This window comes from Garra rufa, chromosome 20 (assembly GCF_049309525.1).
Source record: "Garra rufa chromosome 20, GarRuf1.0, whole genome shotgun sequence".
Lineage (NCBI taxonomy): Eukaryota > Metazoa > Chordata > Actinopteri > Cypriniformes > Cyprinidae > Garra > Garra rufa.
The window spans coordinates 31416084-31488172 of NC_133380.1; the positions used below are offsets into that span (position 1 = coordinate 31416084).

The 72089-nt window shown below is 37.7% G+C and overlaps 3 protein-coding genes and 1 non-coding gene across 4 annotated transcripts in view; all 4 read left to right on the top strand.

The window, feature by feature from the left end:
• The window catches only part of LOC141294103 (uncharacterized), a 20468-nt gene extending 16396 nt beyond the window's left edge, over nt 1–4072 (top strand). The window contains exons 4-6 of the mRNA XM_073826186.1: nt 193–354; nt 458–541; nt 3362–4072. Coding sequence (XP_073682287.1) covers nt 193–354; nt 458–541; nt 3362–3760 — 645 coding nt within the window. The 3' untranslated portion in view covers nt 3761–4072. The remainder of the gene's footprint in view (nt 1–192; nt 355–457; nt 542–3361) is intronic.
• A 6545-nt stretch (nt 4073–10617) lies between these two features.
• avil (advillin) lies at nt 10618–26800 on the top strand. The gene is made up of 19 exons (XM_073825796.1): nt 10618–10677; nt 11873–11947; nt 14860–15056; nt 15338–15446; nt 15688–15798; nt 15887–16092; nt 16239–16317; nt 16646–16744; nt 17327–17480; nt 17735–17835; nt 18024–18161; nt 19166–19324; nt 20048–20227; nt 20381–20529; nt 21628–21772; nt 21976–22164; nt 22295–22363; nt 22455–22562; nt 26460–26800. Exons 1-19 carry the CDS (start codon nt 10618–10620, stop codon nt 26571–26573), a joined length of 2442 nt encoding a protein of 813 aa, XP_073681897.1. The 3' UTR covers nt 26574–26800.
• Nucleotides 26801–34572: 7772 nt separating this feature from the next.
• tegt (testis enhanced gene transcript (BAX inhibitor 1)) lies at nt 34573–50819 on the top strand. Its single transcript, XM_073825752.1, has 10 exons — nt 34573–34703; nt 38770–38858; nt 39056–39164; nt 42874–42991; nt 43088–43136; nt 47342–47439; nt 47543–47622; nt 47693–47793; nt 49939–50014; nt 50123–50819. Exons 1-10 carry the CDS (start codon nt 34701–34703, stop codon nt 50144–50146), a joined length of 747 nt encoding a protein of 248 aa, XP_073681853.1. The 5' UTR covers nt 34573–34700; the 3' UTR covers nt 50147–50819.
• Nucleotides 50820–58367: 7548 nt separating this feature from the next.
• Nucleotides 58368–58440, top strand: trnap-agg (transfer RNA proline (anticodon AGG)). Its single transcript has one exon. It is a non-coding gene; the product is annotated as a tRNA-Pro (tRNA).
• Nucleotides 58441–72089: the final 13649 nt, after the last annotated feature.

A 72089-nucleotide genomic window follows, 5' to 3' on the forward strand; every position in this document is an offset into this window, starting at 1 on the left:
CTTCAGACAGATGACATACACACTGGCCAAAGAGTACCTCCCACAAATATCTCAAGCAAAAGAAGAATGAATCAAGAAAATACAGCCAGTGTCTCTGAAGACACAAACACCACCACACTCTGCATAATAAGTTATGATTGAGAGGTATTTTTTTCTATACTTTAAAATCTCTGTTTTTCTTCCCCTGTGCAGATGGATCTAAAAGGAAACTATGACGACTGTTTACAAGAGGTTCGAACCCTTGAGCTCCAGCAGGAAGCTCTTCTGTTCCAGGTGGACTGTCTTCAGGATGCCCTCGAGAGCACGGAGGAGATTCTCGCTGAAACCCAGAGAGAGAATCATACTGTCACCATGGTAGTGTGAAATGTGTAGTAAATGCATATTCATTTTATGGATTTTACATCTGTTGGAATACAGTTCTTTGTTTCTGTTTGACTCACTGTCATTTTGACTGCAGGAACTGGAGCGAGAAAGAGAGATGAGGAGGAAGTTGGAGGGCATGGTTGCCTCATTAAAGCAGGAGGTGGAGAGGTTAAAGGAGGTGAGGAAAGACTAAGCTTACATAATCACATTTAGAAATGAACAGAAACTGCAGCGTAAAGCCAAAGTCGAGACAGGCTTGCAGTTTCTCTGTGCTTACGTAACCGTATTTGGAGAACACAGAGTGTGTTTACTTCCTTGCTGTTTAGTTTATTTTTATCATTTATCATAAGAGCATGTTAAAAATGTGCCTGGAAATTTTCTGGTGTATACTGTGTGTAGGATTTGAGCTTCAGGAGGATGTGTTTTTACTAGAGGTCAACCGATATTGGATTTTACTCATACCGATAGCTAGGTTAAACTGGCCGATTAATCGACCAATAGTTTTTAAAATGGATACTGAATGGAAAATAAATAGTGCTCTACTATTTAAATAAAAAGTAGCCTACTGAACCATATTTTGTAAATAAATAAAAAAATTATATTAATTATATATTATACTTTTTTAAAAAGAAATTAACACATGCTAACAAGGAACAATGCTTTTATCAATCTTAATGTTACAAATGGACTCATATTGTAAAGTGTTACCATTACATCAACAGTCAAGCTAAAGATGGCCATCTTTAAATGTTTACACAAAGGCCACAGTATTGAAATGACATACATATGGATATTGTGTACTTTCAAAATTTAACTGTTTCTTTTCTAGAACACTTGTGATTATCTAATCAAAATATGTTAGTCACACACCGGGTAACTCACAGCTATCTGGTATCACACACACCAGACGCGTCACATTCAATTCAAGCGGCGGTCTACAAGAGTTTATTTGATCACCAAATGGGCAAAAGTATACTGCTGTCCTTTCTCCATTAAGGCAGCATTTAGTCAACAAATAATCACTTAGTAATGATATAAAACATGCACTCTAGTATACTGTGTACACTCCGTTTCAGTGTTGATGTTTTAAATCTCCACAGTGTGCCCTGTGCAGCACGCAGTGTCACATGTCTGAACAAACTGCAAATGCTGTCAGTGATTTCTGTCACTAGAGGCCGCTCTTGTGCTGTATAACAAAGACTGTAGGGACTTTGCTGTATAATAATGACCTTTTCAGCTGCTCTAGCAATGGACCCAACCCGGGAAAACCATCGGCATGGATACTTGCCGATAACTGATAGTTCCGCCAATTGACTATCTTTGCCGATTAATCTGCAAAACCAATACATCGGTCGAACTCTAGTTTTTACAAGTGCTCAGTTTCAAGTAAGAGATAAAGAACACAATTTAAATCTCAACTTGGGTGATCAATGTGGTTATGGTCTTGTATCAACCTAAAAGGTTTGTTTGTTTCCAAATAAACAAATAAATGAACATGAGATATAGATTTTAGTTGAAATTAATCTATTATGTACGACAAATTATGTGTGATATCATTGACATGAAACTAGCACAGCTTTGTAGCAAATCACTCTTAAAATAATTTAGTGTATTAATACACGGATATTTGACAGTAGATTACTGTTCCAATCAGGGACTCTTTTACTGGTGATGTTGAGAAATGACTCTAGGTGGCGATGTGGTACCCTACAGCGCTTATTAGTTAACAAGTGAAGTTAAAGAGAACCCTGTGGATTTAAAACGTGTATGGCTTAATATAACTCAAACTCAAATGATGTCTCCACATCTTTTTATATATATTTTGGACTATGGGGACGCCATTATTTTGATTACGTAGAACGCTTGTACTCTGTGAGCTACTGGCACATCTTATTGCAACACGACTCGGAATACACAACTTGAAAAATAAAATACAGATACGATGCCATATTGTGCAGCTTTTGGTTGTAGTTTTCAGTCAAAGGGCAACAAGAAAAGTGGTATAAGTCTTTACTGTTTTCCAAGTGATAAGAAGAGGAGAAAATAATGGGAAGATGCCTGCGGATGAATAAAACTTCCTAAAGACCAGTGTCTGTGTTCTCTCCACTTAAGTCCTGTTGCCTTTGAGGCTTTTAGTAGAGCTCAGCTACTGAAAGAGCTTACAAACATGTCGACGCTTGTCATGACGCCACACACACACTGAAGGAGTTTCTTAGCACGGATTTTGCTCGATATCCAGATGCATTTAGACTCTTTGTGGAGAAAATCGATAGTATTTGGTTTAATTGGTATTTGGCTTATATCCATCGCCACCTGTAAGTTCTTTCAGTAGCTGTGGTAATCATACCTCTATTTTATTTTCCAAGTTGTGTATTCCGAGTTGTGTTGCGGTAAAAATGCGTAGCTCAGTGCCAGTAGCTGACAGACTGTAACCGTTCTACGTAATTAAAAGAACGCTGCCCCCCCATAGTCCAAAATAAGAGGATTTTTTTAAATAACATAAATCTTTCATGGGTTTTCACTATATATTTTAGTAAAAGACATCATTTATGTTATATTAAGGTATACAAGTCTTATCCAGGCTTTCCTTTAAGGGAGTGAACACCTACTGTATCTCTGGTCTTAACCATAGTGTTTTTGTAGAATTCCACACATAAACAGTATGGCTGTCAAAATGGATAAAAAACTAAATTTGAATTTCTTATTTAAATAATAATATTCTAATTATATTCAAATCGGAAAAACATACTGTATTGTCTCCTATGCTCACAAAAGGGCGCCTTGAGCAAATATAAACCAAATAAATCACTACACTTTAATTGAAAGCAATGATGTGACATGACTTTTGTAATTCTGATTTTAAATTGACAGCCCTAATAAGAGACTGTTCTGAATCCTGTGAAGCTAGCATACAAATGGCATGTTTGACAAATCACTATTGGTTTATAGAGATCAAGATTATGTTTCAGAATTTCAGTGTATTTTTTCTCCTCTGCAGGAAAAGAACAGTGAGCAGCTTCAGTCACATCACACAGGGCCCGTCTGGCTCCAGGGCGCTCCCGAGGGAACCTCAGTGGACCGAGATGAAAGGCCGCTCGCAGACCGTGAAGGCACTTCAGTGGATCCGAACGCAAGCCCATTATTAAAACTGAAGAAAGTGGCCGACCACACATTAAGTCAGTCAGTGTTTCTCAGTCAGAAGCTTGAAGCTCAGGGTGGAGATGATAATGATGAAAGCAGCGGCTATGAAGATGCTCCGTCCGAGTTCTCGCCCAGTCCTTCCACTCCTGACATGCAGCTGGACAGTGATCTGCTGGAAAATGAAGCAGACGAAGAAGGTGACGGGACGAATGAGGATGGAATGCCTAAAAATTCAGATTCATGTGCTCTCTCTTAAATCATTCATAAAGTGCTGCGAAACCTAGATTTAATCATTCGTCTGCTAGAAGTATGACACTTTATCCGTTACCGTCACTCAAACAGCCTTTGCACAAGCTAAGAACTTTAAAATGAAGACTACTTTGTTTTATAGTTATCAGTTAACAAAATTATGTAGGAAAAGAAGGAATAATCTGCACTTTGTTTCTGCTGGCAAATTTAATGTAGTTTTTTATATAGCTATTTTTATGTTGGACTTTGTTACATTCCTGTTCACCTTGCTATTAAACATGAGCTGTCCAGCAATTCAAAGACACAAGGTAATACTTTTTATATTTGTATTTTGGCCATATTGATAAAAATGAAATTAAATTTTTGATATTGTATCAATCAAGGTACAACAATCACTTTAAGGATAAAATACAATGGAGACGTTATTCGAAAGCTTGTAGATGTTACATTTCCAAACATTCCTTTTGCAAATCTTGTAATAATCCAATGGAATTTTTATATGAACAAGGAATCTTAAAACAGACTGTCTAAAATGGCTACCTTAAAACTGTGTGCATGTGCACCTAGGAAAAAGCTGTTTAAAGCAAACCGTGGTTACAACACATACTCTATTTTTACTTGATTTAATGCAACTGTATGTAGTTTTGTGTAGTTTTACGACTTTTGTGGCCTCTAAGTAAGTGGCATTTGCTGTCCTAAATATACAACTGTTGTTATCATAGAATTTGTTGCTGCCGTAAAGCAGTAATTTTCACGGTTGTGGCTAGAAGGGATACACCTTCAGCCAGAAGTGACACAAAATCTCGGGAATAATATAACAATTAATTAAATTTGCTACCTATCACAATCTGTTGTATTAACTTCTACACCTACCCCAACCCTAAAACTACCCCTTACAATAATGGACAAACAGTAATTTTTGTTGTTCAGCGTGACAAAAATGTTGCAATATTGTGACCCCAGATAGCACACATATGTCTGCAAGATGTCTGTTAAAAATTTCTTGATCTGGAAAGCATCTGCTGTGTACAAACGTCTGGCAGACGTCTGTAAGATGTCAGTTTTACATACATTCTAAACCATAAACATCTTAAAGGCATCTAATAGACGTCTATTTGACATCTGATAGCAAATGTCCAAGAGACGTATTGCAGATGAGCAAACTACGTCTTGCAGATGTAAATGCAGACGTCAAATAGACGTCTAAGAGATAACCTCAGTGGACCGAGATGAAAGGCCGCTCGCAGACCGTGAAGGCACTTCAGTGGATCCGAACGCAAGCCCATTATTAAAACTGAAGAAAGTGGCCGACCACACATTAAGTCAGTCAGTGTTTCTCAGTCAGAAGCTTGAAGCTCAGGGTGGAGATGATAATGATGAAAGCAGCGGCTATGAAGATGCTCCGTCCGAGTTCTCGCCCAGTCCTTCCACTCCTGACATGCAGCTGGACAGTGATCTGCTGGAAAATGAAGCAGACGAAGAAGGTGACGGGACGAATGAGGATGGAATGCCTAAAAATTCAGATTCATGTGCTCTCTCTTAAATCATTCATAAAGTGCTGCGAAACCTAGATTTAATCATTCGTCTGCTAGAAGTATGACACTTTATCCGTTACCGTCACTCAAACAGCCTTTGCACAAGCTAAGAACTTTAAAATGAAGACTACTTTGTTTTATAGTTATCAGTTAACAAAATTATGTAGGAAAAGAAGGAATAATCTGCACTTTGTTTCTGCTGGCAAATTTAATGTAGTTTTTTATATAGCTATTTTTATGTTGGACTTTGTTACATTCCTGTTCACCTTGCTATTAAACATGAGCTGTCCAGCAATTCAAAGACACAAGGTAATACTTTTTATATTTGTATTTTGGCCATATTGATAAAAATGAAATTAAATTTTTGATATTGTATCAATCAAGGTACAACAATCACTTTAAGGATAAAATACAATGGAGACGTTATTCGAAAGCTTGTAGATGTTACATTTCCAAACATTCCTTTTGCAAATCTTGTAATAATCCAATGGAATTTTTATATGAACAAGGAATCTTAAAACAGACTGTCTAAAATGGCTACCTTAAAACTGTGTGCATGTGCACCTAGGAAAAAGCTGTTTAAAGCAAACCGTGGTTACAACACATACTCTATTTTTACTTGATTTAATGCAACTGTATGTAGTTTTGTGTAGTTTTACGACTTTTGTGGCCTCTAAGTAAGTGGCATTTGCTGTCCTAAATATACAACTGTTGTTATCATAGAATTTGTTGCTGCCGTAAAGCAGTAATTTTCACGGTTGTGGCTAGAAGGGATACACCTTCAGCCAGAAGTGACACAAAATCTCGGGAATAATATAACAATTAATTAAATTTGCTACCTATCACAATCTGTTGTATTAACTTCTACACCTACCCCAACCCTAAAACTACCCCTTACAATAATGGACAAACAGTAATTTTTGTTGTTCAGCGTGACAAAAATGTTGCAATATTGTGACCCCAGATAGCACACATATGTCTGCAAGATGTCTGTTAAAAATTTCTTGATCTGGAAAGCATCTGCTGTGTACAAACGTCTGGCAGACGTCTGTAAGATGTCAGTTTTACATACATTCTAAACCATAAACATCTTAAAGGCATCTAATAGACGTCTATTTGACATCTGATAGCAAATGTCCAAGAGACGTATTGCAGATGAGCAAACTACGTCTTGCAGATGTAAATGCAGACGTCAAATAGACGTCTAAGAGATGTACGTGTGCTATCAGGGATGTCAGTTTTACATTCTAAACTACAAACATCTTAAAGACATCTAATAGGCGTCTATTTGACATCTTATAGGAGACGTCCTATAGAACTATTGAAGATGAGCAAACACTCTTGCAGACGTCAAATAGACGTCAACTAGACGTCCCCGAGATGTACATGTGCTATCAGGGACGCATATTTAAAATTATGATTTTGCTTACAGTTTCATACACGCTCAGCAAACTTACACACTGCCAAAACAGATGTCTGTGAAAGAAATAAAAGCCATTTGCCTTTTCAGAAACAAATGTACCAACAAAATGATTTGAAACTGATATTTCAAATGGTTTGTGTGGGTCTATTCCCAGATAACACACGTACGTCTGCAAGATGTCTGTTAAAGATCTCTTGATCTGGAAAGTATCTGCTGTGTACAAAAGTCTGGCAGGCATCTGTAAGATGTCAGTTAACATACATTCTAATTCATAAACATCTTAAAGACATCTAAAAGACGTCTATTTGACATATGATAGGAAACATCCAATAGACATACTGCAGATGAGCAAACTATGCCTTGCAGGTGTCTTGCAGATGTAAATGCAGACGTCAAATAGACACCTCCAAGATGTACGTGTGTTATCAGGGTTGGTTATAGGACTCTTGTTCATATAAAACACAAAAAAACAAACAATTTAGTACTTTACAGAATTATTATGTATAAGAAAGGGATGTTTTAGTTTAAGGCTTTTTTATTACATTTAATAATGGCTATGCTTTAGATTATTAATTTTGCAAAAGTGGTGATTGATTAATCACATCAAAGCTTTTATGAGACAAAACTCTAAACCTCTTTATACAGCATTTTTAAGAAATATAACAATGATTAGTTGTGCTGATAAGATCACAATGATAAATCATAAAGCGTCCTTATTTTTTAGGTGGCTGAATTTTATTAGTATTTTTTTCCCCCTACAAGATGTTGTTTCTCAGGGAATTTCTAATACCTACTGATTCTAATAATATAATTATCGCTGAAGCAATGTTTCTGACTTATACACAATTAAACACAAGATGTCTTTACTACTAAACTAAATTGTTTTTTATTTGAACTTATTAGATTAGGAAATGTGTACGATTGGAATCCTAGAGCTGGTAAAAGACGATAGTGGGGTTCATTTAGAAAAAAGAAAGAAACTGATTTGTGAAATGGGCCCCATATTTATTTATAGTTTTTTTTTAATTAAATATCTCTCAAAATGGATGTTTTAAATGTTTCCAATGGTAACACCTGTGTGTTCAACTGAATAGTTCAGAAGCTTAATGGCAGCATATCATACCAGAGGCTATTCTAAAAATAATCATTAACATATCACTCTGGTGGACTAGGATGTACTTTTCTTATTATGCTTTTAATCTAAAATGTATAAAGCATTGCATCAAAACAAACTTCACATTATCATGTCATAGTACAATCAGTAAAATATTGTATTGCTTGCTATTTCAAATATGAAGCTGATATCACTCTGTGTACTCTTTTAATCTCAGGCCTGTTCATAAGCAATGTGTACAATAAAGCAGCAGGTTGTGTAAATGTTTAGGGTTATTGTGCATGTTCAACATTCTGCCAAGTTCAGTGTGCTGCATGTGGCAAGTTAAAGCTCAGCACCAAAACGCTCATTGCACCTTCTGCTACACAGACCCTATATTTCTTCTGGCCCAGGTGTACACTCTTAAAAAATAAAGGTGCTTTAAAAGATTCTTCACAGCAATGCCATAGAAGAACCATTTTTGGTTCAACAAAGAACCATTCAGTCAAAGGTTCTTTAAAGAACCATCTCTTTCTTGCCTTTATATAATCTGAAGAATCTTCTTTTGCCACAAAGAACCTTTTGCGAAACGATATTAAAGATTCTTTAAGGAACCATTTAGACATCTATCGCATCAAACACTATTAAAAATAAAGGTGCTTCACGATGCCATAGAAGAATGGTTCCATAAAGAACCTTTAACATCTAAAGAAACTTTCTGTTTCACAAAAGGTTCTTTGTGCGAAAGAAGGTTCTTCAGATTATAAAAAGGTAAGAAAGAATCTTTGACCGAATGGTTCTTTGTGGAACCAATACTGGTTCTTCTATGGCATTGCTTGAAGAACCCTTCAAAGCACCTTAATTTTTAAGAGTGTAGTTTAGAGATTTTTACTTAGCTATAGTATCTTTTTTTATTCTCATCTTGTCATTCCAACATTGCAACCAATGTTTAGATTCAGTTCTCACTCTTATTTTTTCTTAAGTTTTACTTGCTTTATTTGCCTAAATTAACCTTATTAATCTCAGAAATGATACTCAGCATGATCTGATTGGCTCTTTGATGTAATTAGCATCCAATGAGCTGCATGCTTCCTCTGGCTCCATCATTTAAATAGTCTTGCCTTGTGTTTGCTGTAAGCTGGTCTGACTGCAGTCTAGATGTTGGTCTGCTATACGGTAAAAGGCTATTGCTGTTATTATTTTCCTCATTTGTAAAAACTTGACAAGATGGCGGCTTTAATTTATTGCATAAGCAGGGATGGGCAGTTGAAGCCTGCAAAGCTTTGAGGCTTTATGCTGGGATGTGCCGGCTGATGATTTGAATCTTTGATACATTGCCAGTTGACGCTATTTTGTGGTGGACATTAAAATGAGTGACCACAGGAGCACTGGCAGAACAGTGCATCACCTCATTGAAACAAATGTGTGTCTAAATGTATCATTTTGGTCCTCTATTCATGTTTGCTTTTTGTGCAAAATAAAATATTTTGAATGTTTCAAACTGTTATCAGTGATTCGAAGCAAGAGTTTACCCAAACATGCAAATTTCTTGAAAGATGGAGATGAGTTTGTTTCTTCATTAGATTCGTAGAAATGTAGCATTCCATTACTTGCTCATCAATGGATCTTCTGTAGTGAATGGGTGCCGTCAGAATGAGAGTCCAAACAGCTGATAAAAACATTATAATAATCCATCCATCAATAACATCTTGTGAATCTGAAAGCTGTGTTTTTCAGAAACAAATACATCATTAAGAGATTCTTAACTAAAATACAAGTCCATAATCCATAATAACGCTTTATCCAGTAAAAATGTCCTATTGTATTCTCACATCAAAATCCACCCACATATTTGTTTAGAACTGTTTTGGCTTTTAAACAGTGCTTAATATGAGCATATTTCTTTCCTGATTTAGACCACTTTTTCAGTGAAGAAAACAACACAAATACATTGTTTTGGTAATATACAGTCTTTCATTTGTGTCACATAGTCAAGAAAATGTTCAAAGAGAGATGCTTTTGTGTTGCAAAGTTTAGCACATTGAATAAAGCAATGCCTCCACATATTTTACCATGTAACTACTTTTATGCAAATACCATCATGGTATTAAAACCTCACAGGATTTCATTGACAAGTTATTTCAGCAGTGCTAGAGCAAGAACTTGTCCTAAGAACTTGTCCACCAAAGCCATTTTGTAATAATCTGACTTAAGACAGGAAAAGTACCAAAAGAGTGATTAATTCTATGAAGTTGTATTGATTTGAGGTAGTGCTGGCTCTAAACACATCAGATGGACCTGCGACGTGACTGCTTATGATCGCTTTTCTTGTCTTTTGAATATCAGTCATTGTTTACTTTACTCATTTGCCTTGTCTGTGTTAAAGTCTTATCCTGATTGGTTGTTGAGCTCAGCATCGAGTGACAGCAGGCAAATGCAACCAAATGAAGTATTTGTAAAATCGGCGCAGAAGACCTGGACAAAAAAGGGCATATTTTGCTCTTTGCCTTGCTAACATCAGAGAAAATCCTGTACTTGTTCACCTGTCTCTGACTGGATTTACACACCAGCCTTTATCCATCTGAGGAGAATCATCTCTAAAGCTCTTTAAAATAACTGGTTGGACTTCAAGGTAATGTCTTGTTTCAATTAAAGCTGCTTTAACAGTACCTTTTATTAAAACTACTTAACAATAAAAAGTAAGTTTATAGAATACTGGCAAGAATGGAACATGTGATGATGCAGAATTAAAGTTAATAACCCAGTGTACTAATTTTTCTGTTGGTTTTTAGTCTGGTGCGCACGGCTGAATCATGCAAAACACATTCAGAGCCATCACACACTCCCCAGGGATACTTATTTGGAGAATCGAGGTAGGGTTTGATTCTAATAGCAATAGCTGGTGAAAGAAGTAGTTGATGGTGGAACCAAATGATAAAATCTGTTGAAGAAACATATGATTGATTTTGCTTACTACAAAACATGAAATGCAAGAAGTGCATGTTTGAAGAGCTAAAGAGCTGCTGTTCCATTTTACCTTTGTTCACAGATCAAAGGAACAGGAACAACTATTGATCTAATTCAGGGGTGTTCAAACTTGGTCTTGAATGGCCACTGCCCTGAGTTTAGCTTTACTCAACACACCTGCCTAGAAGGTTCTAGTATGCCTAGTAAGACAATGATTAGCTGGTTAAGGTGTGTTTAATTAGGGTTGGAGCTGAACTGTACAGGCCACTGGCCCTCCAGAAGCATTCTAAGTATTTTAGACATTTTTACATTATATTTGATATACAATAATATAAGCCAGCTATTGCATTAACAACTGGATATACAGTATGCAAAACATGCAAATGTTAGTGTGCAGATGTTTAAAAATTACAATGACCCTTTTGTTTTACTTTTTGCTTGATTTTAAGATTGGCTTGATATTTTAATTATGCTTTTATAATGTAATTAGGGTTGTCAATCAAAAAAAGTGAGAAATTGTAATTAATAACATAAAAAAATAGCAAAATTACATACTTTGTCACCTTAGAATTATAAGGTTCTATCTGCATTCTGAGCACTTTCGAGATATTGAGCTTCAAAGTTTTTGCATTCCATACACTTCTGTAGAAAGAACCATTTTTGTTTTCTAAAAAAAGGCCCCAAATGTACAGTACATAGCTTACAAAAGCAATATCAAAAAATGTAGTCATAAATTGTCACAGAATGAGAATATGTGAATAACTTAATTTTGACAAAAATGTCAGGTAGAACCTTATAATTCTAAGGTGATGACTTGTGTCCAAGATATCACGTTAATTTATAATAAAATTAAATAACAGACCTAGATATGAAATGTGACAGCAATGTGACAGCAATGTGTCAGCGATGGACCTGCCTCACGCTCCATCACTTGTGTTTGCATGACTTGGACTGGAGTGACACATTCGATGACATAATCAAAGAAGACTATATTTATATATATTTTATACTATATTTCTGAGAATAAATATATATCAAATATATATTATCAAAAGATAATTTTTTTCTCTCTTTCTTTCTTTTTTTTTTTTTTTTTTCCAGAAAATGGACCTGGTTTTGGTCCCGGAAAAACTTCATGGACAGTTTTATGAAAGTGACTGCTATTTATTGCTCTCAGTAAGTGAATAGAATCTTTCTGAAACCTCAAATTGTGTTGTGAAAACATTCAATGAATAAAACCAAATTACATGTTGTTACTGTCAGTGATCTGTCACATCTGTTGAGTTTATTCTTAGTTTGGTGACAGATTTCTGACACTGGCATATCGTCTTGTCTTTGTGCATGTGGGATTTTGAGTGTCATGTCATATGTGTGGAGCATGGTGTTTAGATTCCAACACTCATGTCTAGTTTAGGCTGGCCACACACCAGAAGATTTTAAGGCCAATTATATGCCCAATTTGCATCCCCGAATGATCTGTGTGCCCATTTTGAGGCTTGTCACAAAAAAAAAATTCTATTGTGTGATGGTGCATTCCTGAACTCAAATTGTGAATATCAAACTCTTGATCAGGTTGCCTCTGACATGATACCCGTGATAGTCAATAAAAGCGAGCAAGCGCCACCTACTGAATATTACATGCTTCAATAGCTGAAACCAGGCAAAACCTCAAAAATGGCATGCAAGCAGAGTACTGGGAAAAAACATGACCCATATTCTTTTTTATACTTTGATTTTCACTGTGAAACAGAACAAACGCCAGGAGAGCCAGCAGTTGATTGTGCCCCATGTGTTTTTCTTCTCTAGTCATGTTTAATCTTGTGAGTCTTTGTGAGATCACGTGTCACTGTGAAATTGTTCCTACAATCAACAAGTGTGTGGTCTCGCAGTCTGGACGAATAATTGGCTAAAAATCATTTGAAACTGTCTTCATATCCATGGTCTCCAATGATATTAAAATCAGTTAGGATTTGAAAATTGTCTAGTTTGTGGCCAGCCAGTTTCAGTTCAGAAACTGAGGGTTCAGACTCATTTGTTGTGAGCGCATAGGTTGAGTGTTCATTCTTTTACTGTGTTCTTTAAGCATTCTTGTCTTGTTGTGTTTAATAAAACACACAGGGCTTTTCATTGGCTGCATCATTTCATTCTTATGCATTAGGTTTTGTGTGAATGCATGGCTTTTGCTGTGTTTGTTTCTATGTGTCATGTGTCCTGCTATCTACTGTCTTAACTATCAACCTTCTTCAGTTTTCTTGTTTCTGTTTATTGGTTCATTTACCCCAACTGCTTTCCCTCATTACCCTCCTAATATCATTCCTTATTTAATCTCCCTGTGTTCTCTGTCCTGTGCCAGTTCTTTTCAGACTATTCCCTGTTAGGTGTTGCTGTGTATTGTCCTGTGTTGTGTGAGCTCCAGTTCTGTCACTGCGTGCTTGGACTAGGTCAACTCAAGTCACCTTTATTTACATAGTGCTTTTACCAATACAGGTTGTGTCAAAGCAGCTTTACAGTATTAAAATAAAATAAAAAAAGTGTGTTACTAATGCAAAATGACAATAGTAAATGCTCAATTTTCTGTTTAAGTCAGTTTATCATTGATTCAGTGATGCCATCACTTTAGTACAAATAGTATCTGTGCAATCAAGTCGACGATATTGCTGGAAATTAAGTTTCCCCAGCTAAGCAAGCCAGTGGTGACAATGGCAAGGAACCAAAATCCATAGGTGACAGAATTGGAGAAAACTTGGAAGAAACCAGGCTCAGTTCTCCTCTGGCTCAGGCTGCAGTAAAATCAGATTGTGCAGAGGACTCATCTGGTTCCCATGTGCTGATGGCTATGTAGGTGATGAGGTCTTCGCTGGGGATCTGTCTCTGGGGCTCAATCTAGTTGACATGGTCTCCACTGACATTCAGGGCTGTAGAGGTCATCTCTAGGTGCTGATCCACAATCTGGACTGGATACAGACTAAAACTCGGTGACTGCAGTGACCATCTGATCTGGATATAGACTGGATCTGGGTTCCGGTTGACCTAATTAATGCAGCCTACCAATCCTTTAATGGATCTGAGTAATAGAAATGTGTTAGTGTGTTATGTGTAAGCCAGGTTAAAGAGCTAGGTCATTAATCTAGATTTAAACTGACTTAAACTAAATCCTGAACAATGTTAGATAGATTGTTCCAGAGTTTGGGCACCAAATAGGATCTCCCGCCCACTGTTGATGTTTTGATGTTTTCCCTCCTTGGGGTACTTGGTGCTGCCTTTTGTTTCTGTATCTTCACCCTTCACCCTGACCTGACATCGACCCTCCGATTGTCAGATAATGGAGTGTTAAAGCTGACTCCTTGTTCTCTGTCGAGGAGAGTCTACTGTGAAGGTTCTGATGGCAGCTGAGGGACTCAACATCAACATCACTGTGCATAAGGATCACTCATGAGGAAGGCGACCTCTCTCTTATGGCATTGACTTTCTGTGTGTCTGGGCCACACACACCTCTGTTGTTTGCAAAACCTGCATAGGTCCAAATGATACAAATTTTGCTTTGGGTCCAAACAGGCTGGCCTACATTGGGCCATCATGGGATTAATGTGGTCAGTCCACTAGTGTGGCCTGCTCACAGAGAGCCTGCGGTGAGCCCAAAACTGTGGGCCTCGCCTGGGCAAGCCCGCATAGGGCCTATTTAGGTTTGGGGTGGGCTGGCCCTAGCCCACTGTGCCCACAAAAAGCTAGCAGGAGCCCCGCAAGGACATGTTTGCAGGGTCTGTTTTTTTTTTTTTGCACTCTCTCTGCTCTCCTTCGTTACCTTCCTAATTTCCTACCCTGTGTTCTATGTTTTGTGCCAGTTGGTTGTGGATGTTCCTATGTTAGGTGTTGCCATGTCCTGTCTTGCCATACCTTGCTGTGCTGTGTGAGCTCCAGTCCTGTCTTTTGTGTTATTTTTGAACTCTAATAAAAAGTCCATTGTTCTCACCTCATCCCTTCAGGCTAACATGGCAGTTTCCTGTTAAACAAATATTGGATGTCATATAATCAATTAAAATCAGTTGCATCCTCAAGTTTTGCATCCTTTTTCCATCCTCTATATGCAGACACGCAAAGGTGGCAAATCTGCATACTATGACATTCATTACTGGATAGGTTCCATGTCTACACTGGATGAACAAGGAGCTGCTGCTGTCTATGCCATCCAGCTGGATGAGTTCCTGGGCTCTGCACCTATTCAGTATAGAGAGGTGCAGCACCATGAGTCCAGCATCTTCTGTGGATATTTCAAACAGGGCATAATGTAAGTATTTGAAAAGTGCAGTCCACATCTCACCAGGCTTTTGGTCATATACGGTTGTTTCTTTGGTTATTTTTAAAGTATTGCTTTTTTTCAACAAAAATGATCAGCTCTAATTAGCAAAATAGTTAATAAAAATAAATAAAACAAAAGGTGTGCAAGCTAGACAGCTACTGTCTAAAATAGCAAAACAACAAACACTACGCTCATCATAACCATAAATCATAATGGGTTGACTTGACAAAATAAGAAAGCAACAAATTTATGTTTTTATATGTCCTTAGTTATAAATCAGGAGGGGTGTCAACAGGAATGAACCATGTGGAGACAAACACTTATAACATTCAAAGACTGCTGCATGTAAAAGGAAAAAGGAAAGTGACTGGCACAGAGGTGAGCCAACTGTTTGTCTTAAAAGGACAGTTCACCAAAAACTGAAAATCTGTCATTTACTCATGTAGTTCCAAACCTGTGAAACTTTTATTATTCTTTGGAAAAAAAAAAAAAAAAAAAAAAAAAAAAAAAACATGATGTGTCAGTTAAAATATTAAAATTGTGGATCTCCATCAGGTTGAAATTATTGAGGCTATAATTCTCAAGCTATAAATGATTAAAAACACCGGCTAATTTGCAGGTGGAAATGAGCTGGAACAGCTTTGACACTGGGAGTGTCTTTCTTTTGGATCTTGGCAAGACCATTATCCAGTGGAATGGCCCTGAAAGCAACAAACAAGAACGTCTGAAGGTTGGCTATAAAATGAACTATATGAGCAATCTTAAAGTTTTGAGTTCTTTTAAATCCTAACATCATGCTGTTCATTGTTGACTGTAAGGGCATGATGCTGGCCAAAGACATCAGGGATCGTGAAAGAGGGGGTCGGGCCGAAATTGGGGTGATTGAAGGGGATGCAGAGGCAAAGTCCCCTTTGGTAATGGATGTGATGGTGAGCATTTTGGGTGAACGGCCCTCTAAGCTGCCTAGTGGGACGCCTGATGAAATTACTGACCGAGAGCAAATGCAAAAGCTCACCCTCTATCAGTAAGTGCTATCAGCTCTGTGTCTTACATGTTAGCTGTTTGTATTATCTAAAATGTCATTTGATTGATAAATCAGCTCACCTAATGTTCACCTAGTTAGAATGTCTACCAGTCCAAACATAATCTAACAAACCTTGAACTTTGCAGTGTGTCAGACACTAATGGAACTATGAACATCACAGAGATTGGAACCAGTCCACTAACACAGGACATGCTGAATCACGATGTAAGTACACAAACTATTGCAGCTGTAGTGGTAAATTGTGTAAAATGCATAGTTAATCTCTTCTTACATTGTTTACTCTCATTAGATCAAAATATAAAATATAATCTGACCAAGTATTTATTTAACAAAAATAAAAAAGGAATGCACTAATTTGCAACATTTCTGACCATGATTGCTACATTTGCAGCATGGTTTAATATAATTTATGATGTGTATATAAATATACTACAAATAAATTATTCAAAATATAGTAGTATTTCAGTTAATGAAAAAAAAAATCAGTAGTATTTTAAGCATCCTTCACATTCATTCATTCATTTATTTCAAGGACTGCTACATTTTGGACCAGGGGGGAATGTCAATATTTGTGTGGAAGGGAAAGACAGCCAACAAAGCAGAGAGACAAGCAGCAATGACCAGGGCTCTGGTGAGTTCCTGTTTTATCATTTCCATTTCTCGCGTAACAGCTTCTACTGGAGGAGAGTGATTTCCCTTTATTTCTATCACATATACCTTAATATTGACAGTTTAAACAACCTTACAGGGATTAAACCAACAAACTTGATCTTTACCCACTAATGGTGTTTGTAAGGAACAAATCAAGACTTTTTAAACCATTGCTACGGCTAAAATATGATAATCCATAATCGTTCCATAATAGCGCTCCCACCAGTGGAAAGGTCATTGGGTCCGAATCAGGAGAGAAGCATTATTTACAAGTTGAAACAGTCCAAAACAGTTCTACACAAATATGTGGGTGGATTTTGAATAACTTTTTTACTAGAGGAAGTGTTATTATGGAATATGGTTTTGGATTTTAGCTGGAGGCATCGGTTTTGAAGTTGAAAACGTCTTAATGATGGATTTGTTTCTTACAAACACACAGCTTCTGGCTTCCCAATCCACAAATTATGTGGATTATTGTGATGTCTTCATTACCTATCATCATGATAAGACTTAGATTAAGGTCTGATTTACTTACAAATGACTAATGAGATTAATTCTACAGGAGTTCATTAAACTGAAGGGTTACCCACTCACTACTAAAGTGGAGGCTATCAGTGATGGAGGGGAATCAGCTCTCTTTAAACAACTGTTCACGAACTGGACTGTCAAAGAGCAGACAGCAGGTCTAGGCCGGACACACACTGTAGGGAGAGTTGGTATGTGTTGTCTGACTGTCTGTTTAGCAGACATCATGTGTATACTTGCACATTTACTTTGAGACATATGCCGTTATTTTGCCGTTTTTTTTTTTTAGTAAAGTGTGAGATGTCAAATTGTTATATTTGGAGACTAATGTGAGGCATGTCTTTGATTAAATTGAATTGTGATGCTGATTTTAGATGGCTGTAATTATGAGCCAAATAAGCATGATGCTGGTCCATAAACTTTGCTCTGTCCTTTCATTATTTAGCTGATGTCACTCAAGAGAAATTTGATGCCACTAGGATGCATGTGATGCCTGATATTGCTGCACAGGAGCGCTTGGTGGATGATGGCAGTGGACAAAAGCAGGTAAGGAGGAGATGAGTTATTAAAGAGAACCTGAAGAAATAACACTATAGGTGGAGATGTGAGAAACAGCAAATAGAAGGATTACACATATCTATGAATCAGAACATAATACAGACATAGAGATAATTGCCAGAAAATGTAAAATAGTAAAAGAATCATTCGATGTCTAAAGACCTGTCTGTCCGCAGGTGTGGCGCATAGAGAATTTGGAAATGGTCGAGGTGGATCCTGAAATGCATGGGTTCTTCTATGGAGGCGATTGCTATCTAATTCTGTACAGCTATGATGTTAATGGCAGGAAAAGCTACATTCTCTACTTGTGGAAGGTGAAGTGATATATTTCCTTTGTATAAGAGATGCAGAGATTTATCTTAATGACAATACTGATTGTTAATCATTTTAACCCCAAAATAGGTTCATGAAAGAATGTAACGTCACATCCTATAATGTTAACACAATTTCATTTTAAACCCGGATAACAGAAATAGTACAAAACATTTGCAATAATGATTTTGAACCACAAACTTATATCTGGTAACAAAATTAGCTTTTAGTGCTTCATGACCATTTAAACAAACATCTACACTCTTAAAAATAAAGGTGCTTTAAAAGGTTCTTCACAGCGATGCCATAGAAGAACCATTCAGTCAAGGTTCTTGAAAGAACCATCTGATTCTTACCTTTTTATAATCTAAAGAACCTTCTTTCTTCACAAAGAACCTTTGTGAAACAGAAAGGTTCTTCAGATGTTAAAAGTTCTTTATGGAACCATTTAGACAAAAAAAGGTTCTTCTATGGCATTGTGAAGCACCTGTATTTTTATGAATGTACAGAGTATTTTTACTTTTGCCAGAAGATTATAGAGCATTTGTAATTTCCTTACTTATTACAGTAAAAGTGTTTTTTTTTTAATTGTTTTAACACATGTACTGTTGAATTTGTCTATACAGTACTGATCTTAGTAAGCTTTAATACTTGATATACACTCTTAAAAATAAAGGTGCTTTAAAATGTTCTTCACAGCGATGCCATAGAAGAACTATTTTTGGTTCCACAAAGAACCATTCAGTCAAAGGTTCTTTCAAGAACCTTCTCTTTCTTACCTTTTTATAATCTGAAGAACCTTCTTTGTGAAACAGAATAACCATTTGTGAAAGGTTCTTCAGATGTTTAAGGATCTTTATGGAACAATTTAGACAAAAAACATTTTTCTATGGCATCATGAAGAACCTTTATTTTTAAGAGTGTGGCTGATCTTCTCAGTGAAGGGGAGCTTTGAATGACATGTTGCATGTAATAATGAAAGCAATGATATCTGTTTTGCTAAAAGGGACGTCATGCATCTCAGGATGAAGTGACTGCCTGTGCGTATCAGGCTGTGACTCTGGACCAGCAGTATGGAGGTCAGCCTGTTCAAGTGATAGTCACCATGGGAAAGGAACCACGGCACTTCATGGCCATCTTCAAGGGCAAAATGGTTATCTTCGAGGTAGCACATTACTTGCTTTAACTAGAGATTTGTAAAAGACATTAGGATAGTCATAATTCAATCATTAATTGGGCTAAATGGTAGATGGCAGAAGGTACAACTACTACCTTTTTCCTTTCAGTTTTCACTGCACACTAAACACACTAAAATCTCACAAATCTGTAAATCAATCAATTATACAAACAATCAAACATTGCTCTTTAAAACCAGCAATAATAGTAATAAAAATAGTAATAAAATAAAGGTAACACTTTAGTTTAGGGACCAATTCTCACTATTAACTAGCATGCATATTACCAGCATACTGGATGTACTTATAAAGGAAAAATTTATGCTTTATTCAGCATAACCATATTGTATATTCTTTAGTCCACCACATACCTAAACCTAACAACTACCTTTCTAACTATTAATAACCAGCAAATTAAGAGTTTATTGAGGTAAAAGTCATATTTAATAGTAATAACCAAAATAAATAAAAAGTCATAATCACAAAATTATGAAAATGTTTGCATTCACAATGTAGCCTAATAAGTCTACATTTCTTTTAACGCAACAACCTCAACTATTTATCATTAAGATCAAAACATTTTTTCACCTCATACAATAACCTATTACTTTATGTGAAAAACTTTGAAAATATGACGAATGTGCATAATTTCCAGCTATGTTAAATTTCTGTTGTTTTCTTAATACTTAAATGTTAATTTGTTTTAATTCTAGGGAGGGACGTCCAGAAAAAGCGCCGTGGAGCCAGAGCCGCCTGTTCGCCTGTTTCAGATCTGTGGCTCTCACCCAACCAATTCAAAAGCAATAGAGGTGCCAGCATTGGTGGCCTCTCTCAACTCCAATGATGTCTTCCTCTTGAAAAGCCAGAATGGAATCTACCTGTGGTATGGCAAAGTACGCAGTCTTTCTATTATCATGACACTGATGGTATTTTATTGGAAAAAATACTCAGCAGTTGTCAAGTTCATCACTACTCTCCACATAATGGACATTATTGGGAAGGTGTCCTAAGCTTTATCTATACACTCACTCTACTTATCCTCTCAGGGGTCCAGCGGTGATGAACGGGCCATGGCAAAAGAAGTAGCTTCCTTCATTGGTCGGGGCTCACCAGAGGAGATTATGGCTGAGGGACAGGAGCCAAATGAGTTTTGGGAAATCTTAGGTGGAAAAGGACCATATGCAAATGATAGAAGGTACACCGAACAAAGAACACCTCAATTATTTATTGTAAATGATTCCAAGCAATGTAGAAAAGCTGTCACTGGACAAGTACCCTTACAAAAGGCCCTAAAATGTGCCATATAGGTAATAATATGTACATGTTATAGACTTATATGTACTTGTAAAGGGGTCATCGGATGCCCATTTTCCACAAGTTGATATGATTTATTTAGGGTCTTAATGGAAAGTCTATAAAATGCTTTGGTTAAAATTTATCAATGGTAGTGTAAAAAACACCCTTTTTACCTTGTCAAAATCAGGTCTGCAAAAATCAAGCCTTTCTGGTGGATGTTGCTTTAAATGCTAATGAGCTCTGCTTGCCCCGCCTCTCTCATCTCTCTGTGGAGTGACAAGCCTGTTTACTTTAGCCGCATTTAGCCGCTTTTAGCGACAAAGCTTGCTAACTAGCACGTTATTAGGATTCATAAAACCCTTATACTCACTTCTGCTGTACGTGAAGCTGGATCACGAATGATTCGTGCTAACATAGATGTATTTATGTACATCGGGAGGTGCATTCCCTTCACAAACAAAAGTCATCCACTGTATCTTCAGTGGCTCAGATGTCGGAAGTAAATGACGACCACTATGTTCATTATTACATCCAACAACAGAACACCTCAATCGCTTAGGAGCCATTCTTGTCTATGTCCCTGTTCCGGCATAGAAACAATGGCGATCGGACTGTTACAGCTCATTCAAGGCAGGTCTAAGGCTGTGTCAATCAGTCTATCGTGTGAGCGGTCTTTGTCGATGTGATGTCACACAGACAAGATGCTGAGAATGGCTTGATTTGAAAAAGGGAAAATTATTTTTACGGATTAAATAAAGACCACTGGGTGGATTTTTATCATTATAGGGTATTTGTGTACACACACTGCCAACACACATTTATGTTTAAACAACATGTAAAAGTGAACTTTGCATCTGATGACCACTTTTATGGGAAAAATAAGAACCCTTTAGGTTTAAATATGTTAAGGTATAGCTTTTGTAGCCTTTTTTTCTGAGAATGTGGGAAAAAAAGTTCTTTATTATTTATTGGCTGTTGATGTTATGTTTTCTTAAAGATTACAGCAGGTTACTCTAGATCATCAACCGCGTCTTTTTGAATGCTCCAATAAGACCGGCAAGTTTATTGCCACTGAGGTAACACAGTTCTCACAGGATGATCTAAGAGAGGATGACGTCATGCTTTTGGACACATGGGATCAGGTAGATAAACACAGTTTGAACTAAAAATCTGTTCCTCTATAATTAAATATAACGTTTGATGGCGAAGGGCGATGTCTCTAAAAGAGTACCACCAGTATCCCAACATCTCAATTATAACAACTGCAGCTGTCATAACAATGTAAGAGTTAACCCTAGATATCATTAGACACTAAAGTCCTAAACACAGCCTTCGGTTCTTCTAGGTGTTTCTTTGGATAGGAAATGAAGCCAATGATGTGGAGCGTAAGGAATCTGTGACAACTTGCCAGGAATACCTGCGGACTCATCCTGGATCCCGGGACCCTGACACACCTATAATAATGGTGAAGCAGGGCTTTGAGCCTCCTACCTTCACTGGGTGGTTCATGGCCTGGGACCCGACTAAATGGAGTGTAGGTTTGATTTTTATTGTATTAACATGCTGATAAAGATTTATAGGTCTACTAGTTAAGGAGTCATTCTCTGCAGGTGAACAAAACTTGTTTTGCTATAACTCACACAAGGCTTTTATCTTTGTACTAGGCTGGCAAAACCTACGAGCAGCTGAAGGAGGAGTTAGGAGAGATTACATTGCCCACTACAGTCGATTCTGTATGATTTTATGTACTCTTGTATACAACAGACATTTTAGTCAATATTTGCCTGATTTGCGTAAAAAAACTGTGTAAATTTCTCATGACAGGAATCCACTGGTGTAGAGAGTAAAACCATCTCACAATATCCACCAGAAATGCTGATTAACAAACTCACTGGAGAACTGCCTGATAATGTGGACCCCACACACAAAGAGGTGCGTAAAACTTTATTTTATTTCATATAAAGTCCTTTATTTCAGAATTTTAGTTTACATGAGCTCCAACAATCATTCAAGAAACACAAGGTGGTGCTGTTGTAAGTGGGGAAAAGGGCTGCTTTTGCTCTTAATCCTGCTGTCTTTTACAACTTGGTAGTAGGTATGCATGATGGTGAAGATAAAGGTTCAAATTGATTTAATAATATCCACAGGTACACATAAAGCAAGGCAGATAGGGTAAACATATCCACACACTGACAGTGGAAATGATGCAGACTGAAAACAAAGCCTAAACTGAGACTATGACAGTATGCCTTCTCCCAGAAAGTGTAACCTTGTGCCGACAGACAGAAGGACAAGGTTGTGGTGAAGGAATAGCGCAAACAGGCAGAGGAATGCAGGAGGAGGCTTTATAGGAGGATGGACAACCCAGAGGAGGATGACAAACAAAACCCAGGGAGATGTAGGTGAAGAAGATGACTAGGAAGGAGCCTTGAGCAGGAGAGGGCGGATGGAAGCCACAGCCAGGACTATGCTCCATGGCGGCATCACTGGAAGGAGTAGCCAAGACGTGATGAGAACACACGCCATCATGGGACAACCAGAGGCGATGATGATAGAGGTGGAGCGATGCCGAGGATCTAGGCAGCCGCAATGGTTCCACAGGCTCCTCAGGTCCAGAAGACGTAGACTCCCAGCAGGGCCGAGATGGAGCCTTACCACTGAGAGGAGGTGAAACAGAGGGACTGACGGAGAACAGAGATGACTAGACAGCACAAGTGACTGAGGGCTGAAGAGACTGAAGAAATACACAAAATCCAAACAAAAATAAAAAGTCTCTTAAGGAAGATGGAGAGGAGAGGAGACAGGAGAGGGAGGCTGGTTGGGACCAGCTAGTCAGACATGTGAATAGAATCAGATGGGCTCAGGGGAAGCAAACTCTCAACCTCCCTCCCCATGTCCAGCAAACATTCTATCTCAGTGGCAGGATGTTGGCCGGGGCTTGCATCCATACCCTCGAATTCCACGAGTACTTCCTCAACGATAGATGATAAAGATGGCATGCATGGATGGTGTCCCCCCTGGCTCGCTGTTGGCATTAGGCGTGGTTGCTTCTCCTGGAAATGGCTTTGACGTCATGGCTGAGGCGTTCTCTTTTTCTGAAGTGGGCTCAGGCTGTCGCTCCTCGCAGTGGGGTGGTGACTGGCTGGGAACTTGGTAGCAGTGGGGTTAACGTCGTCATCCGCGAGGCCGGCGGTGAAGGCTGATCCAAAAGCACTCAGCACCCACTCTACAAACAAGGCAAAGCTCCTTCAAGGAGCCTGCCCAGACAGCTGCTTTCATGTGGCAGTGTCCAATCCAGAGAGTAGAAATGTTCAAAGGGCAGTAGTCCAGGAAGGTCGTCAGATGGGCGGGATTCAGGAACTCGTGTGAGCCTTCTTCCTGCTCAAGGCACCAAAGTCTTAGGGAAATAATGTCCATAAAAGGAAGAAAAATCACAAAAGAAAACACTTACTCAAAAATAAATGCAAAACACTGCTTTGCACATTGCAATGTATTACTGAAGAAGTTGTTCTACTAATTGTTGATGTCTAAATCAAAGGGAAAAAATGTGTGGAATCTGCTTAATCATATAGAGAAGGATTCTATATGATTAAGCAGAAAGGGCAAGAAAGGGCATATATTTTGACAAACTAAAGTTAATACAGAGCGTTTAACACTGCTTAATAATGCATTATACAGATGCTAGATGAAAAGAAAATGTCAACTTTTCTGAAAACAGACAGTTCCCTGCAGAGATACATTTATATAAACTTCTTCCGCCAATTCATTATTTAGGAGTTTCTTCCAATATTTTAATTTTTGATCTGCCTGCTACAGTATTTTTTCCTCTTTATGTCTGTCTTCAGTGTTTCTGGCCTCTGTTAACGGCCTATTACAATCTAAATACAATAATAATGTAATATTTCCACACAAATTACATTTTGGAACATGAATGCATAGGGCGGTCCTTATCTTCGAGCCCTAATAGGTGGTAAATATCCGTGAGATCCCCTCCTTTGTCGCAGACTGATGACCCGACAATGGCCGCCACAATGACCGATGTCCGGATTGATGACGTAACATGAAAACCCTCTATATAGACCTTCTTGACATCTTTTAGTCAAATTACCAGCCAGGTGTGGCTCATGTTGTTAATTGACCTAAATGATCCTGCTATATTGTAAGGATTAGTGTAAACAAAACTTGTGCACATGGAAATCAGGACGTTCAGTCAGATTTTTGTTCCCTTTTTTTTTCTTGGAACATTTTCCTAGTCAGTTTGTCAGATTTGCACAAAGTCTGACATTAATTATTTTAGGACACACCTTCTTAACCAATTTAACCAGTTTATGTGCGTGTCTTGTTTGCTCTGGTTGGTTTTTGTTGTGTTATTGCTCCATCTGCGTGTTGATTGCTTAGTATCTGTGAGTTGCTAGTTGCAGTTCCTGTCTCTGTTGTCTTCTCCCATGTTTGCCAAACCTGTCATTAGTTTCTGGTCTGTCATGGAAATGCCAAGGTCATGGGCTCCATTTCTAGCAACTATATGAATTGCATAAATGTATAGCTGAGATAAAAGCATCTATGGATACAAATGTAGATGTTGCACTGTGCACAGACAAGTGAACTTAAAGGATTAGTTCACTTCCAGAACAAAAATTTACAGATAATTTACTTACCCCCTTGTCATCCAAGATGTTTATGTCTTTCTTTCTTTAGTCATAAAGAAATCATGTTTTTGAGGAAACATCTCAGGAATTTTCTCCATATAGCGGACTTCTATGGTTCCCATGAGTTTAAACTTCCAAAATACAGTTAAATGCAGCTTCAAAGGGCTCTAAACGATCCCAGCCGAGGAAACTATTGGTTATTTTCTAAAAAAAAAAAAATTACAATGAATATACTTTTTAACCTCAAACGCTGGTCTTGTCTGGCTCTGCAATGCGCATGCATTCTCTGTGCTCGCTGGTTCAATACAGTTAGGGTATGTCGAAAAACTCTTATTTTCTCCTCCAACTTCAATATCATCCAATATCGTCGCAGAAGTACCGACCCAATATTTACAAAGTGAACATACAAAGAAAGTCAAACGCTATTAAGAAAAAAGGTAAAACTGCAATGTAGGATGATTTTGGAGGAATTGGAGGAGAAAATGAGATGGGAGATTTTCGACATACCCTAACTTTTATCAACGTATGGGCATCACAGAGCTAGACAAGATGAGCATTTGTGGTTAAAAAGTGTATACATTGTACATTATTTAGAAAATAACCGATTGTTAGATAGAAAAGACCCTTCTTCAATGGCTAGGAACATTGAAACTGCATTTTGGAAGTTCAGACTCACAGGCACCATAGAAGTCCACTATATGGAGAAAATTCCTGAAATGTTTTCCTCAAAAAAGAGGACTGAAGAAAGAAAGCCATGAAAAAAATAAAAATAAAAATAAATAAATAAATAACACACTACCTGTGCATGTGCTGATGTAAGGGTGTTTTTTTATCTGTAAATGTTATACATAAATTCATAAATATCGAGTCATGTAAGTATTTCTATTTTACAAAACAGATTGTCCTAACACTAAGCAAATTGCTTGTTATACTTCATAGAGTACACATGCCTGTCAACCAAATAGAGCGCAACAGAGAAAGGGAGTTATGAGAAATTTGCCTAAAATATTTTAATACATTTGAATAAAAGTGTGGTGTTGCTTTGTTCAAAGCAATGTGTGTTGCTGCATATGGCATTTTAATTCTAATAACCTCATTCAAGTTCACAGTTCTCTGTGATTCTTCTTATATCATGTTCATACATTTACATCATACATTTTTCTGTCTTCTTTTTCTGGTGTAGAGATATCTCTCTGACCAAGATTTCCAGGCCATATTAGGAGTCTCCAGAGAAGAGTTTGACAGTTTGCCTCAATGGAAACAGAAGACTATGAAGAAGGAAAAGGGATTGTTTTGAAAGTCATATATATGTTTCGTTAGTGCTGGTAGTGGAAAGAGGGAACATAGACACATTTAGATTTCCTACTTCAATTTTAAAGAGAAATATTCGTTTAAATCTTTTGTCATAACTGATATCACTAATTGTGTTAATATGTTCCAGACACAGTAAGCATATTGTGGTTTAATTATGGGACTTACGTTGTTTTTGGTGAAAGCAAAATAAAATATGTATATTTAAAATAACTTAGTTTGAATCTTCCTAGTCCTGTTTTTCCTTCAAGTAACATTAACAGTAACATCAAGTATAAAGTGCTTTAGAATACATAATAGAGGCTAAATGTATTTCATTTTTTTCTTTTCTTTTCTCATGTATAGTTCGTTTAAATATGGTGGTTTGAGTGGCCATGAAGAATAAGCTACTTTGAGCATTGACACCCTAAACACTCACTTTTTAAGTCAATGATGTAAAAAACTGATTAAAAAAAAAAAAACAATCTGAAAGACACAGGCACATGAAACAATCCTATGGATGAGGAGTTAAAGGAGTTAGAAAACAAACTAAATTATTTCAGCATATGTGGAATCTTATTTTTGGAATTCCATAATAGGCAAACTTTCTTAGAACATGAATGTATGATAGAAATATGAGAAGCTGCCATTCCAGGAGAAATGGTCAGACTGACAATGTTACATCATTCATCATCCAACCACATTCTTTTAGATAAATGTTTTAAAATACATTTTTGAATATTAAATATACTGTATACTGAAATGCTACTTTGATGTGGGAAAAGTACCAATGAAACTGTTTAACTTTATAGATAAGTACTTACACAAAGTACAAACACCACCTATCACCTCACATAAATAAAAATTGAAACAATTGAGAGATTAAACAAGACAGACAGAGAGAGAGAGAGAAAGAGAGACTTTGACTTTTAACATCTCTTTATTTACCATAAAAGATTAATCAAGTGAATTTTTTTCTTTTTTTTTTCTTGTCTTTCTCCACCAATCCAGAAATATTGTACAAAAAGTACCTCAAAATTGGAAAAATATAAATCAATACATATCAGTAGTAATTTCAGGTAAAAAAAAAACAAAAAAACACTGAAAGTCCCATCTTAAATATCATACATAGATATCCAGATCTCCATCACCATGGACTTCACAAAGGCAGTTATTTATACACCAAATGTGTTTCAAAACCTCTATATCCATTATTTTATAAAAAGCAAATTCAATTTTTAAACGTGTTTTAATTAACCCCCAAACCAGCAATCTTGTACTTTCGTGACAGCCAAATTGCTAACTTCGCTTGACCAAAGACAAAATTTACTAAAACATGAGTCTCTTTCCTTGAACCTTTGTATTTTGGACCATAGATAAAAAACACTTTGGTGAAGACCTCTCCTAATTTCTGACAGTATTCTTCTAAAAGGCAAAAGAGTGGACTAAGTCTTTCACACTCAGAAAATAAATGAAAAACTGTTTCAGACTCTCCACCAAAAGGGCAACCCACCCCTACCTGAGGGTCAATGTGTGCTCTGTATCTGTTCGTAGCTATTATACCATGCACAATCCACCACTGTAGGTCTCCAGACATTTTCTCAATGGGGGGTTTGTACAAGGTCCTCCAGCTACCTTTCGGGGAAAAGCCTAATCCAAAAAAATCCAACCATTTGGACTCTTTTACGCTCTTCAATATATTCCGGTTGAGAGCCTTTACACACAAGGCATAAAGCTGCTTCTTTCCAACAGCACTGAAGAATCTTGACTCAGAACAAGTAAAGGACAAGATGTTGCATTCATATTCCTGCCATTCACCATTTTTTACAGAGACCTCCAGTTCCGGAAAGGGAGATATTCTCTCATCACCAGGATCAAACAAAGACATACTATAGCTCGGTGGCAGTTGTTCTTGCACTATGGTTAAAAGTCTCTGAGCAACTCGAACAGATCTTATGCCAATGTTAAAAGCCAGTGTCTCAGCTGATACCCAGCCATCCTCTGAGGCTAGGTGCCCCACTTTGGTGATTTTTTTTTTTTAAAGAAAAACATTTGTTAAAAACGGTGATGCAAAAATGTCCAACCCAAGTGCTTGGTTAAAAATTAGGGGCTCTTCCTTTAGCCACCGAAGGTTAGAGTCACGGAGGTTCCGGGATTTACTGAGAATAGTCCACGACTTCAACATTGACTTATAAAAAAGTGTCAAGCCACTCAAATTCAGTCCAATAAAAACAAATGACGATCAAAGTCCATATATCCTGCTCTTCTCAATAGGGCGCAAGCAACCCCAAACCAACTCACATCCTCTCCATACAGAAATCTTTGAGCTGTCTGGAGTCTGAAAGCCTTTATTCTTGACCCTGGCCTCCTTCTTGCTTAGGCAGGTAGAGAACTTGACTTTTCAGCCAATGTCCTGACCAAAAAAAATTAATCAGTCATTGCTGGATGTCTTTTACCAGGCCTTCTGGAGGTTCCAGTACCATCATCTTGTGCCATGAAAATGAGGTGACCAAGTTGTTGCAAACTAGAACTCCTCCCCTATATGAGAGCTGGGGCAGCAGCCAAAGCCATTTAGACAACCGAGCACACACTTTCTCATCTAGGCCCTCCCAATTTTGCTTCATATACTCCTCAGTTCCTAAAAATACTCCTAAATATTTAAAACCAGCCCTTCCCCATTTCAGCCCCTCTGGAAGTAGGGGACCATTACTGTCTTTTCCACCCCACACAGCATCACTCTTTGCCCAGTTGACTTTTGCAGAGGAGGCTTTACTGTAAGACTCTAGACTTTCTTCTGAAAGCTTAATGTCTCCTGCACCTCTGATTAAAACAGTAACATTATCTGCATAAGCAGAAAGTTTAACAAGTTTGTGGGGCATTAATGTTCCAACTTGTAAACCCTTCAGCTCACTTCTTAATTTGCATAACAGAGGTTTGATGACAATACTATAAAGTTGCCCTGAAAGAGGACAGCCCTGTCTGATACCCCTTTGAACTCTTACTGGTAAACTGAGGCCTCCGGCCATTTTGATTAAACAAGTAGCTTCTGAATAGAGCAGTCTAATTAAATAAATAAAATAGTCTCCAAACCCAAAAGCTTCAAGCGTCTCAAAAAGATAAACATGATCAACCCTGTCAAACGCCTTTTCTTGATCCAATGACAAGAATCCCACATTAACATCATTCAAAAAAAAAAAAAAAAGGTCTCTCACCAAATTCAAATTATCTGCAATGGATCTTCCCTTTATGCAATAAGACTGATCCTTATGTATAATTTGTTGCAATACATTGTTCATTCTCTTAGCTAAACATTTGGAGAGAATCTTATACTCGGAGCACAGAAGTGCTACAGGCCTCCAGTTCTTCAACAGAGTTAAGTCTCCTTTTTTTTTGGAAGCAGGGTTAGAACTGCACGTTGACAACTCTTAGGAAGTCCCTCATCCCATTCACATTAAGAGATCCTACTCTTAAGATCTCCATAAGAATGTAAAAAGAAAAGAGAAAACAGTATAGAAAGGAAAAACAGAAACAAATCATCGTGCTCACTTGGTTTTCCCTCTCGTTAGCCTTTCCTTTTGTGCCGTTTTACCTGATTGTCTAATTGCAGTGATATGCTTCTTCAAGCAAAACCGCTTTTGTTGTGAAAGTTCCTTATAGCTGCTCACTTTCCGTGCTCGCATCACAGAAGATATAAACTTATCAAGATCAGGAAAAAAGTTTTGTTCATCCACACCTGCATTACCTTTTGTTTCGTAAAGAAAGGAATTTATTTCATCAACAGAATACAAATCCTTATCATCTTCTGTCGCCTCCATAAGCTCAGACCATTGTTCATCACCTTTAAAGCTATCATTAGTTTTCTGAGAAACCGTCTCTAGATCATCAACCCAATCTTCCTCACCCCCTCTAACTGTCTCTACGTCAGATAAACACAATCCTTCAACCTCATCTCGAGTAACATCACAAACTTTAGACCCAGCTCTTCCACTATCTGAACTACAACCAGGCTGTTCATTGTTCACTGGTTTCCTAAAACCACCCTCCATATCACTAATGCCACATCCAGTATTTTCGTCACTCTCAATAGTCTTATCAATTGCACTCACCTCAATCTGTCCCGTCACCTCGGCAGTTCCATCAGCCTGCTCTGGGCCTGTTCTGTCTCTCTCCTTCACGGGATGACCAGAATTATTTATATCCAGGTGAGTAGACGGCTGGGGGTCATTTAACCCTTCTTTGTGCGGGCATGAAACACCGTTTGTGGCCTAAGTCGCCACATTCAAAACATTTGAGACTCTCTGTACTGGCATACACCATGTATGTGTGCGCTCGGGGGAAGTTAAAAACATGTAGACTATGCGTCTAAAAGACAGCACGTGTTTAAGCGCAGGGTTTTGCAACCTAACGGGATCATTTTAACGGGGCTGGCAATCTTTCCAAATCCCATTAATTGCTTGATGATAACATCATTAGAAATAAAAGGGGGGACATTAGAAATGGTCATTTTGGTAGCCGGAGCAGAGAGCGGGGTGATCGGAACAAAAGTTTCCTTCACCCATACTCCGCTCACAGTCAGCTGATTCACTAACGCTTCATTCGTCATAAATACAACAATGGCTTTGCTCATTCGCGAGGCCGACAGTATTTTCTCAAACCCGACCAGTTCTCCTAAAACCACGAGCAGCTCCTCGACTGTGACGCCAGGATCCGGCACACACCTGCACCCGTTTCGGCGCGAGAGAGCAGGTGGTGCAGCCTGCGCTGGCGCTGCTGCCATCGCGGCGTTTAATACGGGACGGCTTGCTTTTAATACGAAAACACTTTCCGTAACCGACAATTTGGCAACAATAAGGCACCTAAGAAGAGGGAAAAAGTTTGAAAAAGTAGTACAGAGACTGCGCACTCACTCGCGCTAACGCACCCCACTCCCGTGCAAACTCACTCGCGCGAGAGAGAGAGAGAGAGAGAGAGAGAGAGAGAGAGAGAGAGAGAGAGAGAGAGAGAGAGAGAGAGAGAGAGAGAGAGAGAGAGAGAGAGAGAGAGAGACAACCTTTGAAAACACAACCAATGTAACGATGTGTAACAAAAATAAAAAGGTTGCTTTTAAAATTGTATCTATAGCAGAGTACGTGGGATAACATTTTTACAGAATACACAATTATAATTGATTTTTTATTTCATGTTCTTGTATATATATTAGTGGTGGGCCGTTATTGGCGTTAACGTGCTGCGTTAACGTGAGACTCTTATCGGGCGATAAAAAAATATCGCCGTTAATCTATTCTCAAAGTTGGGTTGGGAGCTGGGTCTAAACTACGTAAGCTATGATGACTTTCACCTTGATATTTTAGCGCGGATGACGTATACCTAGTCGAATTGCACTGTAGGGGGCGAGAAAGAGTCTTCAACTTCTGTGAAATTACCACATCAAATGAGACGTGCAAAAATGGATGCAGTTATGAAGCCGCTTCAGGGCAGGTTCGTGCGTTGCTAGACCCTTTTTACCGGGGCACGTGCCCCAGTGAAAATCTGCTGTGCCCCAGTAAAATCTCAAGTTTGAGTTATAATTTACTTTGATAATCCCGAAATAAAGACATTAAACTATATGCAACAACTGAATTGACGCTTCTAAAAGCAACGCAGTTTAATCGAAGACTATGCACGCAGAAATCCATGCCCGTGCGCGTCTGTGTATTTAACGGCAACGCGCACGTCGTGCAGCCTTTTGCGCAGAAGTACTTGGTTACACAAGTTTGTATAGTTAATTATGTTGTAAATGCAATTGTCAAGAAACAGGAGATGAGCGCCTGGTCTAATGTGCCACCTGACTTGAGAAACCCGTTCTCAAATACTTACTTTTAGTCATTATTTGGGTAGCACACATATTCTGAAAATGCCTTCAGCAGAATTCAAATTAGCCATTTTAATCTAGATTAATCTAGATTAATTCCAAGATTTAATCTAGATAAATCTAGATTAAAAAAATTAATCTATGCCCACCTCTAATATATATATATATATATATATATATATATATAATATATATAATATATATATATATATATATTAGGGCCGGGACTTTAACGCGTTAATTTAGATTAATTAATTACACAAAAATAACGCGTTAATTTTTTTTAACGCATTTTAATCGCACTTAGTTTTGCACCGCGGAACGTTTCTCACTGGATGAGATTAAGCGGACCGATTATACTGGAGCACCAACTAGCGTTCAGACCAGAGCCATATAAAAAGATCTTTTTATATGGCTCTGGTTCAGACAAGCTGCGTCCGTCCTAAATAGTATTGTATGTCCCAAATCGTAGTATGTTTAAAAAAGTATTCCAAAGATTCCCGGATGGTCTACTACTTACTTAACGATCAATGCACACTCTTAACGGCTATTGCCCGCAACACACTGCGCCGTGAACGAGGATTCGATTAGAACTACAAACACGCATAAAAAGTGTTAAAAAACTACAAACATGGAGGATATGCGCGACCAACGGACAGGTAGAGAAAGGGGTTTGAGTGATAAATAATCAGTGTGTAACCTGATAAAAAATATTTTTTAAATGTTATCCGCGTTATATTCCATGTGCAGCAACATTTATAATGATAGGTTTGGTCATTAACGTTTAAATGCATAATTAAGCAAACACAAGAGCAGAGTTCTCGGCATGAAAGACTCGTTAAAGAACGTGCCTCTTGCTTCACTTAATGGCAATATTGCACTGGTCTGTTGGACTTGGTTGAACAAAAATAAACAATATTTTGTTGCTTAAGCTTATGTATTCAGTCATTATTCAATGGTATACTAAAAATCCATGTAAAAATCTTACTTCTCACTGTTCTCAGGTCAAATATTTATATGCGATTAAAATGCGATTAATTTCGATTAATTAATTACAAAGCCTCTAATTAATTAGATTAAATTTTTTAATCGAGTCCCGGCCCTAATATATATATATATATATATATATATATATATATATATATATATATATATATATATATATGACCCAGGACCATAAAACCAGTCAGGGTAAACTCTTTGAAATTGAGATTTGTATATATATTTTAAAGATGTATATAATTTAAAGGGAATGCATTATTAAAAATATCTTCTGTATAAAAAATAAAGATAAATGAATGTGTATTCTGTAAAAATGTTATCCCTTATATATTATGGAGTTGCATCTTGTTAAAATTACTGGAATTATGTTTTTAATCTCTCCCTTAAAGAAAATATTATTTAACTCAACACAATGGCCTGGTTTTACAGACAGGGCTTAGACTAAACCAGGATTAGGCCATAGTAAATTTAAGTATTTTTTAAGTAATTTAAGTAGAAAAAGAACTTTACTGATGTTCATCTTCAGACAAAACGGCATCGATATATTTTAAGAACAGTGTCTTTCAATCTTTCAGTTGAATCAGCTCAGACTTACATTTTAGCCTAGGACTAGGTTTAAACCTTGTCTGTGAAACCGAAGGAATGATGATGTTATTCTTATTTTGTTTTGACAATTACTTTTTTTGGATGATTCTTTCTTTATAATAAGGTGTTAAACCTATGTAAAAATAATAAAGTAAAACTATTTGTTATAATCGTTAATAAGCCAACATGGTCATGCTTTTAAGGAGTTTTCATTATGTTATATACTGACATTTTTCTCAACTTGTTTAACCTGTTTCAACTTTTTTTTTTAAAAAGTGATAATAATAATAATTTTAAAAAAGCAATTTAACATAATAATATGTCAAGGCAATATTAGTTCATGATATAAGCCTGAATATGAAACCAACATGAATGAATTTTTTTTTATTATAGAATATATTATAAGAATTTAGCACAAATCTTCAAAACTAAAATTACGTAAGATTTCATAGATCTCTCTGGTGTCTTCGTCCGACAGGCCGCTCACTACACAGCGTCATTGCGCTGTTGTCCAGTAGGTGGCGAAGTTGCAACAATATGATGGTTTGCCAGACATATTAGAATGAGAAAGAAGAAGATCATGTGAGTGACGCCATCGCGTTGTTTGGCAATTGCTGTACGTGTCGGAGAGGCGTTGAGTCCAAATACAGGCCTTCAGAAATACAACAGACGGAAAGAGACACACTTTCACATCTTATGGTAATAAAATCAACTTTATGTTTATAGAATGATGAGAAGTAATGTCTACGGTGAAGAGATTACGAGTAACGTTAGCCGTAACGCAATGAGCGAGAGAAGCGCGTCGTGTAAACGAATATAGCGAGACGATTAAAACACGCATCACGATCAGAGGGTTTGATAACTGAACATGATCAACTACAACTAAACTCTGGGAACTTCAGCTGTTCCTGCTGTGTCTGTATTACAGCACGCTATTTAAGTCGGTTAATCTGAAACTCGAGCTGAACCCGCTGTTCATTTACAGCACACAGACTGTGTGTTTATGTGTGTATATGTGTGTGTTTATACCGAAACACTTTTCCGTGCTTGTGGTTTATAAGTAACTAAACTGCCGAGTCCTTCAGGTTAGTGTCACGGCGGGATCTCTTTTTTTTCACCGAAAGCACCAAATATGGTGTACTTTCATTATGCCGTTACTGTCAAAGATTTGTGTAGCCGTTTACTTTCACTCTACATGAGGAAGCTCAGTGTTGATCTTTCGATGATTTCACCTCCGCAATTCATGTGTGGATGTAAATGACTTGCATGCATAGTGTCTAGTTTGCGTAGCTTTATTTGCTCAGTCCATTTCAGTGTAATGTAGATAGGTGATTTTGCAATGGCATTGGCAGATCCTGTCACTCTTGGTTAGATAAGGCCAAAAGGCAGACTGCGTGTGTACACTGGAAAACCATTTATGGTGGAATAATGATTAATGTCAAATGATTAACATTTACTAGGGAGTAGAAAGTGTCGTAGCAAGAAACGAAAAAATAATGAAATAATCTTTCCAGAACATACTTTGAACTTGCATAACCACATCATTTCCTGCAAGCCTTTCATGACAAGTAATAAATGTGACCTTTAACACAATATTTTATCAGATTTTTATTTATTTATTTTTTTTTTAATGGCTCTTAGTCTAAAAAGTCCTTGTTAGTTTTGTCATATTTAATCAGTCTTATGCTTTTCTTGGTCAAGTGTAGTTGATAAAGTCTGTGCAATTAAATTTTATCCTTGTTAAAGAAAACTAAGTATTTAGTCTACTTTTTGTCAGTTAAAACAGACATTGTAATCATATCTTATTCACGTTTACTGCAGACATTTTTAGACATATGAATATTATTAACATGTGAGCCAGTCTAGTATTGCCAAAAACAATTTGTATTTATTATTTAATTTACATATGAATCTGCATCTGAAGTTGTTTATATTTGTATCTGCACAGACTGTTTAATGCAGCTCAGAAAGTACGAATGCATTTACATTGCAATTACATGCGTAATATAACTAGTTTTATGATAAAATTTAGGTATGAAATGTTTAATATAAAAATGAAATGGGTTGCAACTGTCCTAATGAGTAAGTAATTGATTCATACATTAAACAGATTCATTCAAAACGTTAAGGGGCCTGTGAAGGGCTGCATCCGAAATCATATACTCTCTTAAGCAGGTACTTTTTGAATAAAACATTACTTTGGGACCACAAAAAGAATATGTTTAATATAGTATCGATGTGTGTACTATGAATGTACAGTTGCATCGCGTCACTGTCCATTGTATGGACCAATTCGTAGTAGATGTCACAGTTCTGTCACTTGTTAAATAAGTAAAGTCCATGGAATAAGAGAAAAAACTATTTTGTGCCTTTTGATGCCAGAATCGGAATACAAATAATTTTTATAGAATACTGTCATCAAAAACGCAATTTGAAGTAAAACACAGATTTTTAAAAGGACAGACTATGGATGAAAACTTACTCTACTTTTAAATAATATTCACAAATCCTGTTCGTAGGGTATGCATTGTATTAGCCCTACAGTTACAGCATGACATTATATTATTTTAAACCTATTACTATTAACATTTTACATAACATTTATTTATTTTATCTGGCAATTCTGACTTTTTTCTTGCAAATGCAAGTTTATATCTCCTAGTTCTGACTTTATAACTTGATTTAACTCAACAATAGCGAGTTTGTCAATTCTGAGGGGAAAAAAGAGAATGACGAGTAGGGCTGCACGATTAATCGAACGATGTTGTGAGGCGCGTTTAGTCAATGAAGCCGGTACTTTGATTAGTAGTAAATCCCCATCACGTGCGTTCAGCTGGAGCGGCAATTCAAACACCCCAGCATAAATCACTGACAAGCCACGCCAAATCGCGCTCAAAATCGAATTCGATTTTCAGCGCGATTTGGCGTGGCTTGTCAGTGATTTAAGGCTGTGTGTATTAACTGCCGCTCCAGCTGAACGCACGTGATGGGGATTTACTACTAATCAAAGTACCGGCTTCATTGACTAAACGCGCCTCACAACATCGTTCAATTAATCGTTGCAGCCCTAATGACGAGTTGTTTTTTTCTTATCAGAATTGTAAAATTTAATCTCGGAATTTTGAAATATAAACTCAAATTGACATTTTTTTATGCTTTTATTTCATGGCTCCATAGACTGATAGACGTCATTTTCTGCAATCAGATCCGCCCACAAAAAAACCTTTGTTTGCAAACACTGAATTGGTCTATACACACTTCAGAATCACTTATTTTTCTACACTTTTATGACTACTATGAATTCAGACCATAGACTGTAAAAAATATGGACGTAGTGTCCGTGACGTCATCTGTAGGATTCTGAAGAGCGATTTTGAAGCCTATAGTGGGCGGAAGTCGGCCGTCGCCATCTTGGAATCGCGTTCACCGCGCGTCACTCCCAGATAATCGAAAATGGGCAAAAAGGCGGGACGAGGGTGGAGCTGGTTGCAGAAACCACGCCCACCTAGCGCGACAGTGGTGACAGCAGCGGCAATCCCCCTGTCACTCAAGTGGCCACGCCCTTAATTATGCAGAACTTTAAGGCTTAATATAACTTAAACGAATGAGTTATAAAAAAATTCACCCCCCTCACAGTTGACATGAAGGGCAAAACTAGCTATATAGACCAAACCACTTTTTGTACCAGGCTGTAAACATACTTTTTTCAGCTGTAAAGTTGGGCATTTTAACATGGGGAATCAATGGGATTGACTCTCTTCTGCAGCCAGTCTCTAGCGGCCAGTCGATGAATTGCAGTTTAAGTCACTTCCGTGTTGGTTTCAATAAAGAGAGCGAGAGGTTGCCGCTTGATTCAGACACTTCTTTTGTCCCTTACTTTTTTTTTTTGCTTACTATTTTATAGGGAAGAATCATTCACTCAGCCGATTTGTTCAAAAACGAAACACCAATGTTTGTTGTTAGGAGATGTGCAGCTATTCTCCTGTGGCTTTGTTTGGAGCTATTGTCACTGGCAAAACGGAGCAAAAACAACCAATACTTTAAAAATGGAGTACATTCAGTACTGTAATTGTTACGGTCAGCTTTTTTTTTTTTTTTTTTTTTTCCCGTTTACTTTGATTGACCCTAAATGTTTTTTTTTTTTTTTCTTTTTTTGTTTGCACACATTTTCAACTAAAACAAAACCTTGATATAATGCAATGTTGTTGTAGAACATTGTTGTGTATAATGCCTAATCATAAGCTTGTTCAGAAATCGTGACAAAAACATGATTATTTAAAAATAAAGTATTTCTCGTTAAACATAATTTAAATAAATTAATATTTGTTTTTATGAACCCAAATATTCGAATACAATATTTTAATTGATAGTCTATAACTAAATCGCCCAAACTGAACTGTTCTTCGAGAAACGTTATAAATGGGCCTAATGATTATGAATTATTTTAATTATTGACAGTTTTGTTGTTTAGTAATTGTAAGAGAATACTTCACTCAAATATCACTCAAGCTGGTGTTTTTCTGAAACCATATGAGAGAAAAGGGAAATTAAATGGGGCCAGTTGCATTAATTTAGCCTTTATAATAAGTCTTAAAAATTAGTCTGACCAACTAGCAGTTAGAGAGATGAGAGAGATAAAAGATAATCAGTTTTATTTTTCACATTCAAATTAGACCTATGGTTTTATGTAACTGACTTAAAAAAACACTTCTAATAAGAAATTGCTTTCACTTTGGCCATTGCTTTTGTTTTCTGTCTTTCACAGGTAGTTTCCTGTGATCACTTAAGCAGCAGAAAAATGAACGTGTTTGATCGCAACATAAACTTTGATGCTCTCTTCAAGTTCTCTCAAATGTAAGTATTTTGATTACCTCAATCTCATTTATACTTGTGCAGGATTGTATAATACTCATGATGCGATTCTGATTTCATTGTATCTACATTATAAACACTAGAATTTTATAATAAGTTTTAACTTAAGAAATAATGTGTGAAAACGGTTGTAAGTGTTTTTCTGATTCATACATCTCTGTGTTTGTTTTTCTGGCCAGATCTCGCTCGACTCAGCAGCATCTGAAGAATGTCTATGCCAGTCTGGCTATGTGTATGCTGGTGGCGGCCACCGGCTCTTACATCTTCATCATCACAAGACTGTTTCAGGTAACTGTTTCCAGTCGGGCTACCAAAATGTTTCACCGGACTATTACAAAGTAGAGGGTTTCTGCGGGTCCTTAAAAACGTCTCCATTTAGTTATATCAAATTTAAGGCCATAAAAAGTTTTAAATATGTTAAATCGTATAAGAAAAGGCTTAATTATAAGTTTAAGAGGTCTTACGTTGGAGATGGAAAGAGAGAGTCGCGATATGGCTGGATTAAACTTAAAAAGGCAATGATGTCATGGAATAAATATGCATGCTGCAGGTTTCAAAGTCAAAACGCGGGACGGATGTCTTTATATGAATGTTTCTGAAGGAAACCGACTATCCTCAGAAACGTGTGTTTGGCATTTTCATTTCATGCCTGATAAAACAGCGTTTAATGCTGCTTTGTGTACAGCTGTTAATAGGGAAACCGTAATATTTCAGCACTCTTAAAGCGCCCCCTCGTGACAGAGAATGAATTAGCACATTTTCAGCTGTTTATAGTCAGATTATTGCAAATATCGACCCATGTTTTTATGCAGCAAACACATAAGAGTTGTAAATGTGAAAGAAGTTAATGTGCTTTCTAAATATCTAAACAATTAAGACAGTAGTATTTATGTTTTAAATAAATATAATAAATTATATACTTGATTAATTCCTTTTAATGATATAAAGGCTGAGATGCCATTGTATAGGATGTTTTGTTTTTGTGAAAATCTGAATTAGTCATGTCATTTTATGGCTTAATATGTTACCGTACATTGTCAAACCCACTCATACTGTTCATTTTACATGTGCAGCTCTTAAAAAGGGTCATAAATTGTCTTAAATTGATATTTAAAAATACACTATGCCGTAGATACACTGTAAATAGTGAAAAAAATAATAATTCCTTGATATTTGTTGTTATTTGTGAATTGAAAATATTTTTGATTGACATTTAGACTCCTATCTGATTTTCTCTGTTTAAAAATGGTCTTTTGTATTTGGGCTAGTTACATTTTATTATTAATTTTATAGTTTCTTTTGACTAACTTTTAGTACTTTTAGGGTGAAATGTATTTGTGAAAAACTTTCAAGTTTTAGAAACTTTTCAAGTTTTAGAATTTTAGTTTAGTATCATATTTTTTTTACAGTTATTTTTACCAGTCAATAATATGTTACCATAGACATTGCCATACTCCACTCATATAGTATTACTTTTATTTATGCAGACAAAAAGCCTTTAAATTTTATTTTTACAATACTGCAGATACTCTGTAAATTATATTAATTAAATATTTTAAATTATATAATTTGTATACTGTATATTGGCTATTTATATTAGGCAATGTTATATGCAATCCAGACATATACACATTTAAAAGCACAATAACATCTGCTTTAAAATTAAGAACTCATGTATGAGAATATGTAATTTACCACAGTGCTGGAAAATTTTGAAAATGCACATTGAAAGTGCTTGAAAAGTGCTTGAATTTTATTTTGGAAAAGGTGTAAGAACCCTGTACATATAACTGACCCTAAACCACATCCTAATCCTTATAGCAAGTACATATTATTAATTTATATTATTTACAGGGTTTCGTACGTTCATGAAAAACCTGGAAAAGTCATGGAATTTTAAAATGGCAATTTCCAGGCCTGGAAAAGTTTTGGAAAATAAAATTAACCCACAAAGTTTTGGAAAAGTCATGGAAATTTGTTTCACCATCTCTGTATATTAGAATATTGCTGATAATTTTGTTTAAATTCCAGTTAATGAGCGCACGATCGGTCACGTGATCGGTCGCGCGGGGAAACGGCGACTCGCAGTTTTAGCCAGCGTTAGTATTAACTCATGTAAACTCAAGCAATGCCAGGGAAATGCCGATTTAGGACTTTAGGCTTCGTGATGAAAAGTACAAGGAGTGGCTCGAGAAAGATCTGGACCCGGGACGTGCAAAATGTGCATTGTGTAGGAAAACGTTTGACGTTTCGAACATGGGAGAGGCAGCAGTGTCTAGCAGTGATGCGCGGGTTGATCCAAAATGAGCGGGTGCCTGCTGTCATCCGCGGTTATGAGTCATCCAAAAATATTTTTTTAATGATATTTGGGTCGCGGTCGGTCGGGTCGTTTGAAATAAAGATGCAAATTAAACCTTTGTAATTTATATAGTACTAGACAATTTTCTATGAAATACATAGACCTACACTTTATTGGCTGAATAATATTTAGCTTTTGAATGTTGAGCGTTATTAACTGTTGAATAAATGCTGACGCGGGACAAAATGCCCAATTTCCCAACATGTTGAACTGAGCAATGCCATTGTACCATTTTAATAGGCTACTTTTAAACGCATATAGCTCAGTAATGTCAGCTTTATGTATTTTCTGAGAGGGGGTGGGATGTTTGTTGAGAAAGTCGGGGGAGAGACGCACACTTCGATTAGACTGGATAAACACATGCAGCATCTTAATTGTTAATAAAATGGTATTCCTAATAAATGTCTTGAATATTTTGATTATGTCCAACGCTTCTCTTTCTTTTTGGAATTATTACACACATTTCACTATGTCTTTTCAAATGCCTAGGTCTGTTTAATTTCCTTAATTATAAAATTTCTAATACTTTTAAACGTTTATTCAAGCAATAATATATAAATTATCTCATGTATATGCTTGTTTAAAACCAGGGATTAAAAACGAATTCCGAGTAAAAACTGTATTTTTTCTTTACATTTCCAGAGAGCGAAACGAACGAAATTAAACATTACTTAATAAATTCAAGGCACTATAATGTCCTTATTCATTTGATACAACTATTATAGCTATACAATTAATATATATATAAAATAATATTATTTTGTCATATTCGTGATTCCTGAATTTATATATGAAAACTTTGTTTTGAAGTGTATTCGTTGTTTGCATAAGAAAATTCGTTAACCTAGCCCAGTTGATTTAATATTCTTGATAATTTTTAGAAGTTAAAAGTTAAGAAAAAAGGAATTAGCTTGTAGTCTATATATATTTAGGGCTTTAGGCAAATCTTTTTCTTAACTTTCATTACACTGTAGATCCAAATAAAATAATTCTTGATCATATTTAACATCGGAGAATCACTGACATAATTTAGAGTACTTCGAAAACGAAACTATTTAAATCTGTATAAAGGAAAGACAAAATAAATCACAACAAGAACAATATGTATTTTTTTTATAATCAAGAACATTTCTTTTGACAAAATTACCTAATTAATGCCGAATGATGTTTGACAGTGAACGCATCTCCACCGCATAACCGCATAATCGCTGGTGTCAGTCGCAAATATTAAGCATGCGGGTCAGGAAGCTGGTCGGGTACAATATTTTCTTTTTTTTTTTGTGGTCCGAGTTGCAGGCAGGTTAGCTGAAAATGTCGGTCGGGTTGGGGTTGTTTATACCTTGACCCGCGCATCACTGACGTGCAAGCGTTATTTAAATAAATAAATTTAAATCATATTCTACACTACAAAGCTTGTCATTTATTGTAGTAAAAATATTTTGTATTTTATATTTTCTTTTCTTCTTATTTAACATGTATACATATACATTTCATGAAACATTAAGTCATGAATATTTACTTAAAGTCATGGAATTTTACTGGTAAAAATGTGTATGAACCCTGTATTTAGTACTTAATTGTAGACCGATTCTTGTAAAGCCAATCTTTAATAATCATTATCATGATATTGTCTTTCAGGGTGGGCTGACCATGCTTGGATCACTGGCTATGATGGGTTGGCTTGCCATGACTCCTCACAGCCCTCAGACAGAAAAGAAGAGGTTGGCCATCCTCTCTGGTTTTGCTTTCTTCACAGGTAAGATGCTTTTTTTAACAGCTTAATTTTCTACATCATGTGTTGAGAACACCTACTGTTACATGTCACTGTAACATCAATCTGTGCCTTAAACAGGTCTTGGACTCGGCCCGCTCATGGACTACGTCATTAGTGTCAACCCAAGGTATTGTTTCCAGAGCAAAGGGTTTACTTTCAATTGTGCAGCCTTATTCTGAGCTGATCGGTCGGAAACCGATTTGGAGAAATGTAGCATTATTTGCTCAACAGTTGATCCTCTGCAAAGAATGTGTGCTGTTAGAATGACAGTCGAAACATCTAATAAAAGCATAACGGTAATACACACCGTTCAAACTTCAGTTGATCAGTTAGCATCTTGTGAAGCCAAAAGTTGTGTGTTTGTAAGAAAAACAAGATTTTTTTTTAAACTATAAATTATTGCTTTTGTAAAAATATGTCACTTTCTTCAATGAAGAAGTGGTCTGGTCTGAATCAGGAGAGAAATATGCACAGACCAACAGTGTTTCCCCTAGGTTTACAGCTTTGAGGGGGTGGGGGGTGCCAGTAGCCAACGGTACTTTTTTTCTGTACTTTAGTGTACTTTCTGTGTAATAACGAAAACATATATTTCAGTGAAAAAATTAAGTCCAAAACTCTAAATTTCAATATTTGGAATAATAGGGCCCTACAATCTTTATCTTTTTTTTCTTCAAAAATTGTGTTTTATTTTTTTATTTTTTTATTTTTTTTCTGATAATCAAATGAAGGCATTAAACTTTTATTTATTTGAAAATGTTACATTTTTTTTTTATTTATGGTCAAAATTAATACGTGGAGGAAAAAATTGAGTGAATATTCAGTTAAAAAAGTTAATAAATAATAATTATTTTTTCTACAATTAAGTGGTTAATCTTGTAATTTAAATTAGCCAAAAATAGGAATATATAAACACCTACATTATACTGTACAAAAATAATACTGTGATAATAATAATTTCTGTGTTGTTTTTTTAACTAAATCTGCTGTAAAGGGTGATCTGTTTAAGCCCACTGAAAAAAACTAAACATTAAAATAACACAGATTAAATAAAATAATGAATGCACGGTTATATTCCCCACTGCTGTAACTAGGGCTGGGTATCGTTCCAAAATGTTCGATACCGATACTGATACCGATACCCTGAATTCGATACCGGTTCCGAACTATACTTTTTTTGATACTTTTATTTTAAGAAATGTATTTTAACATGATTACTTTTTCAGGATGTTTGTGACACTTTCACATCAGGCTTATCTCTAAGAACAATAAACAAAGGAATAAAAGCACAAAATGAACAAAGTGTAGTTAACTGTTAACACAATATATCAGTGAATGTTTTTTTTAATAAAGTTAAAAAAGTTTTAACTCAATCAGATTTAAGTATTTGTGAGGCTCACTGCTGCTTAAAGGTTTAGTTCACCCAAAAATTTAAATTCTGTCATTAATTATCTACAAATGAAGATATTTTGGATTTAATCCAAGAGCTTTCTGATCCTCCCATAGATAAATCTTTGAATAAAGTTATTTTTGTTTACTTTGCACACAGAAGTATTCTCGCAGCTTCATATAATTATGATTGAACCACTTATATCACATTGACTTATTTTGACTATGTTTTTGGTTCCTTTCTGGGCATTGAAAATGCATATCCAGTAAATATAGGATCAGAAAGCTCTTTGATTAAATCCAAATGATCTTCATTTGTGTTCTGAAGATAAACAAAGGTCTTATGGGTTTGGAACAACATTAGGGTGAGTTATTAATGACAGAATTTTCATTTTTTGGTGAACTAACCTTTTAAGATCACCTGAAATCACTCAACAGTTCTTCTTCAGAAAAATTAGCATGTAACACCGATATTGATTCTTTATGGTCGTATTTGATTGCCGATGTTTTACAAGCAAATGGGCTGATTCTGAAAGCCTTTTTAATATATTTAGTTTACATCTTAAGCAAGGGACAAGAATGAATGATAATATGAGTACATGAACAAGATGTTTATTTTCTCTATTATAGGTACAGCCATTTAAATTAGAGGCAACCACTGCATTTAGATTAAAATCTAAATAAATGACAAAATATATTATAAATAACAAAAAATAAACGACACAGTTCTTTCTTAGTCGTGTAGACAATAAATACAGCCATAATCAAAATAGGCTACTCTTTCAAAATTCAAAGTGCAAACAGAGACCGAATCTTCAAGCATGATACAGAGCTATTAATAGACAACTACACAACTTATAGCACACACACTAATAACAGCTTCGATATTTGATGTAGCCTAATTTGCACGCATTGGGGAGTCGTTCTCTAAACGTGGGGTATTAAAATTGCTTTAAATGCGTTTGCGCGTTTTACTTTTGGTTTCGTTTCAACGATCCCGCGAAACTGAGCGTGCATTCTACAATACAAGAGATTACTTTGACAAAACCTTTTGAAAGTGGGAGGACACAAACGGGATTTTGAAAAGCGTGTCCCCAGTGAAAATTATGCCCCTGCGTGAGTGGAACTCTGCCGCTGAGTTATCGTTTGATGTGAATGTATGTCGCGTTGTACCTATACTGAGACAATATTGAGACTGAGGCGCCAGAATTGTATCCAACAGAATGTGTCAGGTGTTTTCTCATATTTGACGTGTTGCCAGTCTTGGACGCGATAACCTTTTTACAAATATTGCATCGCACACTGTTGCCGTCAATACTGGCATAATGTAGCAATACTTTTGATCGCTTAAACATCGTTTGCGTTAAATTTATGCTATGCTTTAAAGTATAGTGTACATTACAGCCTCACATTTGACAAGCTCTGGGCGAGTGGGCGTAACCGCCGTAAACTATTGATTTTCAAGGCAGCCTCGCCGCAGCTAATCACCAGCATTTGATCCGGGCACGTTAAAGATACTGCACGTTTTCTAGCTCACTGACGTTGACAAGATTATATCCTTGGGTATCGAAATTTGGTACCGAACGAAAATTATTTTTTCGATACTCGATAGTAGCGAGACAATTCGGTCGGTGCTTAAAAAGTATCGAACTCTATACCCAGCCCTAGCTGTAACATTAGCAGTTTTATTAAAATGCTATGAATTTAGCCTTATGTGACGTCTGTTTTTATATTGTTTATCAATGGTAATTTTTTTAGATTGTTTGGATCAACTAGCCGAGTAGACAGATATGAATGTTTATTCATACTGAAAATAAGTCAATATTGTTAGCTGATCATTTTTAGATCTAAAGTCCAAATATTTTTATTCAGCCACCTAGACCAGTGTTTCTCAACCCTGGTCCTGGGCGCCCCCCAACACTGCACATTTTGTCTTCCTTATCTGACATACCCATTTCAGGTCCTGGAGATGTTTTCCAAAGAGCTGATGAGTACAGTCAGGTGTGCTTGATTAGGGAGACGCACAAAATGTGCAGTGTTGGGGGGCGCCCAGGACCAGGGTTGAGGAAAAACTGACCTAGACAGATTACATCTGAGGGAGAAAGAAAGGATGTGATGTTCAGAACATGGTAACCATTAATTATCAAAGTGGGAAGTGATGCCCTTTGGGGGGCATTTGGCCAGGGTTTGAGAAGAAAAAATCATGAAAATATAATTGTTTTAAAGCTTGTTCTTTTGCAGACTATCACAGTTATATATTACATGAGAATAAGGCCTGAAGTTAGAAAGAACATATTCTCATGTCATATATAGCTGTGACGGTCTGCAAAAAAAACAAGCTTTAAAACACTTTTTTTCTTACTGATAAAAATTAGATGGTCAAATCTGTTTTCTCTTGAGTACATTGCAGTGAAAGCTTCACAGTGAACAGTACTACATCACTCTTGTCAACGTAGTCTATATCAACAACAAAAATATATCTTGACTCCATATATTGGTTATTTTGGGAAAATCCCAGGTATTTTGAGCAGTGGGATTATAAAAAAAACAAATGCTAATGTAAAATTAAATTAAGTAGCCTATATAATTGCAAAATAAATCTATTTATCAGTACTTTTTTACTTAAGTGCATAAAATATTGAGTACTTGTGTACTTTCACTCAAGTAAAATTGAAAAAGGAGTACTTTTGGTTTTACTGGAGTAGTATTTTATCATACGTATCTGTACTTTTACTCAAGTACTTGATTTGTGTACTTCATCCACCACTGCTTAGTGGTTCTAGAAACTGCACATCATATGTTTCAGCTCAACTGTGACTGCACTGAGAAATGGTTTTCTCAGAGGTGCCATTTTTTTGATGATTGGCTTCTTCTGTTGTCTTGATATAAAGGCACTAATAAATAAATACACCGTAGTCTGAACAGTTGTATTATTCATCTTTGTAGCATCATCCTGACTGCTTTCCTGGGCACCTCTGTCATCTTTGCCTGCTTCACGTTGAGCGCCCTCTATGCCCAGCGCAGAAGTTACCTCTTCTTGGGAGGTAAACATTAAAATGTCTGTTAGTTCAGCTGATCGTTGATCAGATACAGTTGCTTTTATTTTGACCTGTAACATTGTTTTGATTTTTTTTCTTCTTCTTCAAGGCACTCTGATGTCTGGGCTGACTGTCCTTCTGCTTGTCTCCATCCTCAATATGTTCTTTGCCTCAGCCATAGTCTTCAAGGTATATGATGTGAAAGCAGGAGATGAAGTTGTGTAAAAAGTTTTTGTAACCATTTTGTTTGTTGTTTCAGGCTCATGTGTATCTGGGTCTGGCCATCATGTGCGGCTTTGTGCTGTTTGACACTCAGCTAATTATTGAGAAGGCAGAAATGGGAGACAAAGATTACATCTGGTAAGGTGTAGAGGTTTACTGTGTGTACTGTATAATAATTAATATCATATATTGGAAGGTGTATGTAAAGCATTGTGTAAAAATGGTAACATAAAATAAATTAGTTGTAAAAAATAATTTATTTGATATTTGCTAGTTGACCATTTTAACATGCTCTAGCTAAAAGGCATTATTTAAAAATGACACAATATGAAAAGTAGTCCCCCATAGATGCCCTCAAAAAACGATTGTGATTGATTCCAAGTTAAAATAATTTTATTACACCTTTTTCCCCCTCAAAAAAGAACTGCTCTTAAACTCGCATGTAAGGTCAAACACTGCTCTGCCTAAAGAAATAATTGACTCAAAATGAAAAAATTAACTGAAAATATCCTCACCTTCAGGCCATCCAAGATGTAGATGAGTTTGTTCCTTCATATTTGGAGAAATGTAGCATTCCATCACTTGCTCACCAGTGGATCAAAAGCATCACAAAAATCCATTAATTAAAAGGGTTCTATTATGCCTTTTCACTTTTTGAATTTTAGCTAGTATGTGGTGTGTGTGTTTGGGCATAAAAAACATCTACAAAATAACAAATCTCAAAGTCCACTCCAAAGGGAGATTATTATTATTTTTTTTAATCCCTTTTTAAGAACTACAACGAATGGCTCCTTTGGACTACAGTGTTTGTTTTCCAGATGCTATGATGTCACAATGTGGAAATTCGAATCGTTGGTGGGTGGGGAGGGATAAGGTGGGGGATTCGCCTAACTTTAGCGATGTAGCTTCTGGGATGCTTCAGCAGGTATTTTTGATGTAAACACAAGCATTGAATAGAGTGACGATCATTGATTGCCATGTCGGAGCTGTGTCATAGATGTGTGCGGTAAAATATTTATTCATCAAACAGTGTAGATAGCTTCACTAGCCTTATGCTGGAGCTGGTTCTGGGCATGTAAATAATTAAATAAATGAGCAAAATAATGATAATATTATGTATTGTGATCTCGCAGGCTGACGATAAGACCAACACAACTGTAGCAAATTATTTACTCACCCTCCATTCATCTTAGGTGTATAATGACGTCTCTCTTTCAAACGAATACAATCGGAGTTATATAAGCATTAGAATGGCATAGACTGAACGGCTTAGACAAGTGTTTCTCTCCATCAGTCCAAAACAAGTCGATCCATAATAAAAAGTGCCTCACATGGCTCGGAGGGGTCAGTAAATGCCTCCTTTAGCGATCCGATGTGTTTTTGTAAGAAAAATATATAAAATGTAAGAATGAAGAAGGTGGGCCTTCATCAAACCCGGAACTAATCGAGCCATTTGTGCTAGGCTGGGGAGAAAGCTATTGTAATAATGTAAATTATGTGAAAAATAATGCCTTTTTCGAACCGTCAAGCATGAGAGTATGTTCCAGTGCACCCACAAAAAAAAAAAAAAAAAAAAAGACTTTGTAAAAGAGCATAATGGGACCCCTTTAATGTAAACATTTTTAGAACGATTGATCAACTAGTCATTGATTATTTCATTCATTAACCAGGACACTTTGATTATTTGGATGGCTTGTGTGCGAGTACATTTTTAGCTATTTTTTTTTTTTTTTTGGTTGAGCTTTTCTTTTATTTCACAGAGCAGCATTTACATTCACGCCTCTTACTGCAGGAAAAGTTCTTAATACAAGAAAACAGCGTTCAGGTTTATGTAGTGCGTCCACAAACATGTACATGTTAGAAGAGCTTATGCATTTCCATGTTATTCTATGGGTTATCATTCCCTTAAGTTTAAACTTGTCTTAAATGGTTATAAATGACAGCCCACAGATAAGTGTCCAACACTTGCCAGTAAATACCCAATATCAACCTTTACTGATAAATTGTAAAAAAGAAAAACAAATATTGTCCATTCCTAATTTATATTAGTATTTTACAGAATAAAATCTCATCTAAATCAGCTCACTGATCTTTCTATTATGAAAGACCAGTATATACTTCGATATCATACTTTGATTTATTCTGTTCCATTTTAATTGTATCTAAAATTAAATAATAATAAATAAAAAAATAACCATCCATAGAATGAAAAGAGTAATAAATGGCACTGTTTGTATGTTGGTACGCTTCATGGCTTTTGTTTGTTTTTGTTTTTAAATGAAGGCATTGTGTTGACCTCTTCCTGGACTTTGTGACCATCTTCAGAAAGATGGTTATCATCCTCTCTATGAATGAGAAGGTATGTGAAACAAAACTTTGCATCAGCTCTGTGCTGTCAATAACATAATCATTTTCTCTATGTTCTGTTCCATGTTGAACTTGTTTGTTTGTTTATTTATTTATTTAGGAAAAGAAGAAGGAGAAGAAGTAATTTTCATAAGAGTGAAACATCTGTGAGCTGAATACGTGTCAGCAGCTTCATTATGAATCTGATACATAGTTTGATTATGTTTTATGTGATTTGATATGGTGTCTTAATTTTATTTTTGAAAATTGTTACTGGGCTTTGGATATGTTGTCAGGCTAATGACCTAATGTTGTTTGACTGTAGATTTTGAAATCTTATTTAAAAGCTTGAGTTGAACTTTAATTTCTTTGACTTACTGCAACTCTGAGGCAGAAATTAGGGGTCTGTAGAAAGGAATCTCATGGAGTCTCATTTAAAAAAGAATCGGATTTAATATTGTACATAAAATAGAAACTTTGAGTGTTACTGCTAGATGATAGAAGACTTTCTTACCCCATACTCTGAACAATATCAAATTGTATATCATAAATGCGTTCTAATCATAACATATTTTTGTGGTTATTGCATTGCTTCATTTTTCTTTGTTGCCAATATCACATTAAATAGTTTTTGTAGCTGCTAGTGCCAATTTTATTTTTAATTATTCAAGTCTAACATTAATGCATTTATCAGTGAGATCACAGATGAGATTTTTATTTTCTTCATGAATGTTGTGCATCTTAACTCAATAAATGGTGCCACAGATTGCAATTGTCCTCCTGTGACTACTATATTAAACATTATGCTGATAAATTTACATTGAGCATGTTCAATTCTTTTGATACTGGTACCCAGAGGCTACAAGGCAGCCTACAAATCAAAAACGTTTTCCTTTTGTTGCATTCAGGTGAAATGAATAAGATGAAACATTTGTCAGATAAGCAGATGTTCTACCTTTACATGTAAAAACCAAAAACACTTTTTTATTTAATGGCTTATGTGCTGATTTGTATAGTGCCTTTATGTATAAGTAGAAAGTACTGCTTATATTATTTTAATACCTATGTAGTGAACAGAATATTCTAGAGCTGGTTTTCTCAACTCTGGCCCTCAAGGTCAAGTCAAGTCACTTTTATTTATATAGTGCTTTTAACAATACAGATTGTGCCAAAGCAACTGCACAGTATTTAAACAGCACCATAGTGTGTAAGTAATGCATTATTGTAAATCAATTTTCAGTTAAAGGCAGTTCATCAATTAATTCAGTGATATCATCGTCAGTTCAGTTCAAATATGCGATATCGCTGGAAAGTGTCCCCAACTAAGCAAGCCAGTGGCGACAGCGGCAAGGAACCAAAACTCCACAGGTGACAGAAATGGAGAAAAAAAAACCTTGGGAGAAACCAGGCTCAGTCGGGGGACCAGTTCTCTTCTGGCCAGATGAAACCAGCAGTTTGTACCAATGTCCGATTGTAGAGAACTCATCAGGTTCCTGTGGTGTAGCGCCGATGGCCGTCTAGGTTGGCGAGGTCTTTAGTGATGATCCGTCTCTGGAGCTCATCTGGTTGACATCCACGGCTATTGAAGTCATCTCCAGGTGGTGATCCATGATCTAAGATGGGTATGGACTGGATCCGGGGGACTGCAGTGACCATCTGATCCGGATACAGGCTGGGTCTGGTGGCTACGGTGACCTCGGAAAAAGAATGAAACAGACTAATATTAGCGTAGATGCCATTCTTTTTACGATGCAACGAGTGCATCATTATGGTAAGTGTTTTCGGTTCCGGTTTACCTAATTAATGCAGCCTAACAATCCTTTAACGGATTTGAATTATAGGAATGTGTTAATGTTTTTATGTGTAAGACAGGTTAAAGAGATGTGTCTTTAATCTAGATTTGTGTCTGCTTCCCGAACAGTGTTGGGTAGATAAGAAAATGATCTGCCACCGGCAGTTGATTTTGATATTCTAGGTATTATCAAATTGCCAGAATTTTGAGAACGCAGCGGACGTGAGGGACTATAATGCGATTTGAGCTCGCTCAAGTACTGAGGAGCTAAACCATTGAGGGCTTTATAAGTAATTAGCAAGATTTTAAAATCTATACGATGTTTTATAGGGAGCCAATGCAGTGCTGACAGAACCGGGCTAATATGGCCATACTTTCTAGTTCTAACTCTAGCTGCTGCATTTTGGACCAGCTGGAGTTTGTTTATTAAGCGTGCAGAACAACCACCCAATAAAGCATTACAATAATCTACCCTTGAGGTCATGAACGCATGAATTAATGTTTCAGCATTTGACATTGATAGCATAGGTCGTAATTTCGATATATTTTTAAGATGGTAAAATGCGGTTTTGCAAATGCTAGAAATGTGGCTTTCAAAGGAGAGATTGCTGTCGAATAGGACGCCTAGGTTCCTAACTGATGACGACGAATTTACAGAGCAGCCACTTGTATTAGACTGTGGCATGTATTCAGTGCTGCTGTTGTATGGCCAGAGAATTACCATGCTACAGTTCTTTAGTAACTTAATGCCAACCCTGGCTCAAATCTTGGCATGAGAATCAAGATGGCTAAAGGCAGCAAGTCCTCCTTTCATAGCTTAGTACTGGGGTCATCTTGCCCTTTAAGAGGTATCTGGCATTTGTCCCAATGCTGTATCTGATGGCACTGTGCATTTGTTTATGTTAGTCCAAAAAGATACAAGCAAAACCTTCTCCACTGCAGCGAGAAATAAGCCCCACCATAAAGCCAGGCACTGAAACACTGCTCTAAGTGCTGCCTCCGTTATCTCTAATATTGCCCACCAGGGCAGATTTCAAAATCCCAATCTCTCTTCAGATTTTGGTAGCCCAAAATGAATGTTTGCTAGCTTCCGAATTGAACTAGACAGGAGTTGAAATCAAAATACTAATAACAACAAATATTAATACATTTTATTTCACTATTTACATGGTATCTGCAGATTTAAAAAATAATAATAATAATTTAAGGGTTTTTATGACCCCTTTTAGGATGTGAAATAAAATTAATACTGTATACGTAGGGTAGGGCAATGTCTATGGTAACATTAAAATGCAAAATGACATGATTTAGAGTTCAGGTACAGGTTTTCAAAAAACAAAAAATCTTTGAGCAACATTTTAGCCTTTGAACCATTTTTAAGAAAAGGCAAATATATCATATTAAAATATGAATTCATATTACTAAATTAACTATATTTAAAACATAAATATATATCATACTTGTCTTAAATAATTAATCCACATTAATTCATATCACTATTCTTGTCTTTCTTCACAAATGTAAGACCTCTTGAAATTGTAATTAAGACTTTTCTTATACCATTTAAGGTTTATTTATTTAGTTTTATGGTCTTAAATTTAAATTGAAAAGTAAATTGAAGACTTTTTAAGGACCCACAGGAACCCTGTATTTAAGATAGCACGTCGGGCAGGGTCGTGATACATTTTGATAGCCTATCTGAAAGACACAATAACCCCAGGACAACGGGCTAGCAATTTTGAGACCCATGAAACTGCAGCAGCATGACAAATGAACCCAAGAGAACCTATGTTACACTTTCTGTTTAGGCCTCTGCACTATTTGCAGTTGGTGGCGGGTTTCAGGAGAAAGATCTGCATGTGCCTTTTGCACTTCATCCTGATGCTTAAGGGTCTACTGTCTTTCTTGACACTGCCTTCAGAGTTGTTTTTACCTTGCAAATATGAGGGGCGCATGCTGTTGTTGTCACTTGGTTCCATAGTGTAACGGTTGGCACTCTGGACTCTGAAAACAGCGATTTGAGTTTAAATCTCAGTGGAACCTGCTTGTTTTTTTGATTGGCAACGCTTGCTAAAGAAAAGCCTACACCATGACCTTCTCTGCAGCAGCGTGTCTAGAAAGGGAGTGCTGCAGTGGTCTCCGTTTACCTTGCACCCATAAAAAAGCCAAAACACACAATAAACTAGACTGGAACAACGTTGATCTAAATTGAGCTGACTAATATTACTATTGTCTTCTGTAGAGAAACATTATAGACCTCGAACAAGTGCTCTATAGCAAAAACAGAATGACATGTGTGGCTGTGCTGCGATGTAGCTTTCTGCCATTTAATTCAAACTTGTGTCTTTTGTTGCTGACGTGTTAATCAACATTAAACTGGGAAGGCAAGCAAAGCTAGTGGAGGTACAGCAGAAACAGGTTTCTCAGAAATCCACCAGTATCATGATCCCATCTTCTGCAGTTGGCAAGCAGGATGTCTGAGCACCTGAAGCTAAAGCATGGTGAAGTACATGGCCGGGTGACCTCGGGCACAAAAAAGCCAGGTGGCTTGTGGTATGATTCTCGTTTAGAGCTTTTTTTTTGACATCCACATCACTCTCTTCTTCTCAGTTCCTCATCTGCAACTTGAACTTGGTTAGCCGCACTGACACTCTAGTTGGGTGGCACTGTAGTGCAACAGTCTATGGTTCAGTCAAGCCTAACATCATCTACCCTGACATTTTTTGGTCAAAATTCGACTGGGACAGCATCCCCAGCCAGTGGAAATGGCAAAAAAGTTTTTTTTTTTCAAACCTTCGCAGCCATATGTGTCTTCTTTTTGCATTAGCCATGCACAGGAGCGAACGGCACCAAGTGGATCTTTAATCTAGGGGGTATGATTCTTGCTTTGGCTGCAAGAGGTTCTGGGTTCAAATCCTGAACGAGCCTGCCTCGGACTTTGGAGCCTTTTTTCTCAAGTTACATCCGTCAATCTGGCTTTCTTTATGAGGTCCACATTGTGCCCTTCTTTTTTTAGTCCTCATCTGCAACTTGAACTTGGTTGGCTGCTTAGCTTGGTGGATGAGAGCATTTGCACTAAAAGGTGTTGTTGCCAAAATGGCTCAGTTGGCCAGCGCTGCAGTGCAACTGTCTGTGGTTGAATCGAGCCTCACATCCTTTGCCCTGACATTTTCTGGTCAAAGGGTTACTTCACCCCAAAATGAAATTTTGTCAATAATCACTTACCCCCATGTCGTTCCAAACCTATAAACCTATCTTCGGAAATCAATTTAAGATGTTTGAAAACTGGGAGCTTTGTGGCTGTCCTATTAACTGCCCAGTAAATAACACTTTCAAGGCCCAGAATAGTATGACAGACATGGTCAAAATAGTCCATGCCACCAGTGGTTCAACCATAATTGTACAAAGCTATGAGAATACTTTTTGCACACAAAGAAAATAAAAATAACGACTTTATTCAACAATTTGTCTCCTCCGCATCACCGTAGTGCATTTTCTACATTTATTTACGTTTTGATTCGAAAGCTCCATTTTCATCCAAAATATCTTAAAGGGATAGTTCACCCAAAAATTAAAATTTTAGGTTTATCTGCTTACCCCCAGGGCATCCAAGATGTAGGTGACACCAGACCTTTAAAAGTAAACAAAAACACGCACAGACAAATCCAAATTACACCCTGCTACTCATGACGATACATTGATGTCCTAAGACACGAAACAATCGGTTTTTGCGAAAAACTGAACAGTATTTATATAATTTTTTACCTTTGATACACAGCCACGTCCATCTGTCTTGAGCACAAGCTTTTTATCCGGCTCGTTACATGTGAACACACTCTGGCGTAGTATACGCAAATGCCGTAAGGGGAAATCGGTGAAAAGTCCCGGATGAATTTGCGCAAGCAAACGTAATCTTTTAGCTTTAAATCGGTTTGAACAATAGCTGCTATACCCACAATCTCTGTGCACTGTGTAAACAATGAGTGTTGTATACATGTGACAGATCGCTTCCGGCATTTGCGTATACTACGCCAGAGCGCGTACACATGTAACGAGCCGGATGCTAAACTTGTGCTCATGACAGATGGACGTGGCTGTGTATCAAAGGTAAACAATGATATAAATACTGTTCAGTTTCTCGCAAAAAACGATCGTTTAATGTCTTAGGACATCAATGTATCATCACAAGCCGCAGGGTGGTGGATTTGTCTGTGCGTGTTTTTGTTTACTTTTAAAGGTCTGGTGCCCATCCACTCACATTATTTGGCTGACAGACTGCACCAGTTTTCGTTAAAAATCTTCGTTTGTGTTCTGCCGAGGAAACAAAGTCACCTACATCTTGGATGCCCTGGGGGTAAGCAGATAAACATCAAATTTTCATTTTTGGGTGAACTATCCCTTTAAATTGTGTTCCATTGTGTTTCATTTTCATTTTGGGGTGGAGTAACCCTTTAACATTCAATCAGGAGGGCAGCCACTGGATTCCATGGTGTAACAATTAGCTCTCTGCATTCTGAATTCAGCATTCTGACTTCAAAACTTGGTGGAATCTGCAGACCTCAAACAAGTGCTCTATAAAGAAAACAGGATGATGTGTGAGGCTGTGCAGCAATGTTGCCTTCTACCATTTAATTTAGCCTTGTGTCCTTTGTTGTTGATGTGTTAATCAACATTAAACTGGGAAGGCAGGCAAAGCTAGAAGAGGTACAGCAGGAACAGGTTTCTCAAAAATCCACCAGGTCCCATGAGCGCTTCTTCTGAGCTTGTCAAATGGCCAGGTGTGGCCTCAAGCACCAAGGGTGGCTTGTTGGTCTAGGGATATGATTCTTGCTTAGCTGTCAATCCTGCTTGCTTTGGCTCAGTTGCAAGGCATCATTAGATAGGACTGAAAGTTGTGGTCTTTCAGTGTCAATGTTGCATACAATGCTGGGCACTGGTCAGGTGTGGCATTGCCAAAATAGCTAATTTGGGAGAGAGTTAGACTGAAACTCTAAAGGATCCTGGGTTTCTGCAGAGAGGAGTAGAGTGTGCCTTTGGCACTCCGTCATGACACCTGAAGGTTTGTTGCTTTTCTCGACACCGCCTTTAGAGTTGTTTCTAAACACAAATCCCGGATGAGCCCGCCTTGGCTGTTAAAGCCTATTTTCTGGAGTTGTATACATCGATCCGGCCAAAGCCAAAGTTGGGTGGTGCAGCAGTGCAACCGTCTGGGTTTGAATCGAGCCTCACGTCCTATGTCCTGACAAGCTTTGGTCAACACTAGATTGGAAGGGCAACCCAAATTGTTCGAGACACAGCAGAAAGGCTCATTTGGGAGAGTGAAAAGGCTGATTTATACTTCTGCGTCAAACCGTCGCCGTAGCTACGGCTTCTTCTTCGGCCTTTGTCGTGGTACTTCGGTTTACACAAGCATCATAACCGTGGACACTGCCGACTAGCAGTTCGCATGTGTACTGCACTTCGACGCGGACAACGACGCAGAAGTATAAATGAAAACCGGCGCACAGCGGGTGTGAGAGGTCCCGGGTTTCTGGAGTTGTATACATCGATCCGGCCATTGCCAAAGTTGGGTGGCGCTGCAGTGCAACCGTCTAGGTTGGAATCGAGCCTCACGTCCCTTGCCCTGGTCAACAGTCAATTGGAAGGGCAGCCCAAGCTGGAGGAGACGTGGCAGATAGGAGTTTTTTTTTTTTTGTTTTTGCAGCCGTATGTGTGTTCTTCCCGACGTCACACCCCTGGGAGGCTCGCTGGTCTGGGGGTATGATTCTCGCTTAGGGTGCGAGAGGTCCCGGGTTCAAATCCCCGACGAGCCCTTCTGCAACTTCGAAAGTGCTCTTTTTAAGGTGCATTCTGCTTTATTTACCAGGAGCACAGTGAAGAGTTTGGGTGAATGGCCCGTTTTACTCGAGTTTTAATGTCGATCCGGCCAGTGCCAAAATGGTCTTTCTTTACCAGGGGTGCAGTAAAGCATGTGGCCGGGTGTCCTTGAATGCTGAGCACCGGGAGCGTTTCTTTTTTTTGACCTTTTAACCCTGTTTTCTTGAGTTGCATTCGTCGATCTGTTAGTTTCCTTGGCCCTTTAACCCTGTTTTCTTGAGTTGCATATGTCAATCTGTTAGTTGCCAAAATGGCTAAGTTGGGCAGCGGTGCAGTTCAACCATCTGTGGTTGATGCTTCCCGACAAGCGGCTTCTTCTTCGGCTTTTGGCGTGGTTCTTCGGGTTACACAAGCATCATGCCCGTGCACACTGCAGACTAGTGGTTTGCATGTGTACTGCACGTCGACGCGGCTTTGAAAGCACCTTTTTGGAGGAGTAGCTGTCCATCCACCTTGCTTTGGCTCAGTTGCAAGGCATCATTAGGTAGGACTGAAATCTTCCTTGTTGTGGTCTTTAAGTGTCAATGTCATTTACATCTGGTAAGACGTGGCATTGCCAAAATAGCTCATTTGGGAGAGAGTTAGACTGAAACACTAAAGGCTCCTTGTTTGATCCTGGGTTTCTGCAGAGATGAATTGAGTGTGCCTTTGGCACTCCATCCTGACTCCAGAGGATCTCAAACACTTACTCCCGGGTGGCTCGTTGGTCTAGGGGTATGATTCTCGCTTAGGGTGCGAGAGGTCCCGGGGTTCAAATCCTGGACGAGCCCTCCTTGGTCTTTGAGGCCTCTTTTCTGTCTGGGGTTGAATCGAGCCTCACGTCCTTTGTCCTGACAAGTTTTGGTCAACATTCGATTGGAAGGGCAGCCCAATCTGGTGGAGACGCAGCATAATGAGCCCGTCTGCAGCTTTGCGAGTGCTGTTTTTAAGGAGCAGCGGTGCATCCTGCTTTCTTTACCAGGAGCGCAGGGAATGTGCGCAGGCAGGTGGCCCGTTGGTCTAGGGGTACGATTCTCTCTGAGGGTGCGAGAGGTCCGTGGTTCAAATCCCAGATGGTCCCGCTTTCATTTTTAAAGTTGCATCCATCGATTCGGCTTTCTTTTGACGTCTAAATCGCACCCTTTTTCTCAGTTCCTCATCTGCAATTTGAACTTGGTTGGCTGCTTAGCTTGATGGGTTTGAGTGTTTGCACTGAAAGGAGGTGTGGTCACCGAAATCTTTCAGATGGCAACCGTCTACAGTTGAACCTTGCTTCACATCTTTCGCCGTGACATTTTTTGGGTCAACAATTGATTGGGAAGGTAGCCCGAGCTGGTGGAGTCATGGCAAAAACGAGTGTCTTAGCAGCCATATGCATAGTCTTTTTGCATTTGGCAACCACAGGAGCACGCATCTTCGGGTGGCTCGTTGGTCTAGAGGCGTGATTCTCGCTTCGTGTGCGAGAGGTCATGTGATAAAATCCCGTACGAACCTGTCTGTGGCTTTGAAAGCACCTTTTGGGAGGATTAGCTGTCCATCCACCTTCCTTTGGCTGAGTTGCAAGGCATTATTATTATCTTCCTACTTTTGGTCTTTCAGCGTCAATGTCGTTTACAGTGCTGCCAGACGTGACATTGTCATTGTCATTATAGCTCATTTGGGAGAGTGTAAAGCTACGGCTTCTTCTTCGGCCTTTGCCTTGGTACTTCGGTTTACACAAGCATCATAACCTTGGACGCTGCCGACTAGCAGTTCGCATGTGTACTGCACTTCGACGCGGACAATGACGCAGAAGTATAAATGAAAAGCGGCGCACAGCTGGTGCGAGAGGTCCCGGGTTTCTGGAGTTGTATACGTCGATCCGGCCATTGCCAAAGTTGGGCGGCGCTGCAGTGCAACCGTCTGGGTTGGAATCGAGCCTCACGTAACCTGGGGAACAATAGTCTGTATAATAGTCTGGGGAAGAAGAAGGAAAGAAGGGGAAGAAGGGGGAAGAAGGAAAATTGAGAAAAAAGACAGAAAAATGGAGAAACGGAGAAAAATGAAGTGATATTAGAGTTGATATTGACTCTGCTGCGCTGCTGAAGCTACAAGACACGTATTTTATATTATCATTTGAGAAATACGTCCATAGATAACTCTTGTCTGTAGTATTGCATGGGGCGCTGTGGACCCAAGCGTTGTGGGTTCGAACTCCGACTGGAGCAGGCATCTCTAACCAAAAACTCTAATTGAAATACTACGAATCGTTTAATGAATCACTTATTACAGTTTTTTTCAGTCGCTAACAAGCGTTTGTCCAAACAGTTGTCACATTTTCAAAACTCTAAACACAATTAGCACAGCATCGGTCTTTTGTGGCCATACCATTTCCACATTTCATGTCGTTTTCACCCAATATGCAATCAGTGAACACATTTCCACAATGCTTACATTTTCTTAACAGACAAGCTATACCTCCCAACAAAATTATGGATTGTTTTTGTAGTATTTCCGAATGTTAACACACAACATCCCACAATAGCAAAAACAATATTCCAAACCTTAGATACAGTATAAAAACCTCTGCTTCTGCAATGATATCAGTTCAAAAACAATATCAATATCAAAAATATATCTCAGCTGATAATAAACAAACAATTAAATAATTGACACACAGCTGATTTATGTTTATGTCTGGCTTAGACTCAGAGGCAGTGGTTATTTTTTTCTATTACATTTACACTTATACAGTAAAATGAGGACTTTGAGGAGTGATGTTTTGGAAACAGGGTTGGGGTCAATTCAGGAATGAACTCAACAATTCCAATTCAAAGAAGGAAAAGGAATTGGAATTGGAATTCAACAACAATTACAGGGAAACAGAGTTGGAATTGAATAGGAATTATAGGAAGTGGAATTAAATTCAGAGAAATTCCAATGAATTCCATTTATTGCTGTTTCTGAGCATCTATGTGTGATTGCATTTAGAGACATACATTTTAACTTTATTTATGATGCTTTACAAATACCAAGTAATGTATGAAATAGAGTTGATCAAATGCAAGTAAATAAAATGAATGACAGTGGTGATAAGTTTCTCTATGCACTATACATTCAATATATGATTACCACATAATAGATGTCTGAGTCATGTTCATTCATGTATTTCATTCACTTTTTATTGCATCGAATTATCATAAATTCATTTGGCATGTGAAATGATCATGCTTAACCAACTAAATATACAGTACTTTGTATTTCTTTTATATGTTTGTTGTTTATGTGATTTACAATATTTAATGTATTATAAACTAGCAACTCAAGTGGAATTTTTTGGAATTTGATTTCAATTCTGTTTCCTGGCATTCCAATTCCAAATCCAATTCCATTCCAGGAAGTGAATTGGAATTTACCATTCATTCTCAATTCAATTCATTTCAAGATCGCAGAGATTAGATACAGTAATTTTGTGCTTTTTTTTAGACCCCCCCCCCCCTTTTTTTTTATCTGGGCTTTTTGCTGTTGTATTTTTTTTTTTTTTTTTTTTTTTTTTGTTCAGAATGCTCTTGTGTGTTTCATGGATATTTTGTTCACTGTATGCAATACAGTTAAACTTTTCTGTTCTATCATACCATGTTTCTACTGTAGCTCCTGTAATAAACAGAAAAACAAACTTATTTGCTTTTTACTGGAATGCTTTTGAATGTGAACATTACTGTACATGTGGACAGACAGTTCCAAACCAAGAAATTTAGTGTCAAAATGGTGGATTGCATGTTTTGCATGCAAATACCTGTAAAACTGAAACATAAAAAGTCTATGCAGTTTTTGTAATGTCAACAATAGCCAGTATTTTGAAACCTGGTGTACTTTGACTGACTGCATGTACCTTGTGAAGTGAAAACAAGTGTTATTCTTTGACAGAATAATTTCATTTTGAGTCAGATTTCCAGTGTTTTGGTAAAGTTAGTGTGTGCAGAGAAAGATGTGTTCTGTTTTGAAATGAAGAGTTAGTATATATTTAACAAAATGTATTTTTGAGAAGAAAATTATCCATTTGGCCAATTGTGTTTTGTAGGTGCGAGTCTGTGTTAAGAGTTTAGAAAAAGTATCTGAAGTATGGGTAAGCGCTTGTTAGCGATTGAAAAAAACTGTAATTGATACAAATAGAGGAGTGGCTTATTATGTCATACAGTCAAATACTGTACTTACTGTACGTAAATGAACATACTTATGTAAAAATTATATAGATAATTAATTTACATAGCAATGCAAGAAACTTTTCTATCAATTAGTTGCACTAGCGGACACCTATACATGCTTTGCTTTGACTAAAATGTATAAAAAGGTATTACAATATTCAAATGTATACATACAATGTATGTATGTATGTATGTATGTGTGTGTGTGTGTGTGTGTGTGTGTGTGTGTGTGTGTGGGTGGGTGGGTTTTACATTGCTTGAGAAAAAATACCCAATTAATTAATACAATCTAATTTTAAAATTAAAGGAATTACAATTAAAAGTAATGAAAGTATGTAATTGTTTTCTCTTAGTGACTGTTGGCAATAAATAAAAGTCTTGCTGTTTAAATATATTATACATTTATTACAAAATATACATTTCTTTCTCACACACACAGCAAGCAAACACAGATCTTAGAAATAGAAAAATTAAATATTATATGCAAATATAAAATAAATAAATAAAAAGTAATAAAGGTAAAAGATTCTGGTCAAATGGTACAAAATATACAAAAAATAAAATCAACACACCTTGCAAGGCTCACATGCAAAAAAAAGTAATACACAGGGTGCTCTTTCTGTTATGTTGATTTTTTTTTAAATGGCCTGTTAGACCTGTTATGTGGGATGAATATTGAACAGTTAAATCAACAAACTAACATGACTAAAATATTTACGCAACCTACACAGCATGAGACAAAGACAAAACAATCTATTTCTTATCTGCCCTCTTTCTCCGCATCTCCTCCATGCACTGGTCAAGTGGAATACCAGTATTTTGGGGACAGTATATGCACCCATAATACTGGCTGTGGCCACTTTCTTTGTTGCGTGGCTGTTGACACAGACTGCATTTATTTTTGTCAACTTTTCGATTGTAAGGCCTCTGGGCAGGTGGTGGGAGGAAAGGGGGCCAGCAGGAGCAATTTGCTTGGGTGCATTGACTGGTGGGTTCAAAAACACATGTGGGTCACTGGCAGGGCTGGGGCTGGAGACAGCAGGCAAAGGGGCAGAGGTAGCTGGAGATGCCTGCTGAGGGAACAATTGCCTCTGAGCTGGCAACCTTGGGCAGACAGACTGCAGAGAATGGGTTTGCTGGGCTGGAGCAGCAGACTTCCTCTTGACCACTGCTTGTCCTGCTGTACTTTGAGGCAAGTGGTACTGATGTTGAGGGCCAGGCTGTGGTGGTGCAGCAGTGGGCTGTACCTGTACTGGTGGGAGAGGTACAGGAGCAACAGGAATGGAGGCAGGCAAGTTGACCCCTTGCAACAGAATATTACATTCCTGTCACTTCAGTCGTTTGTTGTGCCACTGAACTAGAGTTGTTTGATTCACATCAAACAACTGCAGAGTAGAGCTCTGCATGACTGTACCATTACCCAGGACCAGCTGTCTGATCTTGCAGTAGTCTCTGAGAATTAGAGTCCATCTAGTCAGTGCATATTTACCCTGTTTTTTTGGACTTTTATGGATGTCACAGAGTTTTACAAAAATGCACTCTACAAGACGACAGCAGTCTGGCCACTGGGCAGGGGATCCTGTTGATCCTAGGACACAACGTGTCATGCTCTCCACACCTGGAGTAAATTCAGGTTTCTTCTTCGAGCACCTGAAGCGTCCAGTTGTCAGACGCGACTGGTGCCGTGCAGAGTACGCCACACGCTGCTGGTCATATGGTAGAAGGTTCTGCCACAGAGCGATGATGGTACTGGCCTGCTGGGAGTTAAGTGTTTGTCCTGTTTCATTCCTCAGTCCCACCAAGTACTCTGCCAGGCTGTCCACTCTGTCCATCCCTGGGATACAGCGCTCATCCACAGCCTGGTAAATATATGAATATATAAAAATAAAATAAAAACAATGTCACAGGCAAAGAAATAGCACATCTTTCACACTGTTTGTGTTTAAAAAAAAAAAAAAAAAAACTACCAGCTGTTGTCATGGCAGGTGGCCCAGAGGGAGTTGGACTTGTAGTTGGATTAGTGGCAAGAGAGGCTGGGACGATGGAAATGTAAGGAGAAGCAGAGGCTAGGCAGGTGGGGACATCTGTTGGGCCAGAGGGTGCAGTGGTGTGCTTATTTGCAACCTGTTAAATGTAATAATAAAAAATAACACCAATGAAATAAACATCAAAATAATACAACTACAAGCAAGACAATGATACCACTGATACAACGTCACAAAAGACTTGCCAGTTGTTGTGGTGCTGCAGGGGTGACAGGTGATGGCAGTGAGGAGGGACTAGCAGCAGCAGAGCTGGTACAAGCATGCCCAATCTGGAAAATGTAATATGTAATACATGATGTACAATGTAATACTCTTTTAAAAACACATTTTTATCAAATGGATTTTAATTAGAGCTCATTTTTTGTGTGTATTTGTAATTTGAAAATGTGTTTTTAGAATGTGATACACAAATACATTTTATAATTATTATTATACAATAATGATGATGATGATGATGATTATTACACAACATTAATTATTATTATAATACAATAAAAGTCTAAATGATCCAGAGCAACTGGGAAATCCACTGACACGGTATGATAAAAAAAAATGTGACAGGCATAATTACCAGTTGTTGCTCAAGTGCATCTGTAGCGATATAAGATTCTGAAGGTCCAGCAGTGGTCTGGAGAGAGGAAGGAGTTGGAATGACAGCTGAGCTTGTGGTGGCAGGTGATGGGTCCAGTAAGCCAGCGGTTGGGTCCAAACTAGAATCTTCGAAGCCCTCATCTTCCAACTCTTCCTCTGTGCCTACATCTTCTAGCATCTGCTCAGTTTCCTCTGAGTCAGGTTGGACATCCTGCTAGGTCCTCCCTGTCTGACGGTAAAGGTAATCTATACCTATTAGCTCCCCTGGGACAGACAAGAAAATAGAATAGAGGAAAATTTACTTTTTTTTTTTTTTGAAAATTCATAAAAAGATCATTCTATTTTATGGATATAAAAAATAATCTCCTGATGGAAAGCTGAAACTAACCAGTGTAAACAGCAGTTGGCTGAAAAGAGGGGACAAACTTCCTTCCAAGCACCTTGACACTGAGGTTGTTGACACAGTGAACAAGGTCACCTGAGTAGCTGAGCAGCGATGGAGGCCTGACTGCCAGAGATGCAGCTTCACGGTCCTGGTTCCATCTGTTAAGGCCTTCCAGGAGGTACAACTGGAAATTCAGGCTGTTGGCACTGGTTCCTTAAGATAGTACAAATATGATCAGTATTGTTACGTTAACTTGTTGTGTTTGGTTCTTTGACAGACTGTGTCTGTTGTTCTAGGATAATAATAAATAAATAAACAGTATAAATAATAATAAACGATACTGCTAGTAGTACTACTACTAATAATGATGCTAAAATGTTTAACTGCAAATAAGTCATTTTGCTGATAAATAAAAAGAGATTCATACTGACCTGGAATGAACCTGTTCAGATGCAAGTGGAACGATTCAAGTGACGTGGATCCTCTTGCACATCTGTAGTTTGGCAAGACAATGCCCTCCTTGGTAGTGGTGCCAGTTACAGTGTAGAGGAGGACACCTGGTTCATCCTGAATGCACTTCACATGCTTCTTCTGGATTTGCCAGATGTGCTGCATTCTCTCGTGGTCCAAGAGAGGGACACCAAGATAGTCTCTGCCCTTTATGCCCATGAGCTCATTAAGAAGCTGCTCAATCATTAAGATCGTCTGATGCTCCCCTCTTGTCCGCCTTCTGCAGTGCAACGCCAGTTCCTCTTTAGTGATTTGCTGGTCCACCAGTTTTTCAGTGATCCCAGGAACACGTTCCTGTTTCAATTGTTCCCTCTTAGCTTGACGCAGCAAGGCAACATCTCCACTGTCCCACTCAAAAATGCAGCTTGACAGTCTGGACATGAAAACAGGGTAAAGAGGATGTGCATCCTTTGTACACCCAGATGCCAATCGCAGCATGAAGTGGTATATGTCAAGCTTTACAAGCAGGTCTGGCCAACCACCAAATATTTGTTTTAGTTTTGACTGTCCTGTGCCCTCCCGACAACATTCACAGTCAACATAGAGAAACTGAGGAGGAGCCACACCAGCATTGCTGTACCTGCGGATGAGATCAGCAGCCATGGTGTCAAGAGCAGGACCCTCCTGAGCGGTTAGGACACTGATCAGGATTTGGCCCACCTCTTTGCTCACAGATGTAAGCCACAAGGCGGTCCCCTTGGCAAAGCCTGATAGCTTATTGGTGATCTGTGATCACACAGAAAAGGCCAAATAAAAAGTTTCTTTTATTTCTAAAATACTGAAATAATGCAGTTTTTTAATATACAAAAGCATTAATAAAAATTTTCATGTCTTTACTGCTAATGTTGTATTTTAGACTTTTGTTTGTGAGGTAGGATTTTACAGTGGTAAGAGTTTAAAATATTTACCTTTTTTGTGGAATCCATTTTTAATATATTGCCAAAGATAGAGGTTATACTGGCTTTGATGTGGTCCAGTCTGCTTAAGATGTCTCGGCCATAAACAGCCAGCATCCACCGGTGGGAAGGAATAGCCACTGGCTCAGGAGGGTCCAGGAACTTGACAGGAAGCAGGCTTGGCTGGGCTACAAAGTCTGAGCATGCGCCAAGGTAGCGACAAACATGCTTAAGCCACTCCTCGCTGTGATTTTCCCTCACCTGCCTGACCAAGCGGCTGGGGCTATTACCCAAGGTCCTTTCCCTCAGAAAACGGATCACCCGCATGTCACAAGTATATCTGTATAAAGAAACAAAGTGAAAAAGAGACCAAAAATGGCAAACATTTAAAATAAGCTAATGTATAATGTGTTTGAATGACAAACGTTTGTGACACAGGGTAAATTTCAGAGGAAAATTTCAGTATACTCACCTTCGTGTCAGGATCAGTCGGAACTCCATTCTGTGTGCCAAATCCAGCTGGTCCAAGATGGTCTTACTGGTGGAAATGTAACTTGTTTTACAACCAACTGAACTGCACCAGAGAGTCTCCGTAATCATTAGGTAGTACCTATCAACATCCAAAACATGGCGGGCTCTCTTGTGGGCTCCATAACCTGTGAGCTGTTTTCCACACACAGGACAGGACAGGACAGCCTGACCTTCCAAAGGTGATATGGCATCCACAAGAGAAGCCGGTGTGTAAAAAAACGCTCTGGAGTGGGGGCCTGATGATAAATGAGCGCTGGCTCTGGTGGATCATACCAAAGCTTCAGGTCAGTGCGCAGCCGCTGGTTCTTCCATAGAGCAGATGAAATCCACTTCTGATCCTGAGGTGGTATGGTCCTCATCAGCTTTGCAGGCAGCCAGCCAGGCTCTGAACCAGGAGCAGTTTCCATGTCAGCAGCAGGGTGAGCTGAGCGACCAACCACAGATGGAGCAGCAGAGGTGGCAAAAAAAGAGGTGGCAGTGGGGGATGCTGTGGTCACAGGAGGAGGAGGAGAGGAGGTACCAGAGGAGGAGGCGGCATCTGACATTTCCTTTATAAATTAAAAATAGGCAAATATATATATACATGATTGCAAGTCACTCACAAATGATGCTTATTTGAAGTATCATTTTGAAGACAATCACTTAATTGAAGAGTTTCTCACAGCTCCAACAGCTACCGATGGTATTGAGGAAGTGGTTGTGGAAACAGGAGAGGGAGGAAGAGAAAGAGGTGAGACAGTTTGAATGTACATCCTGGGACTGCGGGCAGGCGATGGTGTCCTTCTTGTCATGGCACTTGTGACAGTGCTGGGCATGGCAGAAGAATCAAAAGTGCAACTGATGGGCTGAGAGAATATAACCACTGTTTACAACATTATATATAATGTTAATCTGTCCTGGAATTACATTAATGACACATAATTTCAACATATCTTTATGGAATGAAAATAACAGTAGCCTAACAAGCAAACCAAGGCATAACAAGAATAAGTGTGCATAATAGACAACTGTAATATACGATGGATTATATGATTGTAAAATCTTTACATTACCTTGGTTGCATGCTTCCTGCTCAAATTTAAGTTTGGCTTTAAAGCAGCACCCTGAGACCCACCGTACCGTGGCTTTATAAACTAAAAACAAATGTTTTTTTTAAAAAGTCATATTAAGAGGAGCCTTGTAAATGAAAATGCATATATTTTAAAATGCTAAAAATGTAAACATCAGTATCAGTAAATCCTCATTACTTACTGATGCCATGGTCAAAGTTGGTTTGTGGGGTGTAAGTTGTCCAGGTGTTGCTGTCTGCCCCGGTGTTGCTGTCTGGTCCAGTGTTGCGGCAAATGATGCAACAACAAGTGATGCAGATGAGGGACTTGGTGTCACTGAAGAGGACCCTGACCCGGAAGGCTACATGTTAAGAGAAAAGAAAATTTAATTTAATTACAGAGGCTTTAATAACATTTTAATAACACCAACACTTCATCATTTTAGGAAAATTTTTAATTACGTTTTTGATACCTTTGTTGTATGGAATCCACAACTACATGTCTGTGTCCCTCCAAACAAAGACATTTGTCCCCTCAACTGCACTGGGCATTTGTCAATCTGTTATATTGTTTGACAGTGAATCATAAGAATGCAACTCCTTTCAATATGATGTAGCTTTTTGTTTTAAGATTGTATACATATAATTTTATCTGAACTAACCTTGAGATACAGGTCATGCCACTTTTTCTGGCGGGGTGCCGGCCTGTTTCCTGCCTCAGAAGGCCAGACCCCTACAGCAGCAAACTTTCGCAGGCGTGACATCCACTCCACTGTATTAGTACAATCATATTAAGTTTATTATCAGTTATACAAAGTATAAAAAAGTATAAATAAATAAATAAAATATATCATGTATTGCTCCAACGTTATATCAGCGTTATACTAATTATAACAATGTAAGCCTTTTGTTTCTCTCTGTCGAAAATATGTGTCAGCTAGCTCTATTCATTCATTCATTCATTGCTAGCTAGCGAACTAAAGAAAACGACACAGCCGACATATTACCTAAAACAATGTAAAAGTTTATTTAAAATAAAAATGTTAACTCCTATGATGTTAGTGTTTTAGCTAGCTATTTTGTTAAATTGAGAAATCTTACCTCGGTGGATTAAATTCCCAATTCGCTAAATTTAAAGACGGACTTAAAGGCAGCTTTTTTACCAAAATAACTCTAATAAAAATATTATAAAGTAATTCGCTGTGAGCGATGGGAGGTTGGACTTACTGCGCATGCTCTGGCAAAGATTGAACATTTTTGGAAACAGGCCACGGTGATTGGCTGTCATAAAAAGGAGAAAATGGAAATGCAGAAATCTGATTGAGCGATCATAAAATGGAAAGATGGAAATGCAGAAATCTGATTGAGCGATCATAAAATGGAAAGATGGAAATGCAGGAACGTGATTTGTTGAAATTAGACAGACTCTCTTTCCTCAGGCACCGCTAGCCGGGCAAGTTGGGGTTCTTTCACCGGGTCGGATGCGGTTTTCATCGCCCCCCAAATTACACAGGCGAAACGGGTAAGGCTTAGAGCAGGCTTAGAGTTTTCTTCTGTCAGTTTTGACCCAATCTGTTTTTGGGAAGTGCAGTTTTACCCAGCAGTGCGGGCCAACAACATGCCCAATCAAGAGCAGGAGTACAAGTTGAGTTTCAGTCCGTCAGGAGAGACCTGCCAGAGACGAAGTTCTGTTTCGCCGCGTGAAGGCGGTTCAATGCTTTGGACAGCATTTGGTTGGGATGCGATTTTCCACCAATTTGGGCCACCTTTTTTATGGAAATCAAGGATGATTTCTTGGGAAATGACAAACTGGTGTAGCGTTTGGCTAATAAGCTAAAGCTACAAAGGATGTACCGGTGCCCCGTCTTCTGAGCAGAATCCACATTTGGCCGTAATCGGAGGTTACTACTAACGTTCGATTGTGTCTCATAGGGAGTTTGGCGCAGGGCCTCAGTGGAAAACAGTCCCTGTTATTTCAGTCATGGCTGAGTGATTCTTTGCTGAATGTATTTTAATCATTTATTACTCCAGGTATTGATTAAATAACTATTTATTTTACTTTATTTTTCCTTTCTTACTTTATATACAAACACAGTTTTTGTAATTTTACATGAAAAGCTATTTGTAAATTTTTGCAAGTAGAAACTTATTTACTGCAGAAAAGAATTAACCTGCCACATTTTTTACCACTTAACATGTCTTGCATGTTTTGTATATTTGATGCATGTATATTTGTATATTTGATTCATATTTAATGCTTTTTTTTTTTTTTTTTACATATTTTATGTGTATGTGTATGCTGTGAAAAGGCTCAGTTAGCTTTGAGTGGTACACGTAAGGTTTATTTTTTTGTTTGTATATAATACATAAAAAGAATAGATAGAATAGAAAAAGAACTGAGAAAGTTAGTGTTATTCAGTTATATTAAATAATATTTTTACCTGAATAAAACCATTTAACTTAAGCTAAATTAGTAATTAGTTCTTAATTAGTTTTTTTTAAATCTACATAATTTTTATTATTATTATTAACAATAATAATAATTTTACTGCAAAAAAAAAAAAAAAAAAAAGCCTTGTCCCACTTATTATTTCTGTCTTGTCTCTAAATATCAAAAGTATAATATATTTATAAAATATAATCCTGTCTGATGTCCTTATGTGACTGGGTGGTGGCTCAATCGAAGAGAATGCACAACAGAAATGCACAACTACATTGATTTGGTCCATATTATTTTTCAGATATGACCAAAACAGGCAAATCTTCTGCCTATTGGACTGACATTTGCCATAGGTATTCCCAGGGCACCTTCCAGTTCAGTACAGGCAAAAGGACTGGAAGCAGAAAATGGAAGGATGTCCTGGAGCGGATTGATGCCTGTCCTCTGCAAAGAGGGAATAAGGTGGACCTGTTTGGCAGGCACATAGTGTGCACTTGTGGGTTCCATAAGGTAGGTAAATGATAGAATATTTCAAAAGCAAGATAAATCCCTGTATCATGTAATAGACTATTTTATGGACCATCCCCTGATCTATTCTCAGAGACCACAGTTCTGCAGAACAATTTAATGAAATTATTTAACATGTATATATATATATATATAAACTTTATTACAGGCTCTAGGCCCAATAGCAGGACATACAACATATAAAAAACAGTTACATACACATATAAAACACACCCTTTTTCACAAGAGTCTTAAAAGGCACTCATACCAATGTTTCCATAGATGTGATTGATATTGGACCGAGCTACACCTGGGACTTGTGAGCCTTACTATAATACAGTTTTGTGACTCATCAAGTCGACACATAAACTTAGACATTAGGTTCCTCAAGAGGGCCTGTAAACAGCTTAGCCTCAAGTCACAAAAAAGCTTACTTGCACTGCTGATCCTGGGCTTCTTCAGCAGTATCCTCAGACAGTCATTATATGCTACCTGCAATTTGCGCATGGTCTCCTTTTTGTAGTTGACCCATAATGAGGCTGCATACATAGGGGTGCAGTAAGCACGAAACAAGTGCACTTTCACATCATCAGAACAGTAATGAAATTTCCTGACTAACATGTTCGCTTGGATATACAACATTTGTCTTTGCCTATACATGTCAGCATCATCTTCCATCTTGTCAGTAATGATATGCCCGAGATATTTTGTACAGTTAGATACACAGATACAATGTCCTGACAGGTAAAACATAGGGAAGTGCAGCTTCTGATCTTCCTTAGTCCTACAAACCAGCACAACACTCTTCTTTGCATTGTACTGTACATCAAACTCAACCCCATAATTGGAGCGTATATCCTACAACTGCTGGAACCCAACAGTGCTGGGGGACATAACTAAATCGTCTGCGTACATCAGGTGGTTTAACAGAGTGTTCCCTATTACACAACCCGTCTTACATTTCCCCAACTGCTTTGAAAGGTTATCCATGTATAAGTTAAACAGGGCTGGAGACAAAAGCCCCTCCGTCGTACTCCATTGCTTACACTGAAGTGTGACGATAGGCTATTTCCCCATTTAACCTGCATGCTTTGTTTAGCATACCAGTAAACCAGTATACGTATGATGCATCCCGGCACACCCCTAAGCATGAGTTTAGTAAAATATTTACATTTATTCATTTAGCCAACGATGATTTAGCCGAAAGCTTATGATGATTTACTCTGTCAAATGCCTTGGACGCATTAATAAACCCAATAAACATTGTATAGCCCTGCCTTCTGTAGGATTCAACAGCTTCTTT

What these genes read in the sequence shown, in the direction of transcription:
- tegt (XM_073825752.1), top strand. An exon ending in CTCTTCAAGTTCTCTCAAAT is followed by an intron (nt 38,859 to 39,055) that starts GTAAGTATTTTG and finishes TTTTCTGGCCAG; the next exon opens with ATCTCGCTCGACTCAGCAGC. An exon ending in GGAGACAAAGATTACATCTG is followed by an intron (nt 47,794 to 49,938) that starts GTAAGGTGTAGA and finishes TTTTAAATGAAG; the next exon opens with GCATTGTGTTGACCTCTTCC.
- avil (XM_073825796.1), top strand. Translation starts at nt 10,618, where the DNA reads ATGCAAAACACATTCAGAGCCATCACACACTCCCCAGGGATACTTATT. An exon ending in ACTGCTATTTATTGCTCTCA is followed by an intron (nt 11,948 to 14,859) that starts GTAAGTGAATAG and finishes CTCTATATGCAG; the next exon opens with ACACGCAAAGGTGGCAAATC. An exon ending in ATGGCAGTGGACAAAAGCAG is followed by an intron (nt 17,836 to 18,023) that starts GTAAGGAGGAGA and finishes GTCTGTCCGCAG; the next exon opens with GTGTGGCGCATAGAGAATTT.